The sequence below is a fragment of the Rhopalosiphum maidis genome, chromosome 1, assembly GCF_003676215.2.
Source record: "Rhopalosiphum maidis isolate BTI-1 chromosome 1, ASM367621v3, whole genome shotgun sequence".
NCBI classification, from domain to species: domain Eukaryota; kingdom Metazoa; phylum Arthropoda; class Insecta; order Hemiptera; family Aphididae; genus Rhopalosiphum; species Rhopalosiphum maidis.
The window spans coordinates 42689362-42750309 of record NC_040877.1 but is presented as its reverse complement, the minus strand read 5'-3'; the positions used below and the strand labels follow the sequence as shown (position 1 = coordinate 42750309).

The 60948-nt window shown below is 29.0% G+C and overlaps 1 protein-coding gene across 1 annotated transcript; it reads left to right on the top strand.

Moving 5' to 3' along the window:
* The first annotated feature begins 9552 nt into the window (after positions 1–9552).
* Positions 9553–16685, top strand: LOC113561042. The gene is made up of 5 exons (XM_026967231.1): positions 9553–9593; positions 9854–9999; positions 10087–10184; positions 10269–10304; positions 16518–16685. The coding sequence occupies exons 1-5, from the start codon at positions 9553–9555 to the stop codon at positions 16683–16685; spliced, it is 489 nt and encodes a 162-aa protein (XP_026823032.1).
* Positions 16686–60948: the final 44263 nt, after the last annotated feature.

Here is a 60948-nt window from a genome sequence, read left to right as displayed (position 1 = left end):
TTAATTATAAATTGTAACGTTCTATTAGGTTCCATCAAGCTCGTTAATAAATAAATAAATAGGCTATCAGATATTTTCCATCGCGTTTATTTTTATTTCGTTGGACATATTGTCGAGTATTCGAAGTTATTATCGTATATCAATAGTCTGCTATAATATTCTATATAATTACTTTTCATAGTGTTTTATTGTTACTATTGGACTTTTTATTGTATTGATTTATTTAATTGAATATCTTTCATAATATAATATATATTATAAATTAATAATTCTTTTCTTTGAGGTAATATCGGCATTTGGTTAAAAGAAATAGTCGACAAAAGATTGAACAATATATTAACCGTATATTAAAAAATAGTATGACAAAATCCTAAATATATATGTTACAATTGTTAAATTATAAATTATTCCAAAACTTGGTAGAATTATTGAGAAAGAATATCACGATGATGCGTATATATAGTACCTAACAAATGTCTTATACTTATAGCTAAATCTATAATAAACCAGCAAATACTTTCTATCATTATCTAGTCTATCATATAGAGATTGCGTTATACCTTTAAAAAGCATTTTCTGTTCCTAGACCAGGTCTGAAACCGTATTGATTTTTATATAGTAGCTTATATGATGGTATATATACCGCGCGTATCACCGTCTAGGTAAGTATTATATACCTACGATAACAATAGTACAAAATATGTATACCACGGTTAACGAATTCATACCAGGGTCGAAGCTACTGCTGTCTATAAATTATTTTATAGGAAATTCGATACCTAGTGGTAAACTTTTCAGTATACGAACGTTTAAATTTTCTTGGGCTGAAATCTGTAGGCAATAATAAGTGCGGTATATTTATAGCTAACCGTGGTATACAATACATAGATATGAGTTATACCACTTAAACCATTGGCCTCCGTGCAGGGGCGGTGCTACACGGGGCCAGAGTGTGCATGTGCGCCCCCCTATGACATTTGATTTTTTCCCTCCATCGCCTCTCCCTATAATTTAATGTTAAAAATATGTAAGTGAATAAAAAAATAAAGTCTGACCGTTATTATGTTCAAATACTTTTTTTTACTCGTTTAGAAACAAATATACAAAATCTATAAACATCTATTGCTGACTGCTTTTATTGGCAACTATACATATATTATAATGTTGATGAAATACATAATATTCGTTTCTGTCTCACAGTTTATTATTATTACTATACAGTATACAGTGTTATTATTACAAAGAATACGCCGAATAAAATATATTCTGTTCTAAAAGTATTTAATTATACATTTATCGTTAAACTATATTAAACGTATATTAATATTATAGGTACTAAATTATTATGCAAAATAATATTACATTCGACGTCGAGAACCGATCGCCGTCTGCAGCTGCAGCTGACCAGGTGATGTCGTCGGTGTCGGTCAAACCGTCACCCGCAAGTGATCAGACCGAAAGAGTAAATCGAGATTTTTCTGGATCAGCAGCAAGAAAATATGCATTAATGCCAAGTATTGCAATGCTGTGTGGTGCTGGTGATGGAATGGAAATCCGATTGTCGTCTTCGGCATCGACACGGCCAGCCTCTGTGGGTTCGACCGAACTGGATGTGGCAAGCGGTTACTTCGTAAGTTCACTAAGGAAACCATATAGTTCGATGCAGAATATGTAAAGCACATTTAGTGCAACTAAAGAAACTATATCTGAGGGCATACCTATGCAAGTATCGGCCGAAATTGAAAACGGACAAACAAAACCGGTCTATGTGGATATTTTTTTATATCCTGAAATAACCAGTCGCAGAGCTGGAACACAGTTCAATGAATTCACGATTCAACGTGGACACCGTTCGTGGTGGAAACGCACCAGAAAATTTGTCCGTCGATTGTTTTGTTGTATGTGATATAGGCATAAAGCACATAATTAAAATTATGATACAGAGTGTATTTCTATTGATTTAAAATTATGTTAATTATAATAAGTTTGTTTGAAGCACTCTGTACAGTTTATAATGTTAGAACTTATAACCGCGTGCAAGTTAAAATAAAAGTAGATGTTTAATATTATGTTCTTAGCATGTCTATGAAAATAGTATTGTTTTTCACAAATAAATGTTTTTGTTATATTATTCAATTAGTTTTTGTTTTTTATTTGACATATTATTCTTAAATAAGGCTGACAGATACTTTACAGAAGCATACAGATATTTTTGGGTTTTTTGTAAGTAGTGTAATAATATCTCGTGAGGGGTTAGCTTTGGTGTTGAATATTTTCAAGCTTTTTGACAAGTTACTTCTTTTTTCTTTTCTAGTATACGTTTACACATGAATTGACCATACATATGGGGAAGTAAGTCGCAAACATATTTTTTAATTCAACACAATTTAATTTATTCCAATTATGTCAATCAATACTATTAATTGATTTGCTAAATTCTAGATCCTGTGAATAAATTAGCGATAAAAAATTGATAATTAGACCATCATCATCACAAAAAAATCTTTACCTGCAGAATCTATTAAAAATTAAGTTGTTTTTTCTGTTGGTACAGGTACGTGCTGAAAATTTTGAAATTGATACAAAAAAATTGAGTTAAAAATAAAAAACGCGTCTATTTTTGTTTCTTTGAAATATATAAGCATAACCATTAAAAAATCATGCGTATACAATGAAATAAGATACACTGTATATTTATATATGTACAGGTACTTTTATACGTATGATAATTGTATACCAAATATTATAATATAGTAATATAAACTAGCAGATTTTTATTTTACATTAACTGTATAATAGTATAATAGAATATTATTGGACCTACATTTTTCCATACCTATATATATATATAAGTATACTTATACTATAGAACTTATAATTACATCCGCCCTCAAGAAACCACACATATTTTCACATCGTTACCGGCAGAGCGTAACTAACAACGTGCTATATTCAGCCCTCTTTTATTATATTGTATATATCAAGTATATATCACTATATATATAATATAATAATAATATAATATAAAACTTTTTCCATTCTCCCCTCTGCAAGTTTTATCTCAACGTTCATAAATGCCAGTTTTCATGTGCGGGACCCTTTTTCCCTTACAAACGCACTCGCGTTATTAAATGCTTTTTACGTCACCCCGCTTTGAGTTTTCTGGTTTATGAAAATCGTATACACAAGCTGCACAAAAAAAAAATCAATACATTTTCTGCAGCGTCGAGCTGAAATATGAAAGGATGTCCGGAATGATATAATTTCCGGGTTCTTTCTACCCTCATAAAAGACATTTTTTTTTTATTAAAGCACGTTTATGATTTATATTATTTTATAATTTATATACGTTATTTAGAAAATATACCTATATACCACATTATATTTTCCCTGTATATTTACGTCATGCTTTTCGATGATTCGATAATACATTTGAAAATTGAAATGTCACAATAGTTGTAATACTTTTCTTGCTGTATATATTATATTATATAATGTAGTGTGCTGCTACAGTGGCGCCCAACCATATACTCCCGCTAACTTCACGGACCTCTATTAAATGTGTAGCGGTTGCTACACCTTGAAAATAAGTGACGGGTGGGTTTAATAACAAAATAATTAACTTGAAATAATTTAAAGTCATTATTAGTTATTATAAAATAATGATAATATTTACCAATATTATCAATTAAAATAATAATAATAATAATTAATTAAAATATGATAAAATACATTAAATAATATATAATTTCGAGTTTGGATGGGGTGGTTGGGTGAGTAAAACTATGGCTTGCTACACTTGAAAAATATGTCTTGAGCGCTATTATTGTGATGATAGCCAAAATTATGACTATCATCATACAGTTTAAGCATGTTGAGATGGACATCCTGCCCGAATTTCTTGTGATATTCACAACAAAATAATATATTTAATTAAATGTAAATAAATACATTAACGTATAATATTTATAATTTCATAAGTACCTATAATGCAAACAATCAATTAATTAATTTGTATTTATGTATTATATTATATGTTTCGTCGGTGGTCACTAATCTTAACAATATGTACCGTAATCTCATTACTAGCTGCAGTACTGGGGTCTGGGTAACTATCCGTATATATATATATATTTTTTGTTTTACACACCTTAGCCTCACCTGTAATTTGACAAATTTAAATTAAAAATGAAAATATTTATACAATTTTTATTTATGTATATTGTATAATAGAATCTTTTATTATAATATAATATATATTTTTACATATAACAAGACTTTAGAAATTATTTATTCCCATCTTAAATTTTGGTATTATATAATTTAAATAGAATTTATTTATAATTTAATTTTAATAATCTACTAGAATTTATATTTTGTGCGCTAATTTTGTAACTTATTGTAACTTGCAAAATATAATATTATGTTCATCAATATTTAGGGGAGGGATAATCATAATATTGAAATATCGTTGCTCCCCAATGACCGCTCAATAAAAATATTGCCCCCTTAAGAAAAAAGTGACGAAACTCCTCATTACTAAGTATTTTATTATTTAAAGTGAGTATAATAATATTTTTTTCTTGCTCTATTGCTTGCACTTTCATATATAATTACTTGCAATAAAATCTTCTACTATATCATTTGTTCCTCAGATATATAATATAACAAAGAGTTCTCCAAGTTAAGTTAATTCTCACATTACTATAGGTACTGCAGATAGTATTATGTGCAGAAAGTTATAACCATTAAATATAAATAATAATAAGTACTTACTATGGTGGTCAAGTTATATTATAACGGGTTATTTTAATCCTATTAAATTGGATTATCCTAGCTCGTTTATAAAAGTCTTCCTTACAGGGTATTTCAATTTACCTAAATATTATTTAGTAGTTTATAAAGAAGCCAAAATAGTGCTTACGTAAGTTTTATTCTTTTTTGGTTTCGGCGTTTAAGCTGCAAGTTTCTGCTAATCATAACTTCTTAATAATATAATTAGTAAGAAGTATTAGAACTTTAGAAGTGCATTCGAATACCACAGTATACCATATCCTACTATATACTATTATATCTATTTATCTTTCTTATAAGCAATATAATGATGCGTACTATACTATTTGAATCGTATGTTTTGTATTTACGAGTATTATAGTTAATAAGTAGTTAAAAAGAACACCAGACACTCTTAGAACCCTCAGATAGGATAATAAAATAAAAATATAATGATATGTATCTAGTAAAAAATTGAAAATACAAGATAAAAATATTATTTCTTTTCTGTCAGGTCTATAATTTATTATGATCTATTTTTGATTTTATATAATATAATTTTGACTATCTCTGTGAACTGTAATAATTATTAATTATTTTACAATACAATTTGTATTTACATAAAATCATTTCATTTACTAAGAAGTACCTATATAACTAGAAATATATAATATGAAATATTAATGTTACGTAGTCGTAATTATATAAAAAAACGTTGTCTATATATTGTCTGGTATGGAGTATCAGTGATAGATTAATACTAAATTGGGGACATGAGAAGATTTTGATGTTAATAATTATTGCACGAGACATTTATTATACTGACTACAAATTAACGTATAGTCGTATTGAAATAAAATGTTAGTATTTAATATAATATATATTACTTTAGCGATGGCCTGGTAGCAATAAACGGATCAAAAGATAACTATAATTATATATTCGTTTATACAATAGAACTATAGATACCTACGTTAAAATACAAAACATATTATGTAAGATATAACAAATGCGTCTAGGGGCAATAATATGTTGTATAATATATACCAGAGGTGGCGAACCTTTTTGGGGTCAAGTGTCAAATTTTTCCAATCAAAGTTTTGAAAATTTTTAACGTGCCCAAAGGAAATTAAATTTTCCAAGGATAAAAATAAAGTTACTGATGATTTATTATATATTATTTTATTAAGTAAGCATACCTTTTTTTTGTCATTATAATTTTTTAAATGTATACAATTTGTTTTTTTGAATTTCTTATAACAGTTATAGTCAAAACTTTATTATAAATAGCATAATTTTTAATAATTTCAATTTTTCACGTACCATTGAAATTTGATCAACGTACCACCTTTGGCACGCGTGCCATAGGTTCGCTACCCTTGATATATACGATTAAAATGTTGCCGGTAGCTACTGTATCGTGGCTATACTGGCTGCAGGTGCATATATTTATTACTGCAATTTAAGCCTTTGTAAAAAATGTACGAACATTAATCATTATAATATTTAAAGGTGAAATTATACACCAAATATTTTGTGCCCGGCTTATAATGAAACACGTGTACCAAACTAGTTTAAATAATAAAAAAAAATGATTTATTGTACTTACATAATTTTTTTTTATCTATTTATACGACCGCAATGGCGGTATAACAATACATTTTGTTTTTAAATATTGTATACAAATTTAATCTCCTATTGTATAAAACAATAAGATAATATAAATAACTAATAGTACATATATAGTTGTATATAGATATATACGGCAATAAGTTGATATATTGTTAAATATGGTTCTGTATATACACATATCTACGTCTATAACTATATATATATATATTAATATACAATATACTGCTAATTTGATCCAATTTAAAAACGTATATACAAATAGTTTAAAGCTCTATTTGGCGCGGTCACATCATCAACTATAGTTGCGTTAGTATAATATCATAGTGATATAAATATACATGGGTAAATAGTAGGTACCTATGATGTCATACATAATATTATTTTATAATTTTGTTTTATTATTATTGAAGTATCACAGTAACCAATACAGACATTACGTCATACAAGTAGGTATAGTGCAACATTGAATGCATACAATTTAAAAACGAAATATAACTACCTGCTGAAGTAATAGATAATATAAATGTATTTCAAGAGATACAAAAAAAAAAAAAAAAAATAGTATAACTATTACCAGTGGTATAGGTATCTATTATTAAATAGTGAGTTCAAATGTTTATAATATATACGTCTTATTGATTTCTTTTTAAGCAATAAGGTATACAGAATTTAATCAAATTATTATAGCATTAACATGTTTGAACGAACCGCAATAATTCATCTAAACTGAAAACAGATCCGGAGAAAATTGAAAGACTCAACATATATATGATGACTGAAGTGTATAGCGTAGGTGAGTATACAGTAAGTACCTACCTATCTAACTATATACACATAGCATTATATTCATAACGAGTATACACCACGTGATGTATGACAATATAATACATATATTATATTATATCATTATTAGGTTTGGGTATATATACGGCACGTACAATATATGCGTAAACGGTTTCCAGCATGCAAACAAACGCGCGCACACCATAAAGTTCAGCGACTCCTATCGAAATAATACGAGTACACTATATATTTTTTTTATGCTAATGGGCCACCTTGTAAAACACATTGTCGATTTTTCAAAGAAAAGTAAATATCACCTCGTGTTTACACCGTGTCACTGCGTATAATGTATACGTGTATATATAATATATGCATTAATTATTCATAAACGCGCGGAACGACACACACACACACACGCGCGCGCGCGAGCACTGGCACTGGTACACCGTGTTTATAGTCGCAGTACTTGAACCTCACAAAAGCGGTCATGCATTATACATGCGACATCGGTTCGTCTAGATGTTGATAACATTATTATACTATAAGGTCATTATTATCAACACAACCCGAACACTGCGTATAGAATCTCTGTCTGACGTGTATAGTGCACACGCATATATTTGTACACATATATGATAATAATAATAATGTAGATAGGTATAATATATATATATGTACCTACTGCTGCAGAATCACAGCACGGCCTGTATAATGTTCGCATCGTAATACATTGCGTTTAATTCCACAGAATAGACATAATATAACATAATTCGTAAGTATACCTATGTACGGCTATGTCTGTCTACCGGATATAACATATATCTGTAATTTAAATGTCACGGATAGAGTAGAAAATGTTGGCATTTCATACAAAGATGAAAGATCGGTCATTTTATAGAATTCCTAGGGTATATTATTCATGCAAGGCAGTTTAGATGATGAAAGATTAATGTAGAGTCTAGACTATGCTATATATATTTTATATCATATTATTTGTATACTTGAGAAATACAAGTATTATTATAACAAATTTTATCAAAAATTAATTTTAGTATAGGTTATTATTATGATTTACTTATTTTTATTTGTTATTACATCCATTGTTTCCAGAAATCGGAACATTCCGTCACCGGAACGATAGTTTTTTGAATTTCAGAAATATTTTGTTTATAGTCTATATTATAGACTCTATAATAATTTAATTTATCTTTTTTTGAAATTTTTTCACCTGAATAATATGTGAAATAAATCCATAATTCAACCCTGCCAAGTATATTTTATTATTATATTTTTTGATTTAATAAAATAAATAACTGTCGCTCTATAATACATAAGCATAATAAAAGGATCGAAAATTAATTCCAATTTCTAAGTATGATCTAAATATGTGTATACGTAATATTATGAATGACAAATTGCAGTATTATGTACTGTATGTATTATAGTATATAATTTTAGTTACAAAGTTAACAATAATATATTATGTTATTGCTGCGACTTGTTTTTCTAAAATAAACCTGTTTATAATTATACTACTACTGATTATTAGTTTTTTTCTTTTTTTATGATTATCTAATTATAAATTATTACTGATGTTAGAACTAGAATGTATACAATTTATACATATTAAGTAAATAACACCTACGATATTACAATATATTTTTATCATTTGATAACTGATAATAAGTTCTAATTTATTTATATAAGTGTTTTAATTTATAACTCGTTAATGTAAATTTACATTCGAGTGCATAATAAAAAGACATACCACATAAGCATATAAACAACGGATATATTGTCTTAATCTAAATGGTCTAATATTCATTATAGTAGCAAAATTTTTGTTTAGAAGAACTAATTTTGTGTTGTGAATTGACTTATCGTTAAACATAAAAGTAAGCACATTATTGTCTATATGTTTATGTTGATTTTTTACAATACTTTAAATTTTAAAAACATGAGTGTTTTTATATTTATTAGAATATTTAACCTACTCACGACTTGTTTAAAACTTATTTAAACTGAAAATCAACTAAAATGCTCCTTGTTATTTTTATATAATACAATAATAATAATAATAATAATATATCGTGGCTAAATATAGTAACTATGTATACTATATAGTATTCACTACAGCTGTGTTATATGAATTATTATGTTATTTTCATTTCAATAATTATATTAGGTAAATAATTTTCAGTTTGAAATTGTTTTTCTTTAAAATATAAATATACCTATTTACAAATCTAATATAATCGTGTATTGTGTATATACTATATACTATACATTATAGTTTTGATATATTTGCTGCTACAGAACGTTTACTAAATTTACTTGCTGTGTATACAATATATTAGATATATAATGTCGTTCAAAAATCAAATCGATCGTGTTCTGAATCACCTGTAAGAGTATGGTATTTATAAATATAATTTATTTAGTATAGTAATAGATACATGCATAAATACATTTCTGAACACATCAAGCGTATATTTTAAAATGTGCGGTATAAACGGTATAGTCGCGCGTATTGTCGTATTAATGTATTTATATAATATTACTGGTACATTATATGTATCAATGTATTATATTATACTATATTGTTGTATATTTCTATTTTATTTTGACTAAGCAGTCAATAAAATGATAACTACGGTATTTTTAGTTCAAAATCGGACAAAAATGACGAAGGAGTATATTATTGCGGCCACGATACAAAAGCTTTGAACCAGATAAAAAATATGTATAAAAAATGCAGAATATGTAGAAGTCGCTTGAGATGGCCGTTTACGAAAACTGTAAAATGTCAAAGTAAACTATATTATATAAATCAGATGCATTTATTTTTAACCGCGCTATTATATTTCAATATTATACTCTGTTTATATATGTATACAGATTGTTTTTTGACGTGTCACGAAACTTGTATAAAATCGGTAATATGCCCACTGGAAAAAAAATCTGACGATCAACCTATGGGCATATTCGAATCTGAAGTAAATAATATTTATTTAATATTTTAGTAGATTATATAAAACTATAGAAAAACAGCAAAATAAGATAATAATTTTTTCCACAAGGTTTATATTGGTCAACCTTGGAAGACGGAGGATCGTGTGTGGCTCATACAGTCATAAATCATAATAATATAACCCTGCAAATCTATAATATATAGTTATCTACCAGAACTACGACCAGTTTGGCGATATTAATATAATAAGTACTTATTTATTTTCAAGACTTTTTACTTTTTAGGTCTGCTGATAAATTTATTATATTTTAATATGCTTGAATATCTTGTGTATGATATATATATATATATTCTGCAATTCCTAAATTTCTATTTTTACTAATGACCTATGTTTAATAAATGTACAGTTATTGTAAAATAATCTTTTAAGTATAATTTTAAAAACGGCATATCAGCATGCCGTGATTGTAATTGTGTAAAAATTATATTAGTGTTTTATTAGTTGTAATTTTAGCCCTATATAATTGTTATCATTGGGCTATGTACAAAATTTTAGTTAAACATCCAAAAACCGACGATAGAACATGACCTACCCACGTTTAAACGTAAAAGATTTTATTTAAAAACAAAAATGTATTAGGTTTAAAAAACAAAAATAACGATTTTATGTGCATGAATTCCACTTAATATATTATATTTTATTCATATATTCTATACAAACAGCTGCCTTTAAACGCACACACACACACACACACATGTATATTTCTCTATTTCAGGATGAATTTATAGTATATAGATTCCAGTTCGTGATAAAAGATAATGCTAATAACTATAATAATATTTATGATCATTGAAATTTATCAGGTGACACGACGGTTGTATAATAATTCGTTTAAAATAATTTTACTACATCTTTATTTCCGGTTATAACTATAGCATTAACTTCTATAAAATAATGTGGAATAAAAATATTTTATTTGCATAATTTATACATGAGTATTTCATCATCTTCTATAAGCGAATTGAAATAACGATCATCAACGAAGAAACTCAATATAAAATATAAACACAGAGCGTCGATTATCCACACTTATTGTAATCGAGCCCCGGGATTTGGATAATCAATATAACAATATAACTAAAAATAAACAATGAAAATTAAATTAAATGTTGATTATTAAATAATTAAATAAATTAGGCTTATGTACTGTATGTATAACGTTTCTGTTTAAGTATTATTATAGTATTATGCGCAATGTGCATTTTTATATATAAATGTATAATATTAACATAAGATATATAACATTTAAAAATATAAAATAAAAATACATTTTATTTTTCAAAAATTTCGTAGCGTGAATAATTGACACATCACTATATATAAATTAACTTGTTTATTATATTATTGTTATTTATAAAGGGTAATTCTATGTATAATATAATCGTCAATTTTCGGAGGTGTATAATGTCACTCTGCAGAATCTACCTATTTTATATAAATTTAAGCTAAAACAAATTTGGTGTAAATATTATCATATAATATATTATATAAAAATAATAAACATTGATTAGAATTTAAAATTATTAAGTTACAAGAAAATAAATTCGTTTCAATATTTAACAATATTTATAGAAGTTAAAATTTATAACAATAAGTCCATATGCATGGTAAATATCACTATATAGACAAATTTATATTTAGCATTTATTATTAATTTAAGATGCAATGTAAGTATAAGTAAAAAAACAAATTTATGAAAAAAAGTTCATTTGTGGTGGCCTATATAAGATGAATTTATCGGTAGAATAGAACTTTTTAATGCATTTTCAATATTATATTTTGTTTCATATTTATTTTTTTATGCGTAAATACGAATTTAGTAGTAATCGGCTTATATGTATAATATTTAGATTCATATACAATTATATATTAATTAACTATTGCTTATCCTATAATATACCATACACATTTGAATGGAACTTGAATTTGTTAAAAACGTATATGACGGTTTAATGTATTTACCTGTTCTTCTGTCCATTATTTCTATAGCATTTAGTGTATTGTTTTGTAAAGATTTTATTAAAATAAGGTATACAATAAGGTCTGATAATTTATTTTTATAATTATATATAACCGATCGTTTGAAAACCAATGACGTATATAATTTAGATAATGTACCTATATAAGATAATAAACGCCACCGCTTTAAAATTTTTTTTGCATACTCTTATTCAAATCAAATTATTTTAAACATATAAATATATAATTTAAATTAAAAACAAATGTTCCGCCAGATGTACGTGATTAGGGAGAAAATTAATTTATATTATATTTATATTATTAAAAATTATTATTTTAGATTATTTAAAAAAAAGGTGGTTACACGAAACACAAATGATTTCTTAAGGGTGCCGTGGCCGTAGTCGTTAAAGTTTGGGAACTGCTGCCTTAGAGGCGCCGTGATTTGTACTCGCGGAGATCCCGGCCTGAATACACTACTATATACGATACATATGTATAGCTATATACACGGCTTCCTGATTGCCAAATTACATAATAGTATATATAGTAGGTAATATAGTAACATTATGTGTAATTTGGCAACCAGGAAGCCGGATATTCAACATTCAACTTTACCGCATTTAATTTTTGTACGCCTGTTCGCCTGTCGTTGGTATATATATATAGTAGGTATATGTGGACTGCATAAATAGATAAACACAAGTATTAATCAAAATCTCTAATACTAGTGTATATGTATATAGGAAAATGCTTCTTTTTATTTATATTTATACTACTGCAAATACATATACATATATATCTTCAAAGACACGCCCGAATACATTATTGAACATTATTATATCTCTTCAGACTTCTTATACATGTATATTACTACAATTATTATGATTAGTTTAAGTATTATCCATCAATATATAAGCGGCTTTTTTAATGCAGATAAAGAATCAATGTAGAGCCTAAACTACAATAGGCAGAGACTTGCAATTTTAACAGTATTTTCGTTTCACGATATGTATAAGTGCATACAAAAAAGGATTTTGCTAAATTCGTAATTTAAAGAGAGATTCAGACAGGGATTTGTTGGCTCATAAAAAAGATTATTTTGTTTATAAATAGGGTTGCCATTGACGGTTACATAAAATAGAAAAGTGATTATATAATTGGATACACATTTTAGACCTGTAGTATTTTATATATTATTTGCACAGCTATATATTATCGTGTTTTGTATTGTTCGATTACAGTTCGGTTGTTAAGATATTTTATGAACGGTCTACATTTCAATAATAAACTCTTCATAATGGACAGGTAAATGTATGAATTTATTATAAAACTAATAATAAATTAATATTTTATTGATTTATTAGAAAATTATACAATTAAGTAGATTCAAATTCAGAAAATTAAAAACTAGTTATTTAAATGTATTCAAAAAAAAACATTTATAAAATTCAGAATAATTAGTTTGTATTAATACGTATAATAAATTGAATATTTATGAATTAAGCAATTAAAAAATGTATTTTTGTTAGAAAATCTCACTTGAATATATATGTGTATGGGCGCGCTTTAATCATATCACGTAGGTAAATGCGACTTATATACCTGTAAGTTTCAACTTTATATTCACCCCATCTATGTATATCTAATGTGGAAATGTGAGGTTTATAGGATTAGGCGCGAATCAACTTATATAATATAACAAGTATAGGTATTACGTATAGCTTAACGTATAAGAGTATAACATAATAATATATACTGAACGATTTTACAAAGCGTGTTCACCCCCATTTTTTCATTTAATAATAAACTTATTCAATTTCTGATTTTTGGAATGTTTATAAATATACTTAAAGATCACATTATAAAATTCTTAAGAATTACTATCTATATTTAACAAATGTCCTGTGGCAATACGAACTCTTGTTTTTGCAATTAACCCCCTATTTTTTACTGTATAAATTATTCATATTTTTATACAGAATATACGATCAAATACTATACATTATTGAATAATGTGAAGTCGATATTAAAAATAAATATAATAATAATATATGCGTATTTATAATGTGTACCTATATATTAACTAGACGAATACAACTGTACGGATATAAGCGATTTGGCGGAATTATAAATATATATATATTTGAACGATTTATACAAATTTAAAGCTATATATGACTATATATATTTGTATATAACAGATAGATATAATAGATTACTACACAGGTAATAAATATATAAATACATAATATTATATACACATCAGATACATCAAATATACCGTGTAGGTACCTGTATATAATATAATATGTTATAGGTATACGGTAATAACTATATAATATACTAATAAACGATAATATATAATATCATTTAAAATGTTGTTCAAGGCAAACGCGTTTGTTGTTCGTTTATATCAAAATGTATTCAAACGCGCATCAGGTTTGATGAGACGTATTATATATATATATATAGTTATTGTGTAATGTATGGCGGTCGGTAACGTGCGTTATATTATATATTATATTCTGCAATTATTATGTATACTATGGAACGTTCAGATACATCGTTCTCTATATTATATAGAGAAATGAAATATATGAACACCTATTGTCCGAGCGTGAACATACCTAATTATTAATTTTGACCGTTCCGTACGGTGTTATATAGTATGAAAGAATTCGAGTCACGCACGCTGAAAACTACAACATAATATATTGTATGTATATACCTACCTATGATATTTGCGTCGGCAGCGTAATTATAAGCGACGCAATAAATTACAACAATATATAAGGCAACAGCTAGAGACACATAATACCATATATTTATATATAATACCCACGCGGACGCATATTATTCAGAATTTTAGTGCCACAGTTCAATTTCATTTTATACTTTCCCCCGAATAAGAAATGTGGATTTTTGTTAAAATTATTTGTAATATTTTACAACACAAATTAATGTTGTATACACACGTGCTGATCTTACTCTGCGGGGGCTAAGGGAGGCAAAGCCACTTATAAATTTCAAATATTCTATACATCTTATAATAATATATTAGATATAATTTACAAAAAATGATGCATTTAATTTGGTAGTTTTTACAGTATATTATATTAATGCATACCAGCATGCACGTTAAATGATGTATGATATTCATCCTTTATCACGTTTTAAAGTTCGACATGTACGAGAATTATAATAATAATTTGCAGGGTTAGATTATAAACTTCGTAGAGGCATTTAAACGCAAATATATTTTTCAATGGTGACTCGTTTTAAAATGTTTTTTCTATAATAATAGTACTTATAATGGCTAGTTTAGCAAACAGTCTATATAACATTGTTTCGTGTGCGAAATTTTTGTGAAATTTATATATTCTATTTTTATAAAAATATTATAATTTTAATTTCCGAACTGAGCGATGGATGCATTGACATTTTACAAAAACATAAATTTAAACCTAGTACTGGACAAAATGTTGTTTATTTTCCTAACTTATTACAGACTCCATGTACTTATATTGAATTTTAACCGCGAATACATTAGCATTTGAAAGATTTGATAAAATTTTAAAATATTTTGGCTTTTTTGTGCTATATACCCACGATTATCCCACTTATTAAAACTTGAAAATTATATATACAAGGTTCCTCATATATATTGTTCATAATTAATAAAATATCGAAGATATAATATATAGTTACAGTTTTTTTTATAACTATTTAGACTTCAAACTTTCACAAAATTCATCAAAATCATGAAAATTTGCATCAACTCATTTATAAGGTAAAAATTCATAACATTTTTAATTTAGTACCCATGATTTGAAAATATAATACAAGATTCCTTATAAGTCACGAGTTTTTAGTTCTAAAAATTAAAAAAAATTTAAGTGCAAATTCACATGCCTACATCATTAATATTATAATATTATAAGTAATATAAACGATTAAGTTAAAATATTTTTTTGATATTATGGATATGTTGATTATTATTTTACACTATGATAAAGTTGCCATTATTTTTTAAGCCACAATGAAAATATTTCATTCATGCACACTATAATAATATATAGGATAAAGTGAAATAATGTTTTCAAAAATAATTTCTCACAAGTATATAAATACCTTAAATACCTATTGTAGTGCCGTAGGAAGTCCAGGTAATTATGTTATTTGATATTATTAATTATTCAATGTATTATAAAAACGTCAATATGACCATAATATACAAATATTGCACTATTGCGCTATGGCGTTGGAGGGTAGAGGGTTCGCTCGTAAATTCTCTCCCTACGCCTCTGTGTACGTGCAATCGTCGTGATTACACAGATTCTAGGCACAACATTGGTCATTGGCCCAGGGTGTTTCTCAAGGAAGGGGAACGCACTGAAAAAATGTCATCTAAACATTTTTCACGGCGACGATGATGGTTCATCGTATTTTTGTATACCTACAAATTACGAGTACCTGTACCTGAACCAATCAATGCTGATGTAAATAAATTATAAGACCTTCATTTACTTATTATAGGGTCAAGTTTTTATGTGTAATAGTATTTAAATAATAAAATATACTTATTAAAGATAAATAATTTTTCTGAGTGGAGAGGTGGGAATAGATATATGTATAGGCGTTTACAATTTGACTATTGTTTGACCCATGCACATCCATTACCTCGTCTAAGGCCTAATACATATTATTATGTCCATCGTCGCGGTGTTATTAATTTGTTTATAATCATTTCGACTACGATAATGACACAGTATTATATTGTATAAATAGGGATCAGTATAAATCACTATAGATAGCTTACCTATTAATATCATATTATTATGGTATGAATACAGTCAATACAGATGAGGTACAAATGTTAATACTTTGAAAGCTGAATATGTTAATAATTATACCATCATATTATCTAGAAAATTATAGTACCTATACATGAGATATAGTATATCTTGTTGAAAATATCAAGTTTCTACGATTACGTTTCTTCTGAATTATATAAAAACACGAAATCGATTTAGTATAAAACTGGTGTCACGTAAATATTACTGTTATACAAAATTTTCTCGTGATGCTGTTTTTCCTTCCTTCTATAGTTTTTCCCAAACAATATTATTAAGCAATGTATTAGTACTGGAATTCCCTATATTTTTATCTGAACTCCGCGATGTCTTAGATTGAATTAACTATTAAAAAACGCGAAAAAAAAATATTAAAATACATAATAGGCCCTAGACTATATATTATATCTATAATATATGTATCTATGTACTATAGTAGTGAATATACCAACTATTAACGGTAGATCACACCTATCATTTTATCAAGGGATTTCATGTATGATTAATTATGACATGTACATTATCACCTATTTATTATTATTATTATTATTATTATAATCGTATCAGCCACCGTTTTATGAATAAAATCTCTCGAAATAATATGGTGAAGGGGTGGTGATAGATTGAAATATAATAATATATTATTTTACTGCGTACGGTTATATAAGAGGCGAACGCCGTCGAATAAAAAAAAAAAAAAAAAATACTCGCACACGCACCGTCTATCCGGCCAGACGCGCGACGGTGGCGATCCGGCAACGTTGTGTTACGTCGCCGCACGTACTTACCGGTCGACTACATAAAAAACATAAAAATAATAATAATAGTAATAAACGTGCACGCCGCAGCCGCCGTGCATGACTTGCGCGACGCCGGTGACGACTACACTGTCTGTAATACGCACGCACATCCGCCCGACGAAATGTGTTTTTTTTTTCCCCGACAAACCTTGAACGCACGTTTTACACGCGGCGGCGGCCTACGAACCCGTCGCAATCGGTGACGACCCCCTCCACCACAAAACAATGTGTTGTTGACTTATTGTCGTCGCTTTTGAATAATAATATTATAATGTACCATAAAATAATAATAATAATAACATTACGACGATGAAATATTCACATTTCACTTCGACTGCGATCATAATATTTTTTTCTTTCTCCAAATCATCGCAATAATAATAGCCTTCTCTGCGGTGCATTTCTTTCTCTTGTTCTTCTTATTATATTGCCATCATCGCTGTTGGTGTCCCGCGCGAATTACGAGTATTTACCCACACACTGTGATATTAAATTATTTATCATTATATTATATTGTTGTAGAAATGTAGAACCACTCGCCGTCAGTGTCTCGCTCTCTTGCACGCGCACACCGAAACAGGGTTTCCCAAACCTGGTACCGAATACATTTTTTATGTATCCTCTTCCTCGCATTAGTTTGATTACACAAAATTCGTATCATACCAACTGTTTATACTTATATCGACGGTATTGAGAATTTCAAATATTTACAATATCAAATATGTTAGTAATAATAATGACAACTTTACATACGTATTACATAAAAAAATTCAAAATACATTGAAATTAAAAAAATTTACTACAATACTACAAATATGACATTGGTTCAGGTACACATATTTCTTTAGAAAAAATACAATATTATTATTAAAAAGAATATATAGATATTAATAAAATTAACATGAATCATTAATACATTATCAGTTAAGATTAATAATTAAAATAAATATCTTTTATACATAAAATAAGTTTGATTGCCTTTACTGGCTAAACTCATCAAGTAATTTTAACTAGAAATTTATGCCGGCTAATAAAACTATAGATATATTGAACAGTAGAGCGGTATCTATATTTGTCCACCTTTTTGTGGTGAGTAATCATATTCAAAAGACAAATATTTATAATCCAAATTTTTAATTTTTAATAAATGCAATGTATTAAAGGCTTATATAAAAAATAATAGCTCTCATTCATTATATAATTTCTAAATCATTAACTATATTTCTATACGTTATTATAGTTTACAAACGATATGTAGATGCGTATTTTGAATTAAAACAAATAGAAAAATGCAGGCTTCATAAAGTTATATTATCATGGAAACTTTAACAGTTATTGCATAAAGAATAAAGATAATAGATTAGTACTTAGTAGTATCATAGATTATATTCGACTGCTGAAAAAAACAAAAATAATTATAATTGGTAAAATTTAGGATTATGGTTGTGTGGGGGGCGTAGGCGCGTGGGTTCATAGCTATTAACGGAAGAAATATTTTGCATCTAGTGAGCTACTCCTCTTCGGACGTTCGTGAACACGTTCAATCAATATAATCATGTATAGGTGGTAGACGCCTATTTATATAATATATATAAAAGAACTACAAATAATTGATATATGAAAATAATAACAGTCATAATATGTATCAATAATTCGTACACGAAAAAGTATCGTAATAAGTATGCGTTTATACATATTGGTTATAGTTAGTTAGAATTAAGGATTTTTTTGGGGCTCAACATTTTTTATATTATAATATATATCATATTTGCATATTGCATATAATTTTGTAAACACAATATTTAGGATTGGATGTTAGGCCTTATACAAACTACAAACACAATATAACTGTCAAGGGTTGGTCCCTCGACCCCTCTCCCTTGTTGAATCCGCCACTGGTTGTATTAATAAGTAGCATATTTTGTAGAAGATTGCAATATATAAATGTTATAGATACATTATATGAATATAAATTTATTGCGGTCCTACATTGATAAATATAATGGGTAAGTATAACGTGAGAAATGTATTCATCTCCCTTCAGTTATTATAATTATCAACGACATAGACATATTTTACGACATATTTTCCCCCTAAAGTAAAAGGGCCAATGCCGATCACCTCATTAGCCCCCCTTCCGAATTCACCCCTACTATTCTCACTACTATTCTCAACGTATTGTGAACAACATATAAAATTAGTCAAACAATAATACATAATATTTTCCAGTGGATCTATCTATTGAAATTCTAAATAGCTAGTACTTACCTATATTTAAATGTTAACTTTTCAAATTTAAATTATTATTTCATTGTACATTTATCATTTACTAGATGATAAGTTAAAGATCCAAGAATATGGATTTACCATTCAAATACCATTCACAACATCACTGATCATGAAGACAATACAGTAGAAACAGTGATCGCTGACGTCACGGAGGAGCTGGTGCGGTCGGTCTGCGTGTCTCCTACTGGCGAAAACGCCCCACCTGAACAACTGCAGTTCGTCGAAACCTTCGACACCGGAACGGCTGTAGTCGCGGAAGACGGGCCGCCAGTCATGTTGGTCAAGGGCCCAGAGGTCAAAAACAGTATTGGCCAGCAAGTCCGCTGGTTCGAGCCGGGTACAACACCCCCACACCGCGCTCCCCGCTGTACTCGATGTTTTTTCACGGCGTGGTGAAAATTCGAGTGCGTTATGTTGGGCGCGTGTTGCATCCGGAGCTGGCCCCCTCGGCCGGGATATCAGAGAAGACGACGGCGATGAAAGAAAGACGAGAGTGTGCGAGGAATACAAGAAAGCGCATACACGCGCAGTGTCCGATGGTAAGTCACCTGTGTACATTCCCCCCGATCACTAGATAGTGCGCGACGGGTTCGCGGTTATCGTGAGCCTGTGGGGTGAGTTTATAGAGGAACTAGGAATACAGACGACTTTATAATGTCTGATGTCCTGCGCGGCCGAGTGGGCCAAGCTCTGGACTTTACTCTCGCTGGATGTAACACGCGCCCAACACAACGCGCTTGACGTTTCGCCACGCCGTGGAAAAACGTAGTTGTCGACAGCGGGGAGCGCGTTCTGGGGGTGTTGCACCCGGCTCGAGCCAATCAACTTGCTCGTCAAAACTGTTTTTGACTTCAAGACCCTTGACCAACATGAAGCTGTCACACGTAGTCTGGCGTAGACTGCAGGCGGACCGTCTTCCATTACTTCGGCCGTTCCAGTGTCGGAGGTTTCGACGGACTGCAGTTGTTCAGATGCCCCATCTGAAGGGGCGTCTCTGCCGGCCGAAGATTCGCCGATATTTATTGAGATATTTACTCTTTGAGCTGTATTTTCCATGCAAACTGTGAAAATATTTGAAAATTCGCACTTTTTGTAATGAAAGTCTATGTAAATTAAATAAATGTTAACTATAAATAAAACAAATAGTTTGATTTCCACACGAAATAAATTATAATGAGTATTTTTATATTAATAACCAAACCGTAGTAAAATGAGGTTAAATTATCGATTTTAATCAAAAATTTAATATAGGTAGTTTTCGAATTTACTTAAAGACAAAAATAATTTTTCCGCAACAGTCCTCCTACCAGAATCAACGGTTTGTATACAATGATATGATATCATTGAATTCAAATTTTACACATTTTTTTGGATTACAATCATCTACTCCATAATAAATGACAATGTAGTTCCTATAGTATTCATTTATTTATTTTAATAGAATCTAATCAAACCTAACCGCACTGAACGTACTCGTGAGGAAGCCCACGTTGAAAACTTATCTAACAAATATTTGTTATACTCTGTGATTTATCTTTTGATCTGCGATTTGCAAAATTATTTATATTTGCGGATGATTGCCAATTGATTGGTAAAATTAAATCAATAATGAACGATTTTTATTTATTGCAAAACAATATCAATGAAGTTGAAAAGCGATTAAAAAATGATTTAAACAGTTGAACTTATCTAAATATAATTTCATATAAAAATAAATCAATAGTGTATCCCTATACGTTATCAAATTTTGAATTAACGACCGTTACTCAATTTAGATTTGGCCGGTGTCACATTTTAATCTAATTTAATTTTTAACATGCTTATTTCTATAAAATTGTTGATAATGTTGCAAGACAATTGGGCTTTATTAAACGTCTTTATAATTATTTCAATAATAATTTTATGTATGTGATCGGTTTCAATATAATTAAATAGTATAATAATAATTGTAGGTAAGTATAGGTATAAAATGCACGTACAATAATAATATTGAATTAATAAGTATTTTTTTGAACTTCGGCAAACATGAAGGTCTCGCACTTGATATGTTTATTTATTATTATTATTATTATTTAAGTGAAAATCTACAAACTATACAACATTTTTGTTGAATAAACAGGTTTGATCAGTGGATGAATACAATATGAACGGTGAATAATATGAATTAGGAAATAACCCAGTGTTTAGGTTTCCTGAAATACAATATACGTTTTTATTTTTTAAAATATTGTTCTGTGGTTTATTCTGTGTTATTTATTACTATCACTTTTTTGTGATATAAAACAGCTACGGCTACTCACAAAACGGAAAATTTAAATTACTATTATAGTCAGCTATTTATCAACCTTCGGCACCGAGATCATGATTCATTCTTATAAATTATAATATAGATAAAGAACTCGATTTGTTTGGGTAAAATTATCAAAATATAAAAACCTAAAAATATGAACATAATGTTAAGAGAGCAAACTTTATTACCTGATTGCATGAAACTTATTATGAGCCGTTATGTATTTTTTTTTCATCATATTATGTTATTTATTTAGGTACCTAATATATTGTGATTGCTTAAAATAAATTACCTTTATAATTGAGCATTTTTTGTACTTTCAACAATGTCTTTTTGCACTCTAAAAACGTTTACTGTGTACCTAATGTACTTATATATATACATGAAATAGGTACATTTTTTTAGTTTATGGTGATTTGAGTCATGAGCCGTATATTGGAAGATCTTCTTTGGATATTAAGAAACTGTGAATTAACTTTGTAGGTCCAATTTTTAGTCTATTTAATAAGAATACAGTACAAGACTGCGTTGTCTACAATTATTCCTTTAATTTTATTAAGCTATTGATACTGCTTTAATATTTCGTCTCATTTTAATACACACATATTTTTTATTTGCTTATTGATGTGGTAGGATATTTTTGTTGTATTTGTATTTTTTCCTTCTAAAAGTGTGCACTAAAAAAAATATGCATTTTATAGAAAGAGGTAGATTCTAAAAACAGCGGGACCCACGATAATACCCTTCTTCTCTTCCTCCTTTATCTGAGTTTAAATTGTAACTTATATCATGTGAAAATACATTTGAACAAAAATTAATTTAATATTTAGTTTATAGAAATTGTGCATCTTTATTATTATAGTTTTTGAAAACCATCACTTTTTAATCACTCAGTATTTACTATTTATATTTATCAGAAATCTCAGTACCATTTGCCACATTTATTAGGTATGGAAAAAATGGCTATAGGAAAAAGTATAAACTCCTTGATAAAATAAGACATTTCATTATTGCCAAGTCATCCTTTACGGCAGTGTTTAATTATCATTACTTCCGGCAACATTATATATATTATATTGTATAAACATTCAAAATGAAATTTCTATTGTGAACCTTACCGACCGCATAGTTAGGAGGGTATAAACAATATTTTGTTAATTCGATTAACTTTTATACGGACATATTTTAGTTGTGAATTTGTGATAATTTATGAAAAGATATGTCCTTCTTTAAAGCTTAATACTATTATTGAGTACAGATAAATCATACACATGTTTATGGAGTATATTTATACTTCTGCAGATTGATAATAATTCATGGTGAATAAATCACTTATATATTATTTTATAACCATCACACAATTTTTAAAAATGTATTGTGTAGATGCATAGTAAGACTTAATTTATACGCAATTCACATAAGTAGATGATCAAATCATAATTCTTTACCAAAAATATATACATAATATTATGCTATACGCGTGTTGTACATCATCGTGTAGCCAATTTATATGTGTATTAATAAATAATTATTTATATTATATATGTATTTATATATGAGGTAAAGATACGTAATCAAATGATACATCAAAAGTGGATACACGTATGTTTTAATCTATATAATAGCTATTGAAATATTTTAACATCATTAAAGTAGGTTTAATAAATTTATCATTTAATCTAAACTAATTTTCTATGTATACGAGGATCGTAATCCACAATCATAATTACTAAGCTATATATAATAGATACTTGTACTTTATAATTATTAGAGTTGTAAAAAGTAACGATAATCTCGATTTATTGTAGACGCATTAACGGTCGTAAAACTGAATTTGATTATTTTTCGAAAATTTTAATCGTAGACACACCGAGAAATCAACCTTGATGTTGTACTGAAAATAAGGACAAGAGCACGACCTCGCCATAATATTATACCTATACATTACTATATAATGTAGCCAGCCATACAGCACGCATCATGAAACTATATTATATAGTAATATGCAGTGTTCGTGGCCTTATAATTAGAGTTGACGCGAACCTGCAGTATTATTGATGGCTAAACACACGAGCTCGCCGCCGTACACACGACACGATAGTATAATAATAATGATATAAAGTTAATGCATTTACCTTCCCTTGCTGCATCATCACATCCTTGTTCGGGCAGCCGAACACCATCTCAGTTTAACACACACGCCGCTGTCAAGTTAAATTATTATCAAGTTTGTACCGGCATATATACCGGTATATACTATATAATATTGTATAACTCGTACTTGTATAGTAATTAGTAAATATTAATAAGTAATTAATTTATATATATATAACAATATAATATATAAATATAACTACTTATATGTATATGTATATAGTAGCTATATAATGATTTAGTATATTCTAAAATAACAATTAATAAGTTTATCATGGTCGAGTCTTAACTCTATGATAATAAATGCATTGCGACCGCGCTTAATATAACATGTATAGAGCAATATAATATATAGTTATTTCAATATTATTACCTTAATGATAATAAACAGACAAGAAAAATCGAGAACTCACATACCGTAGTTTTTCTTTTATTCTATTAATGATTTTTATTCGCATAATAATAAGTTGTATATTATAAAGAGGTACGAATATAAAAGAAATTTATAAGAATTCTTGAAGTGTCAAATCCTTCTGGATTCAACTGTTAAAAATATATAGTAGGGGCCTATCCACAAATTAAAATATTTTATAATTTTATCAAAAATCATCCGAATAATGATTAGCTTTACGATATTTCAACTGTCATATACCAATTATGAAAATGTAAAATATTAAAATTTAAAAATGTTTATTTTGGCATACGTCCAAATTATAGACCTAAAGAAAACACACGCCCTAATGTAATATATGGTGCAACACATAGTATAGATAACGCTTAGACATAGAAACACGAAAACAAAATAGGAGTATATAAAAGTTAAAACGGGAAAGAAGAGAAGTTCTGTTTATTAGCAAGACCCATAAATCAATAAAATCTATAGCTTATAAAACGGTTCATAAGCAATAGGTCTAGTTCGCGGAGTAAGAGAAAATAATAAAAGGAGTGAGATTACATGCTCAGTAGGTATCATAATTCATATTGTATGTATACCTAACGTAACCTTTATAATATTATTATGATATTTACAATATACATATTATACGACATTCAGGATGTACCTATTAATAATAATTATCGCCCGATTAAACAAGCGATTTTTCATAGACTCGTCGGTACCTAATAATTTTTGGGTAAAAGTAATACTATATCAGAACGAACAAATTCATCCCATTATTGAAAAGGAAGTGTAAAAGCAAAACAAATTTTTATTTTTAACATATATAGATAAATCAAATATGAATATAGCCAACGTGCATAAATTAACCACCCAGCGGCAAATTATAATATATCAGTATTCCGTATACATTTAATTTACTCAAATAATAATATAATTTATCTTCAAAGGGCTGATAATAAGATTTTGTTTGAAATAATCAACTTATATAAGATGTGAAAATTTGTTTATGTAGTAACTATATTATCTTATATGAATATATTATTGTTAGTACGGATTTTGGACGTAGCCCATTCGGCTCCCATTTTCCTAAACGGCTTCCGTTTTAAAAAAAGGTAAATTCCTAAATGGCTCCCGCCAAAAATGGTTTTACGAACAGGTAATTACCTAAACGGCTCCGGTTTTTTACAACACAGATTTTTTCCCACTTAATACAAACTTAAGACTGTCTCAAAAGAGGCGTGGTTAAAAATATATTGGTGAACATTAAGTAAATTATAAAAAAAAAGTATAAAAATTATATAAAAAAAGCACATTATTGTGAGTTACATTTTAAAGTTAAAAAAATGTATAACAATTATATAAAAAAGCATATTATATTATTGCGTTATTGTGAATTAAATTAAGAATAAGTTAAAAAAAATGTAAAACGTGTGTATACATAAAAATATTAAAATAAATTTAAAATTTAAAAGATTAGTGAATATTTTTGCACAATTTTTTTATAAACTCAATGCGTGTTATTTTGTTTAATGAAAACTCGTCGATTATTTGAGAAATGAGCTCCTGTTTTTTTTTCATAAAATTCGTTTACTTTTACCAGAGACTTAGAAAAGTTAAAATTAGTATACCGGTATTACTGTTAGCAGTTTGGGAATTTTTCTGTTTGTAATTTTTTTTCGATGGGAGCCGTTTAGGAATAAGCAAACAGTGGACGGGAGCCGTTTGGGATGCGCTGCGGATTTTAAATGGAAAATGGATAGTTTTTAATGCGTTAAAATTAAATTATTACGTCTAGTATAATTAATAATATATTTATACATGTAATATAACATATAATATGTGTAATATATTAGCTAATTAGTGATTTGTATAATACAATATAATATTCTTAATTAATTAATAAAATAATCGCTATTATAATAATTACAATATTATTCAAAGTCTATAGAAACACAAATTAAAATAATAATTAAATTAGTTTGTCCAGTTGTTAAGTCTAATAGCTGATATATATATATATATTTCAATTTAAAAACACTATTCTATATCAATGTATAACAATATATAATATTGTACGCATATGTGGCATATAATGCAAGTGTTGATATAATTCTGACTTGATTTAATTTCACAATGTGATGACTACATTTGTATATTTTGAATATAATTTTTATCTTGCAATATAAATACAAAACACGATAAACACGATATAATTTACCTGTTGGCCGTTTTAAACACGTAGGTTTGCAGTTGAAAACCACAACACGCAAATATGAAATTTGGTCTTATAAAAAAAAAACTTTAACAAATATGTACTTGACAGTTGAAAAAAAAAATGATAATTATAAAAGTATTTGTACAATACGTTCATAATACATTTTACAATATCATAAAATTAACAAAGAATAACATATAGGTATAGGTATAATATAATACAAATGGTCTTACGAACTAAGAACTATTCAGTCGAAATTTATCTAATCAGTTAATTGTCTGTATACAGCAATAAATTGAGACTGTACTCGTGTGTATACTATATGTGTTTTATTTTTTATTGTACTATGTACACACTTGCATACAAAATATTAGACTAAAAAAAAAAAAAAATCAAAATTATTGTACACCCAAATATTATTACGTTTATATACAATATACCTGACATAATAAATACCTATATGAACAATAAATAGGTTATACCTATACAATAAGTGACGAGAATCATAATGTAACACTTTATGATTTAATACACATGTATAATAGGTAAGTGTAAACGATGGAAAGTATATCTAATAGTGTCAGTTAATTTGTGCGCAAACTTTCTCTGGTAGAAATTGCTATTGTACTAATATCAACTGCAGGTGACTTTCTCTCGACATATACTATATACCTTTTGTATAATATTATTATAAACAATTTCAATCGAACGCCAAGCCACACCAGTAATATATAACCATAAACTTCTTTTAGTCATTAGATAATTTATCATGCTCAGATGTATACATGTACCTAAATAATATAATAATTTATATCTTATCAACGATAAAATGCCGCTTTACTATAATTTATTATGGTCTTGGGACTTGGTAAAAGCTCCTTTTTTGGAAAATTCAACGATTTTGAATAATTTTATTAAACAATGGTTGTATATCTATTCTTCATCATATTCTCATTCGAAGGTTAAAACGATTTAGAAGTTAAATTCTTTGTATGGTAATTTTAGATGATGAAACTCATCTGACAAAACGTCATAATATTAAGTTAATAATATTGTATCAATTATTTAATAAATTAAAACACATAATTTATTATAAATTACGTTTAATATATAAGTCGTTGTAAACAAAAATATTTTTAATTATTGCTATTTGCATAAATATCATTTTATAATTAGTTTAGATGATTTGCTGTTACTTAAATTATTTTGTACATACATTTTTTGTAAAAAGGTAAGTATATAATATATGCCATATATATACAGGGTGATTCTTTTATCAAACAACACTCATTATTTCAAAAAGTATTAATGTTTTTGAAAATATTTTTTTACATAGTTTCAAAAACAACGTTTATATTAAAAAATTATATTATTAAATATTTTTTATCCTTATAATTTTTTAAGTTTTTTACTTTTTTGAATGACAACAAAGATTTTTAATTTCATGTTCCAAAGCAGAATAATTTTTTGAGTATTTTGATACATAAAAATCGAATTTAGGACGAGTAGTTTATGAGTTATACGTATTTAAAGTTTAGTTGCTCGGAGTGGTACGGGGTTATCCCGTAAAATGTTTGTTCACTACTCCGCTTGTCTGAACTTTAAATAAGTATAACTCATAAACTACTCACCCTAAATTCGAATTTTATGTATCAAAATACTCAGAAAATTATTATGCTTTGGAATATGAAATTAAAACACTATGATATCATTTAAAAAAGTAAAGAAATTAAAAAATTATAAGAATAAAAAATATTTAAAAATATAAATTTTTAATAAAAACGTTGTTTTTTAACAACTTGAAACTATGTAAAAAAATATTTTCAAAAATATTAATACTTTTTGACATAATGAGTGTTGTTTGATAAAAGAATCATTCTGTATATACAGTTATTAAAAATCACTAACGCGAATTTAAGTTATATATTATTTTTCATACAAAATGTATTTTCATAATACAATATTATTAACATAAACTATATTTTACTGAAAATGTATACACCATTTCCAATACAAATCCGTTAAATGCGGCTAGTCCATGCAATTTCTATTCTTACCATGCGTCCATGCGCTGTTCTTTCGTAGTGTGGTGCGTCCGATGCGGAAAAATACAAGCCGTTTTGTTTTTTGCCGCATTGGCCGCATTCACGTTGGACACGGCGTACCATTATAATGGTTGAAGCGTTTAAATAAATAACAAGTAATAATTAATAATCATTGTTTAGCAGCTATAATAGATTTCCAAAAGCGTAAACGTAATCTTAAAAAGAATCGGTACACAAAGAACTTTAATATTATATGCATGTGTGTGTATGGGTAATATATATGTGGGTTTACTTTGATAAAAAATATTACGCTTAATTTCATACAAATTAATACATTTTAGAGCTAAGACCACAAAAATGACTAATGAATAATGATAATATAATTATTGTATAATATAGGTAGACAAAACAATTTTTTGATTTTTGATAGTTTATAAATATACTCTAATATAATTAAACGTCACGAGTACTCAGAGTAACTATTAAATTCCAATTCATGGCTAAACATTATATCAAAACCCACCGAACTAGTTATGATGGTCGAATTAACCCTTTTAAGAGAATGTTGAAGTTGAGAAATGAGTCCGGTTTGGACTTTTTTCATAACTAATTATTGAGCATTCAAACAATTTTATCAGTAAACTAGTTATTTAATGTGCAAAAATTAAATTCAAGTTTAGCATTATTTATTTAGTATTCTTATGTATAAAGGAAATGTTATTGTAAATTTACTCTTTGTATAATACTCGAATTACTATTAATACACTAACACTATACTTGAGCCAATATTTGGCGTTTATCTTAAAAAATAAATAAATAAATTAGCTCATTTCACTTTCACCATGCATACTTTTTAAACAGCTTATTTTAAATAATAATATTCAATAAAATCTGAACTAAAAATTCAGAATGTATTTGAATAAACATAGTGGTATTTTTATTGTAAAAAAACCTTTATGATAGTATTTATATTTTCAATTTTACTAAAACATTTTTAGTCAAAAATTGCTGTTATCGTGTAAAAAAACAATGAATGGAGAATAATATTTGAGAAAACATTAATTATATTGGTTTCATCATTGCACATCCTATGTTAAAATATAAATTGCTATTTTAATGCTGTGCTTACCGTCAGTCACCGTTACAATGATTGTGATGATTATAATAAATTGCTTATCCTCGTCAGACGTTAATAAATTAATTTAAAATAATTAGGTACTTAAAAAGTAAGGACACTTGCACACCTCTATACAAAACAATGCATACATCAATTAGCTTTTATTGATTTTGATGTTTAACACTAGCATTATAAATTTTCAATTGAATTTTTAAGTCATCGTACCCATAATGTACCTATACCTAATTATAGTATAATTAATTGTAAATACCTATAATCATATCATTAGTCATGTTTTGAACTATTTTTTAAATTTATCGAACTCAAACTGAACAAAACTTGCAACTATTTTGTCAAACTTATCAAACTTAGCTTTAAAAAATCTTATAATTTTTCAAAAAATATACTGTGTCAATAAAATGGTATCGATAAATATAGAACATTTTTTTATTCACCAAAACGGTTAATAATTCCATTAAATTGTTTTATGGTTTCACATCAAATTCAGAATGTATTTTTATTTCGTAGTTTGATGAATTCGAAAAATCGCACTGGCTTATTTACGTGGTAGATACTGATGGGCGTTATTCCCTGTTAAACTTTCCAAACTGGGAGGTTCATGGAGCTCAAGAGCTATCCTTCGCACGTGCTTTGATCGGTCTCCAGAAATGGCAGATATGCTAGAATTATTACATAGCTCGGTCTTTGAAAACCTCCTTGCGAACCATTCGAAGAAGGTATTTCTACTCTTAAAATAAATATCAAGAGACGTTCGGGATATTCTACAAAACGTCAGAGGATATCCTTACGCTCGAAAACGAAGAATACTAGCTGTCAACCGATCAAGGTCGCATTTCACTTGTACTGCACTTCCATAAGCGAGCTCTTGCCGGCTCGAGGAATTAAGTAATCAAGGACGACGGCGTGAAAAATAAATCGGCTGCATAAACTGTGAAGACGGGGTCCGTCTCATCTACTCCCTTACGCGGCTGTATAAAATATTATGTCATTACGCGTATAATAGAGGCGACATCGTTGTTTTTGACGTCGCGATATGTAAAGTATTGTGTACACGCTATATAGATGTAATAAAAATAATAATATTATAAGAGTTATTCGTCGCGACACGCGTATATAATATCTAACCGTTGTAGATAATATCACCTAAATACAGGTACGTACGTAGACGGAGATCGCACACACAGCAAAATCGTTTTGGCAGCCACCCAGCGCATATATATTTTGGTTGTCCGCAGTATCATGCCAGTATATATATATATATATATATATGCATAGGCATACGCATAACAGTATTTACCGCGCGCGCATCCGCGATCCGCCGGGACTTTCAGCCCCAGTTCGGTCGCGATCGCGATTTCCCCCTCTCGCGGTACCGAAACGCCCGCAACGAGGCCCGTCCACGCGGAATCCGCTTCACAGAAGGCGCAAACAGCTTTTTTTGTGTTATTATTACTATTATTGTTATTAGTAGCAGTAGTAGTACATTCGCTTTTTCGCGTCCCTCGCACGAGCCTGCGCCGGGTGCAGTGCACGTGCACGCGTATGTACACAGCGCAGAGTCGGCAACTTCCGGCGTCCGCGGTGACTGACGTGTAACGATCGGATAAAATACATAATAATAATAGAATCGTTATTGAGATAACGCTACCGTCTGCTATGACACGCCCGCCACTCCATCACGAGTGGGAGTATCGTTATATTCATCGTTCGCGTGACTGTCACCGTTTTTTCGCTATGAAATCTTTCCGTCGTCACGTCACGAGGCGCGTGGCTAGGATTTTTTTTTTTGAAGGAGATGTTTTAATTTTAAATAGAACTCGTCATAGGTGGGCGGTGTTACACAATTACTCCATCGATTTCCGTGTGATATCGATGACATCAAATACGAAATAGAAGTCCATAGATGTAGTCATACACATCATCCACACAGACGCCGTACAGTCGTTATAGTATTTCAGTATTTATACCTTTTAAGTTCTATGATGCGCCTACTATATATATAACCACGAGTTACGCTACTCGCCTATTTACGTCGTATATTTTGTGTGTACGCGCGTACACATATTAACGCTATTATACTAGCTGAAAAAGGGGTTCTCGAGGCCACGGCGGCGGTACGCTCCAGGGTGCTCGCGCGTGTATTGATCGCCTCCGTCGCTGGCGCCTAATAATAACGTATAACCCTCGTACGCATCCGCGGCGTATCCCCGCACCGCTTCCCCGCGCTTTATATACATACAACTGCAGGGATCGATAGTCGCCACCGCCGTCACGTGGAATGTTTGCCTTCCAGCTTTGGCGGGACGCGTATATACCATTTATATATATATATATATTTGTGTGTATGCATATGCATTCGACCCTCCCTGCCATCATCATTCCACGAGACAATAATAAGCGCACCCTTTCACGTATACATATTTATAAATATTTTATACGCATAACACACACACACACGCGCGCGCGTATATATATAATTAGTGCGAATGGTATTATATTGTATAAGCATGGTACCTGTCGTGCGTATATCTGCTGTATATACCTTATGGTATATATATTATACACTATATGCACAGTGTACGTCATGGATATATGGCAATTTCATATTAAAATTGCATTCGAATGTGTCAGATCGTTGTGAATTATACGATACACTTTGTACACGCACACACATATATATATATATTTGCAAATCTTAAAATTGTACTCTACAATGAGCTTGCTCTTGACTTAATAGAATTCCGGGAGTATAAAATCTTCGATCGATATTGATGTATAAGTTTGTTTATTTGATTATGTATCACACTTATACTGATCAGTTAAGTATAATTCTTGGAAACGTATTATACAGGTAAATATATTTACAAACGCCATTTAAATTCGTGCAGGATTCGTCGTATAAACGCGACTATAGCGATCGCACGGGGGCGGATACATATGCTACGAAAACGGTAGGTGGGGGTTAAACGATTTATATATAAGTAACAATTTTGCGATTATGTATTCATTATAATAAATAACAACTGCCTGTTATGATTACAAATTAAAAAAAAAATTAAAGATAACTTTTTAAAAAATAACCATTTTTATAATAAATATATTATATAATACACTGACGTTTATACATTTATAAAAATAAAACATTCAACCCAACTAAACTGTACTATATATTTAATATTATGAACTACCTCCGTGTATGCATAAATTATTAATTAATGTAATAATATATTCTATATTGATGTAACATTAAAATACAGTATAAGTGTGTACGTGTTCATAATATAAATTATACAAGATATCATACATACAAATCATGTACAGTAAAGCCTTTCTACAACGGAATTTTCTGGGACCAACAAATTTTTCTGATAAAATAAAGAGTTTTACGTAAATAGAGGGATTGAAAAACTACTGTATTTGAGAGATTTTATTTGTATTCTACCTATACACACTATATAGATAACAGGTAATATTTTTTCTCATAATATCTAACGGCGGGGAATGGCCGTTAGAATGGCATCTCTTCAGCTCCTCTTCACTCTACATCCAAAACTACACTTTTGGATACTATACGTGATGTATACATCAGTGTTTCCCAACTTCTTTTACTCGCAGAACCTTTGCAGGAGCTTGAACGTTTTGTGGAACCCCCATATAATTGTTGGAGCTATTCTATGTTGGAATCATAATTCGAATCAAAAATATTATTAATTTATTTATATTTTCTAAAATTTCTCACGGAACCCTTAGGTTCCACGGAACACCAGTTGGGAAACACTGGTATAAATCATACAAGTGCACTTCCAGAGACTTGGTTGAGCGGGGACTAAACCGTATAATATTTATAATAATATCATTCAATAGTATATTTTATATTATTATATAGCTTGTATATTTATACTTCATAGTATAGAGATACCTAACTCGTACTTGTTTGTAATAGTCGATGGTATAACATGTTATTTTTTTTGTAAATTTATTTTTAACAATAGGTGTACAATATTTTAGAAACATGGACTTGGAAGAGGCAGAGAGAGAGAGAGAGAGAGAGTGTGTGTCGGTGCTGTTTTTCGAATTCATAGACATTGTCATTACGCAATATTTTTGCGAATTATATACGTTCTCATTTACTTCCGTTCAGAATTTGTGCACATATCGTTATAATTGCAAAATGATAATCGATCTGCATATTATATATATATATATATTGTATGTATTTAAATGCTATACCAATTTAATGCAGTATGTGTGTCACAAATAATAATAGCTATCGGCTCTAATTATCATGTATAATAATTAATACCTATATATATGCAATATAAATTATATAAGTACCTATTGTAATATATATTTGCATGCGTTTTATATAACGACTGAATTTCATAAATTATATATGTATAAAGGAAAATATTCGAGTACAGCAATTATAAAAACGAGAATGGCGTGCGTGCGACGTAAAGAAATGCAAATAACAGGAGGGTTATTTCGCGTCGAGTGATTTCGTTTTAATATATTAAAAAACACACCCCTCCACGTGATGACTGCAGTTCTCGCGGGGACGCCCGGGGACTGCATTTGTAGAGTGACTGCTGCACGGTGCGACCCCTCCTGAATTTTCCGCAACATCGACAATATCTTCTCGTCCTCAATGACAACTTGACGTGCGCGCAAAATAAATCATAACTGACGCCAATTACCAAGACCCTCGAACCGAATAAAAAAAAAATAATTGCATTTATCGAGCATAATGACTATTGGCGTAGTAACAATAACACAATAACTCGCTATACATCTTTGTATACAATTTATATAGGTATAAACATAAGCATTTTTATTATTATTATTATTATTATTATTAACTCTCAATATTTAAATTTATACAGCTCAATAATTAATTTATATATATGATATACGAGATAGTACCTATTACAATTCGTAAAATGAAATATACAAATATGATAAAAATAATAATGACCCATGAGGACCATATAGCGCACAATATAGTATAACAAACAAAAACATTATATTTATATTTTAAACGTGTAGTTTAAAAATATATAGGTACTTATATATTATAAATAGTGAAGATTTCACTAATAGACAGTAGACACCACTAAATAGTGGCGGTATTTATAGAGGTTTAATTGTATACAAGAAAATTGTATATATCAAATAAAAAGAGTGTTTCGCAACGTCTATGCCAAAATTTTTTTATTTATTGATTAATATATTTGAAGTGTACGTACCTATTATCGTAATTTACAATTAGATTATTACTGCGCGGTGTACCTATACATAATACATATATTATAAAAATGTACGAATGAATATATATTATTATTTATTATATATTGTTGAGAATTAAAGCTCAGTTCACTCGTAACGAATAAGATATAAAATAGGTGTCTGCGGCAGTTAAATTATTATATAACTTATAATAACTCAAGACGATTAATACGTATTTTAAACATTATATTATTATACTATAATAAGAATCATAACTTATATTACGTGGGTATAGTTGCTAATTTTATTCCGGAATACATAAATTATAATATATGGTAGACTATACTACTATAGCTGCATAAACTATAGTTAACCCGACTTTGCCCGCGAAAAAATGAACAAAAAATAAATAAATACCCTAGTTCACGAGTAAATCGGCATCGCTGTACCTCGTTTTGTAAACTAATTCGACAAAGATGGGCAATCCGTCATAGTATACCATGTTATATATAGATTATAGATATAGTAAATATTTGTCTTGGTACATTTTCGAATATAAATTTTAAATTTCAAACTTCTTTTTAAATTTTTCTGATATCTAAAACTATAACAAACTAATCTCATCTGATACTTTTGTCAAAATTATTGACCTTTTTTTTATAGATAATTTTGAAAAACAAACGATTAATTAAATTATATTTACTTTTATTTAAAAAAAAAAAAAACTGGGTCAGTTGATTTAAACCAATTTTTTTTTAAATTGTATTTTTATAATCAATGGCAACCCCGTAGTATAAGCAAAATAATTATTCGGCTTTCAAGAGGCAGAACTAGTCATGAGCCACCCTATATAGCGACCTATAGGGGTTGAATAACAAAACAAAAAATACTCCCCGAATCTAAAAGAATATATTTGCAAAATTCGATACCAGTTGGTTCAGTATAGTTTCTAAGTCTGCAAGTCCCATATACAAACGTACATTAATTTATGTATATATATAAGTATAAACAGTGAACAATTATGAGGTACGCAAGGGCTCGTGCCGGCCCCTTGAAATTGTTACAGAAATAAGTCAAATGTATTATAATTTGTCCCACATAAGTATACCAACCGTAAAAGTCGGTGTATATATTTTAAAATAAATATAATGAATGTATTTACCTACATAACATACATTTTTAAGATAAAAACTGTTATCCTCATATTATTGCATAAAATGCAATATTATTTCACTTTCTCTTATTGTATAATAATACATGCTATTCGTATATTGACAAACGTTATCGCATAATCTATATTACAAAAATACCCTTTAAATATTATTTCATGAATTTTGTTTACAGAATTAACAACAACTAACGTCACATTATTTTTTATCAAACAGCTTGAAGTTACTTTTTTAATGAACTCTTGCCGTGTACTTAAATGTAACAACACTGCTACGATTTGTTTCTAGGCTATATATATATTATATATCGTAGTTAGGTATACAATGATTTTTAAGACTTGTGTAAAAACAAACAATTAGGTCATTATGGTTTTGTCTTTTTGCGCTCCTCCCCATTAGTTTTTTTTTTATTCCAATTACGCTAATGCACCTATATAGATTCAGTGGTGTGGCAAGGGTATGGAAAAGTGCGCCCACGCCTGACGGGGCGCAAATTGTGAAGGGACGCAAAATTCTACTTTGAAAATAGTATTTTTATTCTACATTCAGTACATTCAAAACGACATTTTTTTCATTGTACATTCTAAAATGTGTATGATTTTGTTTAATTATTTACACTACGTGTGAATTTAATTATGTAAATAGCATAAGGAAAATCCCAATTATTGTTATTGACGCGTACACCGTGTACATTCGTCAATTTATCTAATTGGTAAGAAGGCGCTTTTTTTCTATGATTGCCAGCGGCGCTAATGAGTCTTCCTACGCTATTGTTTAAATTTATGGGTAAGTGCAAAGGTCACCTATGAATTATGATTTATGTTCAAGCTAAATATACGTATAAATGCGGTGTGTACGTGTGACTCTTCGGATTATTCCAAGTAGTATCTTCATTCCATGCGCATAATAATAATATGAACGGCCATTTTTCGTCATCGGTGGCATTCACCCGGCGATGGTGGTCCGTCCGTACCTGTAGGTATATTACACATTATTTTGTATGCATAGATATACTCTCCGACGACACCGACCTGCACTGGGCCCAGATCGTATGACGCTCGTCAATATACCGTCACGTATATAGGTAAATATAATATAATATAATACGTAAATCGTACATAATAATAAATAATAAGGCGCGCCGCGAGATCTTGTCGTTCACCGTTCACGTGTAAGTGTATCTCATGTCGTATAGTATATACCTACTACACAATAAACACAACAATCATAATAATATTATAATATTATATATAGTTGACGTGCGTCCGATTGCCACTGCCAAAGCCGCGCACCGGGAGGGGGCCCTGCAACACAACCGGTTTTGGCTCCACCGCGTGCACCGGTTACCACCTCGTTTTTCGACAACCCGAAAACCAAATTCTACGCGCCGAACGCATCCGTGTCTCGATAACAATATATTAATGAAATACATTTTTTTCAAGTGTCATTTATCGTTGCCCATAGTCATTCCTATAGATAATATACAATATAATATTATTATATTGCAGCACACACTAACAGTAATGGCAAATTTTCTAACAAACAAAATTATTGCATATAATGCGCAGTTAAAGCTCCAAAACTGTTATTATTTAATCACGTCTGCCCGTATACATAAATGGTAAAAGCAATACAGGTACATTTCGATTGAGCAATGTTATTTTTTAAATTTTCCTTGGTTTTTTCATACCGTGGTAGGTACACATGGGATTTTCTTTTTTCAGGTAGGTAATTTTTATCTCGGATAACAAACGGACACAGTTGTGTGAAATCATCTTTATAACATCAATAACTGAAAGGTTGAAACTCTTTAGCGACAATTATCACTTATGACTTATTACTCATTAGTTTTTTGACTATTGCAATAGTAATTTTATTATATTAATTGTATCAGTATCATGTACTAATTGACAACTGCATCTAATGTATTAATGTTTATACTAATACAGTACAACTGATAAACAGATATAATAAATATAGGACAACACAATTGTAAATAAGCTTATATAGTTATACTTATAAAAATGTTGTTTATAGCATATAGGTATAATTGATTTGAATACTTCGAACCTGCATTTGGTCATTACGCATGGATTTTCGTTTTTAAAAAGAAAATTATTTTAAAGATTTTTCATTTTCAATCAATTATTGAATGATGTGGAAACTGAAAGAAGACACCAATCCTCGTGAACAACAATATAGCCTATTTGCACATGGCACATCACTATATTCTACTTATAGTGTTCGAAGTCTTAAATATTTTAATGAAATATTTCGAAATTGTATACATTACATGAAATATTTAAACGCTTTTACTACTATTATGATAAATAATTATACTTATTAAAAATATATTTATATTTTTCATATTGGTTTATACCTAGTTATCATTGATATTCCTATTTACGGACATATAGGCGCAAATAATGTTTGAAGTTTGAAAGAGCAGTAGCTTAGTTCTATACCGAATTTCCAACGTATTATATAGTTAAATCATTAGTTTTTGGGTGCTTAGCAATTCTAGGGGGAAAATCCCCTCTCCCAAGTCTTGCGCCTATGTAATTACGGAGGAAATTAAAAATAAATACAAATGGTAATTTCGGCATAAATTTTATATTTTAACAATTTAAATTTTAAAACATAAAAAATTGGAAATTTTTTTATATTAAGAAATATTCAAATAGATACTTCAATATTATTAACTGAAACTTTACTCTCTGTAAGTTAAACTAATAATTTGAGTTATTTTTTTTTCACGAATGATTTCATTTAAAATAATTGTATATACTAGAATATAATAATTTACACTTCATAAAAGTAATAACAATTTCTGAAAAATAGTTTTATCAAAATTAATAAAAAACTGAAATATTTGTGACTATAGTTATATGCGAGTATATTTACATATAGCCTATAACATAAATATATAATTGTAATAACACTGTTATACTATGCTTAAATTATCATTATGTTGTTGTTAAATCTCGTTAATCTCGGTTTTTAGTCATTTAAACAGCGTATAATATATATTATATTGCTATAATAGCGGATCGCTATATAAATGCGTACCTACTTTATACATTTTATATGCCTATTAATCAGGCTTAAACACTGGGAAATACTCGCATCTCATTAGATATCCAAAATATATTTTCATCTCAAAAAGATGACATTGTATTCATCACATATAGTTAGGTATCATTCCTTTTAAGTTATAACTATACAGACTACGATATTTATATTTTTTAAATTATTTGTATTCTTGTAAGCCAATATTTTAGTTGTCGAAATAAATTGTCTAATAAAGTTTAAATAATATATTTTTTTAAAACTGTTAAATAATTTTTAATTTCGTATACATTCATTACTGAATATTATATATTTACACACACACACAAATATATATATATATATATATATACATAAATATACACTATATAGGTATACAAAAGTATATAAAACCTATAATATATATAATAATACTATTATAGGAATTATAGGAGCTATAATAGCCGCGTTTGTGTTTATTTTCTTCCCACGCCAACGTTTGACCTCGACTATAGTACTACACAGCGCAACGTTCATTATAAGATTCTCAGCGTCACAGCGTATTTTTGGTCGTGGACGTAATATTACACGGGCGCTGATGTCGTAGAAATTATGCACAACAGAGGTCCGATACGACAATCGGTAGAAATAGCACACTCAATTATGATTAAAATACCAGTGTTTTGCATTTGGACATTTTAAGATAATTTTAATTACCATCACTTTAAATATTAATAACATACTTACTTTACAATACGTTGCAAGATTATAGTTTTACATCAACAAACGTTGAAACGAGTGTATGCCGACATATATGTGCGTATAATATTATGAACCTATAGTTTTATGTAATTTCAAAATTATATTGCCTGCATACTACAGTTTTTATTTTGTTTTTACTTTTAATAAAATCTTATATTGAATTCAAGTTTAGGTTAGGAAAGATTAATCTGTGAGCACACTGAAATCCCGGTTTATGAACTTCCTATATGTAATTAATACAAACAATCATAACTATGATATACCTACCGGTGCGGGCTAATAACGGGCACACGAACACCGGAGATATAAGTTGTTCTAAATTTATGTTTAGAAACCAAAAATAATGTCGTTCAGTAGTAGATCCTTTTTGTTGTATAGGTAGTGTATACTGTATAATTATTTCTATATGTATGTTATATTTAAAGCCAATGTTAAAAAAACAGAAAATGTAAGGTTATTGTGGCTCTTTTCTGCGAAAGGCACTTATACCAGCTGCAATGGAACAAAATTCACGGCATCACTCATGCACCGTTTACTTTCAAAAAGATCCGGAAGTGACTTGCTAAATGTATTGTCAAAACCAGTATTTGAGTAGCTGAGTAATTTTGCGCATTGCCGATTGATCCATCACAACATTAAATACCGCAGACTATAATCAAGAACATTGTTGCCCACTAAAATATTATCCCTGTTAAGATTTGGACCATCTTAATATAAGATTTTATTAAGCTTCTTCACTGCGTCTTCAATGCTTAAGCTCCTTGTTGCAAGTCACGCGACAACTAAACATTTGCGTGCGAGGACTTCTAAGTTTGTTAAATGTGTTGTTTGCATAATGCATCCTATTATATCTAGTGACATCATAAAAACCTCTAAGTTACAGATTTTGCAGGTGATTCCCATAACGTGTTGTTCTTGTAAGTCTAAATGATGTATGACTTGAACAAATTAGTAATTACTATAAGACAAAACCGTTTATCAAAAATGCTTGCATTCTGGCACAAAAATATAACGCGATTATGTATCTTATGTATTACAATTGTGTATATCATGAAATGTATAGGTACCTTTGAATCAACATATAAATAAATTGTCGACTAGATTTCCTTATTCTGGTATATCCTATACAAAATAAACCCACCGACTTAACCACCAAACTGATGAATTGATTATTAGTCGCAATAAAATTTATGTAAGCATATAACATGTATATAATAGATATAAAGTAAAAACCTCAATGCATTAGCTCTGCGTCAGTCCGTCAATCTCAGTAATCCGGCATATTTCATTATCACCACATCTAGCTACAATTTCCTTTTTGAATTATATGAAATAATAATTCAATGTAATTAAATCTTTTATGATGATTGTTAGAATTTCGATGATGTTTATTACATTCTACACACATAATACAATAAAAGTGTAATGAAAATAAATACATTTGCAACAAGACCACTGTAATAGGTATTGATCAAAATAACATTAAAACAACAAAATGATGATTAACATATATTATGACCAACAAGATATATATATATTAGTTTTAAAATTTACAAAATTTTTTTTGCTCCAAATTTAAGAATAACTCTGTCAATAACTATAAAAAAAAATGTCTACTGATTCGTAAAGGTGTAATATCAATGTAATTTTGAAGTAGTATTATAATTAATAATATCATACTGTATAAAATTTAATTCCCTATTATAGTGGTAATTTAAAGACTATTATTTTTTATAGTTCAGTATTATACATTTTAAATTACATTTTATTGAAAAGTACTTAAAATCAATTATATACATCTAATATATTACAATTTATAAACGACGAGTAAATGATTTAACTCTCGAAGTACGTCTGTGCGATCATTAATTTAAATGATCGGCTTCATTTTAATCAATCTGTTATTGAAACAGAAATGAATTATAAATAAATATAGTGAATAACAATAACACGTAAACATTTTAAATAAAAAATATAATATCTTGGGTTTTTCTTTTTTAAATAGAAATTAAAAATGTACATGTTATATGGAGTTTATTAAAAATATTTCAAAAGCATACCAATTAAATGCCGATAAACAAAATGGTTTTGGTCATCAGTTCATAAATTATTAATTTATGTAGAATAACCTTATACCAACTACCAAGGTTATAAGAAACATTATAATATCATAGAACTCGAAGAAAAAATTATAAAATTATGTTATCTTAAACATGTAATTATATACGGTCTAATTGATAAATACAAAATTTACCATTTCAGGATGCATTTAAATGTCGATAATAGATGCACAATACATTAAATCACTATAGCACTGTTTAGTACTATTGTATATTATATCGAATAAACGATAAATATTGTTTACACGTTTATAGTATAAACTATAAAGATAGTGTAGAAATGAGTATATTATTATCGTCATACGACTAATTTTAAATACGATTTAATAGAATATAATATAAATTATAAAATAATTTTAAGTATACTAATTTTGACATTAAAAAAATATAGGTACTAAAACTTATTGGTTGAAGCTATACTTTGATAAAAATTCCTATAATCCAGTTGTTCTATTTACACTAAATCGATAAAAAATGTATTATTTGTTCTTCTATAGATACGAAATGGAGTGTAACGTTATAGTATATTATTATAGTGTGTGTGTGTGTATAAATATATGACGTTATTCAGCAGGTCACCAACCTTCGCATATTATTATATACTTACACATTATGGAAAGTAGAAACGTTTAGTTACAAAATTGATAATTTTGATGGTTATCAATGTTATCCTACAACATACTTACATTAAAACGTACCTGCCTACGTATAATAACGCTATTGTTATTGATTCAACTATATTGGCTCCGCTTCAGTAGACAGCATACAATTGTCTAATACAGTATATGTAGGTACTATGCGTAGTATGTAGGTAGTAAGTACGATAACAATTTCTTTTTCTATACGGCTTTCTATGGAAAAAAGTTCTTGTTTAAAATGTTATTGACCTACTTTTAACGATTTTTTGGATTATTTATTTAAATTATCTAATAATAACTATTGGGAGAATCGATACCTATTATAATAAATAAATAATCGAGACATTATTTATCGAACTTTAATCCACCACACGTCGTACATATATACCTAATCGTACCTAATCGTAATAAAAAATAAACTTATGTTAACATCAAACATCAATATAACGATATTTTTCCATTTTTTAGAGTTTATGTAATTCCGTAGATTATTGTTTAAAATGACTGCCGCTAGATGAAAACTTTTGTTATCTTCTTGTAAAATAGAAATGCACTAAAACGACAGAAATTTATTACCAGAAACACCTAATCACACTATTCTTTTTATATATGATATGACATATTATGTAACACAACTAACAACACTATAACAATTAATATACAATAATACAATAAATAATACCGTAAGAATATATTTAAAGTATAATGAAAAATTCAGTATTCAGTTCAAATTATTATTAAACCATGTTATTATTGAGCAATGTCCATTGAAAATTCATAACATTATTGTGAATACAGGACGTAGGTAAGTATGTGAAATTAAAATATAAATGATTATATACATACCTGCGGTATTACAAGCTAATAATATAATATTCAAATGTATATTGTTGAATTTTTTTTAATAAAATGTTCAAAATATATTAAGTTATATATATATATAGTTATATAATTCCTAACTCGTGAATTATAATTTGTATCGACTAAATATTTATCAAATGTGACAGTTAATATTTTGTACAACGATATATGCAGTACCTATACATAGTTGCATTATATATGTACCAAATACATTCTTAATACATTTTAAATATGCTAATAGAAATTTTTACATAAATTATGTTATTTAAAAATAACACCAAATAGTGAAAATATGTATGACCTTGTTAATGGTACGCGCTTCAATCAATGTTAGTATTGAAATATTAAAAATAAAATAATATTGTATTTTTAATACACAGAGAAATTAGGAAGTACATTTGTCTATTTTCAAATCAATCGCCTAAACACCCCAAACAGATAACACTATAACACTTTATATAGACGATAGAAAGAATAACCCTTTAATTTAGTTAGGTTTAAATAATTTTAATACTTTAATGGACTGACCTATTATCTAATTTAGGGTATGGACATTATTTATGTTCTTTCTTCGGTCTTTTTAAATATAGCTTAACTTTAAAGTGAATTTTGAGAATTTGAGAATTGTTATATTTTATAATTATAACCTAATCGACGAGAAAACTATTTTAAAGCTAAAATAATGTTATTATACGTTTATTATATTTATTTAATTCATTATAATATTAAAACCAACAAACCTAAATGTAAAACGAGTTCTTTTGAATATAAATAATGATACATATTGCTTATATTTAACGGTCTGCCTGTGGGATAAGACGGGGCCAATAAATACGGATATATCGTCTCCATCATACAAGTTTAGATAGGATTTGGTAAATTTATTACGGATCGTAACCAAACTTATTATAGATCTATAATACATCATTTAACCTTCTAAATCATTATTTATGGTGATAAAATGTATAATCATGAAGACTAAACCAACGCAATAAATTAAAGGTTACTAATTAATGATCTTGTATGAAACAAGTGGTCTTATTTCAATTTATTTTTTATGGTTTTGCTTAAAACTATACTAACATTGGCAATAGTTTAAAATAACACACTTATTTTAAATTATAAAAAAATTAAAAAATTTTAAAAAAAAGGAAAAATCAGGCCAGGCGGCATCACATAAAGTTTTGTCCCCTTATATAGATTATACTACTATATTATATATATCGTCTGTAGCCAAATCCAAAATTCAGTCCAGCAGGGTATACTATTATATTAGTTACATTTATTGACTTAGAATTCGTCTGACGCATTCATGTATTTATGCGTTTATCGGGAAACAGCTATTTACACAATTATTTTTTTGTGGAGGATGACTCCACACTCCATAGTCCATATGTAGAGTTTGTATGAAACGAGCAGGAAGTAATTATTATTGATTATATTATTAATAGTTTTTAAAAATGGATCATACTAACCTTAGATAGTTTTGTGATATCAGTAAAATAATAGATTAGTTTAATACGTTCTTTAATATTTTAAAATAATAATATCGGTATATTTTATCTATTTAATACATTATATGTGTGTAAATATAGTATATGATATGACATGTAGTCCGATAATGAGATTTACGTGATTATCAATTATTTTGTACATGTTTTTTTATAAATACTCCAAAATATTAAATAGTGCATATATAGGTTAGGTTTAGATATTATAGTGGAAGTTCAGCGCAATGACATAGTGCCACATAATATTTAGAACGAATCGTTATCGACATTTCGTTCCATATAAAAAAAATTAGTTAACTGACGTTTAGTTTCCTATAAGTATTAAGATAGGATCTGTGACTCGCGTTAATTAATAAAACGTTTTGTCATCCAATTTATCGTATTGTTAAATTACGAAAATAAATTAATTTATAAAATAGCAAGTTTTTATATCATTGCGGATAAAAAAAAAATCCAATTATAGGAATCCGGTGAGTGCACTCGTTGCAGCAAAAACGTGTTAAATGGATCACTTATAATAGCTATACTTCTGCCGGCGAAATAACTGTTAATAGAAATGCAGTTTTGAAAAAAAAAAAAGAATTATAATTGGAAAAATAATTAGGTACCTATGACTTAATCAAGAATTAATTAATTATAATTACACGTAGGTATCAATTGATTTATACGATAATTATAATATAATTAATAATGATATTTAAAATACTACACAGCGGACCCCAAACGCTCTGTAATAAATTAGGCGTCTTAAGATTTCCCGGGGACGAAACGTCCGTAAACTCAATTTATTGTAATATGTAACATAATAATATATTATAATATTATCATGATTCATGCGATGGATATTGGTTCGTCCCGTCACGCGACGCTCTATCAAGGTGAGACGCCGCCGACCTCTGCGCAATCGTAGTTATTGTCGTCTGAAGCTGTCCATAGTTAATTTCTCGTTGAAGCTAATCGAAACGGTCTCCAGTTTATACATATATATACATATACATTTAACGCACTTTGTCCTTGCTAGTTTCCCGCCGTCACGCCGTCCCGCCACAATATCATCATCGTCGACGCATGTATATATATTATATTGTGGTTATTGACGATATTATTATTATTATACTATTATATTAACAGATAAAGGCGTCATTTTAATATTCACAGCAAGTGAATATGTGTATATTTTATTGAAAAAGTGTCTACTAGATAAGGATAGCCGACTTTTTCCTATTGTTTATTTGATAATTTAAACTCAATAAGATAAATTTACATATTATTTACATTTACAAGTTGATAACTGTTACCTTTAAGTATTATAGCTTGTTGCTTGTATAGGTATATATTATACAATGTAAGGATATTGAAGTATAGATGAAAATTACCTAGTTATATATATATATAATTGTAATTCTGTCATTTACATATATTATTTTATTTCTCAATTTTCTACTATTATTCTAATAAATTGTACTGTACTTTAATGTTATAGGGGAAACCTGTATATTTTGTAATAAATAAATAGTTTAAGAGGTAAATTTTCAAAATAAGACTGTGATAAGCTAAAACAATCCACTCGACTATCGGTTTTCATTCCTATATTGTATACTTATTATGCGTGCATAATATATATATATTTAAATATTATTTATTCACACTTATACTTTTCTACGATTTTCATTCAATTTATTTGTAAGTAATAACCACATATTTACACTTGAAATTATACGAAATGTGTACTGTAAATATACCTATATAGTATACATATAAATATATTTTTATAAATTTTTCAATACGATGATTTTAGACGTGTTATTGGCATTGCTACAACAGTAAAAGACTTGCAAAAACTATATTAATAATAACTTTTTTGCGTAACCATTATTTTGTTTGGCAGCATTCGTTATGAGCCTTTCCGACATTCTTTGTCAGCGTCTACGATGTGCAAAACGTAAACATATTTACCTCTCGTACATGATAAAAGCCAGCCATTTTATCGGCTTTATCATAACAGTGCGCGATTTCTATGATGTAATTAGGAAACTTAGTATCCACAGCAAATTTCGGGGCTATAGAATGTAATTTGAAATTCAGTGGCAAACGAAATGTTCTTGCGGCATAAACGATTTTCGACATCGAACGCCTGTTTTATTTTCTCGCCACGTGCACCGATGAAAGCTCGCACGAATCGCGATGATCGTAATTGAATTAATAATATAATACTTCACAATATATCGCCGTGCGTAATATCATATATTATGATTTCGACACGATTAGAAATCACAAAACACATATAATGTATTACGTGCATTGACATGCGTGCCGTTTTGCCCGTTTTGTACGTAGCCTCCTCGCGTGTATTTAAGCGTATTACAATAAATAATGATATTGTTATAGTGCACACGCCGTCGTCGCCGTCGCCGTCACTGCCGCCGCGCCGTTCCGTCGAGGGTCCCGACCGCCGACGTATTCGAGCTGTCTGTCTCCTTACATTGGCCCCAAGTACCCCCACTAACCGGCCACTAATCATCCAATCGCATTTTTACTACCCCGAATGGCAGATGTTCAGTGTCATCATCATATACGCACACACGCACACAACGCACGGCGCTTTAACATTATTGTATAGTTAATAGGTTAAACAAACTGTAAATTATATGAGGTACAATGATACAGTATATGCGTACGATTTATTATTATGATGCAAATAGGTATAACGCGCGTCTAATAACCGGATCGTCTTCCCTTCTAATGATCGTACAATATAATATAATAACAACGGGTACACGTATTATTAACGTATACAATCATGCAAAATGTATTTAATACAAATACACATTATATTACACCGATATAATAAATGATATGTTTATCATTATATTATATTATCATTTGTAAACAAGTAGGATTTTAGTATTTACCGTTCTTATAAATATAAAGTATGATGTTATAATCTTCTTAAATATCGTTGTTTTTAAACTGTTAATGTATAATATAATTTTTTTTGTATTATAAAATAAATCCCCACCCGGAAAATTAGTAATTATAAGTTTTTTGTTTTTGGAGACGCAATAATACAATACTCGCATGTATATATTTTAAGACACGAAAAATAAGTTAAATATTCTCTAAGTTCCAAAATGTATTCAAGTATGCAAAATAAAATATTTCTAAAAATTCTGTTATTAACAATAAGTCGTCTAATTTGTTATCCCAATTTCGAACTGAAAAATTTAAATAAATCGAAGTGAAAACCTAAAAATCTATACTCTCTTTAAGTCATTTGAAATACAACTGCAGTAAATTTGACACGTATCCGAATATCCCATCCGTTTAATGGAATCACATAAAACAATTCTTTTGAGTTCTATAGTAATCAACCTAACCTATTATTAAGTCTTATATACAGTCAATATAATTATAAAATACGTGTACACTTAGCATAATTATTAAGATGATATGTATAAGGTACACCACTGTATAATGGTTCGTTATAAACAAAGGAATAAGGGTTATTATGTATTATACAATAATAAAAACAAATATTTTATAAAACGATTATATTACATATATCATATAGATATAAGTTATAATAACTATATATAAATATATATAAGCAGTGTATGAATTGAGAGCTTAAAAACGTTGAATTATATCTAATATATAATAAGTACTTATAATATTGCACAATTCATACTCACATCTGTATAGAAAAATTTCAAATTATAAAATAGAATAATGACGATTATTGTAATTATTAATTTATTAAAATATATACAAATAAAAACATTAGTCTAATCGTAAATAAACAAAAAATTGAGCATGTATATTATATTATAAATTTTAGCGTTGCGGTGTCGCAAATATTTCCCGTTCTATGTATATTGTCATTAACACCTATCAATTTTTTATTAAACTTAAATGAAATACAGCAGATTGAGATTTGTTGTTTACCTCAGACTTGGCAGTTTTATGATTATTATTATTATAGAAGGGGATGGCACGATTGCTGCACGAAGCTATATCTGCCATACAGCCCATACACTATTCATACTGCAAAAGATTTATGGAGTAATCTTTTCTTATAAGGACACTTGGCAATTATAATCGTATAGGTACAAGGTAGGTACACTTTTACATTATTATACTTAATAAATAATAATAATATAAATTAAACTCTTATATTTAGGTATTAAATCATTTTTTCGAATTAATCATAGCCTGTTGAATTTTTTGTATAGATTATTATTTATTTCCATATCGTTATAATATATACATAAATGACGTCCGATATTTATGCCGTTTTGTATGCATGTTTTTCCGTATTCGTAGAATTTTAGTGTGTTTTTTTATAGATAACTGCAGTGTGAGTAATAAAATAATTTCCGGTAAATATAAAAAACCGTAAATTTAAACAACTCTACTGCAGTGAACACACGATGACTAAATATAAAGTTATAGACGTTATAGTATATATATATACTTAATACAATTTTTGTATAAAGAGCATTTTATGAGGTTATTAAATCACATTACATAGTTTCAATAGAAAAATTACACACGTGTACTGACTAATGACTATATAATAATATACATAAATAAAATTTAAATAAATAATATATATATATATATATATATATATATTAGCTATTATTACCTATAGAGGTACGTATTTAAAGTATCGAAAAATATAATTGCGTTCTATAGGAAAAAAAATATTACGGAAGTAAAGATATTCTGTAAGAACGAATATTAACTTTGAAGATAGACTTTTGAGTTTGAATTGTATATATTCTAACTAATAAAATGTAAAAATACTTCAATTTTTTTTATTTATAAATGATTTTTTTAAACGTGGCCATTTTAAACTCAAAATATATATTTTATGTGATGTTATATCCTATATCTATAATGTTTTCGTTTAAACGGAATTGGATCTTATTCAATTTTCTTGTTAGTATTTAGTAAGAAAAACGTGAACATTAAAATTTAACTTGTTTTTATATATAGCTTGAAAGTTGTCCAAGTATTCTTTTTCAAAATTAGGTATAAGTATACTTTATATTTATAATAGCGTATTATTACTTATTAATGTATATAAATGTACAAAATATATTTACTTATTACTATATTATTATGTTAGTTTGTATAATACTATTTTTGTAATTTTTACATATACGTTTATTGATAATACTCGCAAGTGTTTATTATAAATTATGAATTCCTTAAAAATATTATGTTTTTTTGGATATAATTTTAGTAACTTAGTTAATAATTCAATTTATAGTTATATGTAACGACCGGATTTTGCATATAATGCATGTTCATATCTTTATAAACAATTGCATGCGGCAGTAAATGTATTTTCATCAATCATATATTTAAATAAATAATATTACAAATTTTCATTTTCCATATTTTCCATAAAAACTCATGTTTTTAGATATTACGTAAATACATTTAAATTATTTTATATTTTGTTATAGTTTTATAATTATAATTGTATATACAATTATTACATAACTATAAATTTGGCCTACAACACAAACATTGAAAATATATTTAAAAATGTAATATTACGTTTCCGTAGATCATTATAATTACCTATTAGTTGGTAGGTAGGTATGAGGTATACTGATTTTCATATCGAATATTTTTATCTTATCTATTTTGTCTAACATTATCGACTTATTGTAATTTGTCAACACTACAGAACATGGACTGATAGACTGATGACTGTAGTTCGAAATTTACATTCGGCAATAGTCATCGTATTATAAAAACCTGTTCGTTTTATGTAACATTGTTTGAGTTATTAGTTACTTTACAATGTTTAAATGTTCAAGTTCAAAATTACCAAAATCGATTGTCATATTATTGTTACTTATTGTTTTTCCAATAACAAATAAATTGTTTATTTTTTCATTACAATCATAAAATATATTGTAGTTTATTTTTTCCATTATTAATGTTTAAATTTGATAATTCTACTATAAATAAATACTAAGTTGTAATAATCAAAAATTATTTTTCATATTTTGTGCTTCTTATGTGCATATTTGAAACTTTTTAAGTGTATCTATATATTTAAAAATGTGAAATGCATATACTCGTAAATCCGGTCTTTAGTTATATTTGACATATATTTGTAACTATTAATAATGTATGTTTATAGAAGTTTCAATTATATGAAACATTATCCTTAATATTTTGCTTAAATTTAAATACGCACTTATAATAATAAATTTAGAAATAATTTCACTATACGTAAGTTATATGATTATAATTGTATTTTTTCATATAATACTTATGTAGGCAATTATTTCCCCAGTCTCATGGTTATATTTCTCTCTTATTATATTTTAGTAAATTAGTCGTATTAATAAATAATATATATAAAATTAGATACATTTCAATTGATTTTAATCTGCACGCCATTGAATACATTTTGTGTTACCAAAAAATGTAAGTGAAAATAAGGATTTTAAGGATGTAGGACAATTTACATCAACCAATATAGGTGCATTTGTATTAGAAAGCTTACTAATGAGTTCTGATTGACTTCCATTGTTAAACAAACGGACAAATCGAACATTAAAATATTATCATTAATAATATACTTAATATTAGTATTTGTCAAAAAAAAAAATTACAAATTTTTATTGGTCCGGCTATAATAAGTATCATATAATTATATTATGAATTATATTACTATAAGATTGACACTGCATTTGGAGATGAAGAGATTTAAGAATATTATTCATATTTCATTGCCGGACATATAAATCAATATAAGGCGATGAAAGCTTACTATGATTTTCACGGAGTATTTAATTGATGTCTTATAATGGCATAAATTAAAAAGAAAAACACTGCAGCAATACTTAATGAGGTTTGAAATATTTCTGAGAATTTGTTGAGTAATTTGTTGAGGGGCTTCCATTTCACCAAGTCACTTTTAAGTATACGTACTAATAAACTTCAACTATACACCTATCAAATATAAATTATTTTTTTTCGTTTCCTCTTAATATTTACAAGAAGATAACCTTGTGGCCAAAAATCATAATAATAATAATTATTATAATAGTATTTACATATCAACACATTCTCCTATACTTATAAATTATAATTGTATGAACCATTATCAATAGTGATAGTTATCTATATAGCATAGGTATAATCAATGATTTTTGATTGTTTTTATTTTGACTTATTATTTTTACATCCACGAACAAAGCCAATTTAACTGTCTATACGTTACTTTAAGATTACATAAGTCACACGTCCATTATATAATTTATATAGCGAACTCTCTCGAAATCTTGTCCGCCGTGCTACACTCGACATTTACTGTCGGTAATCTCCAGGTCTAGGTATTTGTATTTGGTTCCGACCATTTTAATTCGAATAATAAAACATGTAATATACTTATAAAACAATTGATTGAAGACGTTGATTGACATTTTATAGCAATGATATGATTATATTCATTGTATAATATATTTTATCATTTATTTATTTATTTATGTATAGAAGAGTCAAATGCCACTGCTGGGTAACTGCTCGCCTCAAGCATTCAAACCCACGTCTAGTTTGTCACTCCCATATGCTAATTGTAAACTGTTTTTTATATAGTACTATAGTTACTAAAGTAAATATTTTTATTAAATGTTAAAAAAAAAAAAAATTATAAAAGCATTTTAACGATTTCGAATATACCTAATTATATTAATTCGAAAAAAACTTCACATTGTCTACAATACGTACTTTTATTTATTCAATTCGGGCACATTTTTATGCTGTACACAAAAACATGCACATACATCAAATAAAATATGTAATTAAAATTATTTAGTTCTATTTAAAGACATGATCTATTTCTATTATATCAACTGACGTAATAATTGTTACCATATTTTCGAACAATTTATTAGGTTTATTAGAGTTGTGTATGATATTTTCATTGTTTCATATACTCGTAATATGGTACTATATAAGTTGTTAATTTTGAAATAATTAATTTATATACTTAATAATACGAAAAAATACAATTTTTTGCGTGAACAATTTTTAGTTTTACTAACTTTTTTTAACAACAACGATTTTTTCAAAAAATTCAAAACAAAATGTATACAAAAATAGAAAATACAAATATTAACATTAAAAAAAAAAACAAATACAAAATGTGGCCCAAGGGCTCAGCAGCATATTCAATTTTGTAATATTGAAATAATTGAAGAAAGTATATAATTTTGAGTCTGTCTAAATGTGTGAGACATTGTAAACAATAACAAAACAAAACGTATTTTAACGTAACAAATATTAAAAAAAAAAAAAAAAAAAAAAAAACAAATACAAAATGTGGCCTTATAGAGCTCAGACAGCATATTCAATTTTGGAATATTGAAATAATTGAAAAAAAGTATATAAATTTTAGTCTGTCTCAATGTGTGAAAAAATGTTAACAATAATCAAAACAAAACGTGTAAACACGAACAAAAATAATTATCCTTTTAAAAAAGGAAAAACAAGAAACGAAATAAGGTAAAAAAAAGGGGGAGGGGAACATCGGAGGGAAGACACAATAAACTGGGAGGGGAGATACTGGATGGCGAAATGGGTGCATAAAAAGCGTGTAAGATAAAAAGGCTATACTGGTCACCTGTGTAGCATTCTCGCGACCGGTCTCGCGGGCGGACGAGTGTCGCCGGAGCGTTTGCCCGGGAGCGCGATTCGACGACCATCGTGACGGCAGGCGAGTCCCGACAACTTCGGCTTCGGGAGCGACGGCCGACAGCGAGCGGCTAGTGCGCGATGTGGTGCGCGTCGACGGTGCGGATATGATGACGACTCCGGCGACGGACAGCGGAGACCGAAACGCACGGGGGGAACGAATAAATTGATGCTGCAGAATCGGCGACTACCGGAAGCGTGACTCGACCGACGGAATCGCCGCGGGACGAAAAAGAGAGTCGGCGGACCGCGTCACAACGCGTCGCGGCCCCGGACTCTCCGTAGATCTCGTCCCGGCGGTCCCGTCGGCCGTGTCTGCATCCGGTGGCGGCCGGAGTCGCGCGCCGCCCGACCCTGAAACACTGAGTTTCGCGGGTCCGGCGGAGCTGACTTCCGTGTTCCTAGCTACAATCATCACTCACCCCGTGCGCAGCAAAGTCTCCACCGCCGTCGTAACGAGTCGCCATCACCGCCGCGTCGATGGTACAGCGGTCGAGGCGGAGTCGTTGCCTTCGCCGGTACAGGCTAACCGCCGTCGTCGTCGTCGTCCGTCGCTCCGCCAAAACTGCCGGGAGCCCGCCGTGCCGCCAGAGGGTCGATCGCATCCACCGCCGAGCATTCGTCTCCGGCGAACCCGTCGCACCGCGAGTGGTCGGAGAACGCGCGCAGGCGATTTACCAGCTTAACGCACAGTCCGTGTGCTCTTTCCAGTATCTATTCCCCGACCCCACGCGTCGCCGTCTTCTTCCAATCCGACGTCTTCGGTCAGGGAGGCAGTTAGGGTTTAACCGGCCCGGGTGCAACATATGCATCGAAAAACTCGCCGGAGTCGTTTCCACGCCGTGGAGAATCTACTCCGACGGCGTGGAGCGAGTTGCGGCATGGCTACACCAGGTTGAAGCCAACCTACTAAATCTCCGAACATATTCCGTACTTCTTCTCCTCTGCAGACCGGTAGTATGTCCATATCGTTTACTTCTGCGTCAACATCCGCCAGCTCGACATTGGAAATGGTGGCCGTCGTTCCTTGATCAACGGTTAAATCGATGGACTGCAACTCCATTTCCAATGTCGGCGCGTCTCCGCCCAGCAACAGATCTTCTTCCCTCGTTGGAAGCATGTCCACATCTGTTACTTTTGAGTCGCCGTCAGCCAGTTCGTCGTCAGAAACGGCGGCAGCCGTTCCTCGATCGAGGGTCAACTCGACCGACTGCACTTCTGTTTCTGACGACGACGACGACGACGAGTCTTCGCCCGACAACGGATGTTCTTCGCAACACACTGTCTGCAATAAATCTTCCATCACGTCTTGCACAATTTCGTCAACGTATGATTTTAGTTCTTGTATAGATTGATCAATGAACTCCTCGAAGTCAGTAATATGTTTATCCATTTTATATTGTTGTTATATACTGTGATGTTATTAAAAGTGTGGTAGTGTAGCGATAGTTTGGACTAGGAATTGTAAATGAACTTTTATAATATTGTCCGACAACGAAAAAATTGAAAATCTCCCTGACGACGGGTACAGTATTGTTTATTACTAGCCAACGATGAGGCCCGTATGTCCGTTATTTTTCCAAAGACCATTAAGACATTGTTTAGACATTGTTAAAATGTTAAACATTTTATATTACCTACTTATTAAGTATAGATACTATATAATATTTTAAAATAAATTTGTGGTTAGGTCTGACTGTAACCGTTTTCTATGTTTTATTTCTTTTGATTTAACTCTAATAAATGATATATTTTTCCGATAAACAAAGTTTTTTCCAATTATTTTAAATTTAATACAATGACAATCGAATAAACCTATTATTATTTATTATCAATATTATATTATTTTGTATAATTTAATACAATTTAAATAATGTATTGCTGTGTATAATACATATATCATATTACGACTCTGCAGGTCTAAACCATCGTTTCTTCCTTGAATTCCGTTACGGCATGTATAGCTCTTGGCTGGAAGATGGATAAATAAATGACGATCCACACGCTCTTCATCATATCAAAGACATACGAAAAAGTTCTCAAATACATGACGAGATACGTCAGAAATTGAATGTATTACAATTTAATTTAAAATTGTATGGTTTTATTACTATTGTTTTTTTTTGTCTTCGCGCATCTTTTAATTACCAGTGAAAATTTTTATAATATTACGTTTAAAGAGCTTGATACACGCCTAGAACTAAACCACAAAGAACCGAAAACCCTTTAAAACTAATAATTGTATTTTTAGATAGAAGTTTTACGACTCTTAGGTTCTTCTTGATTTCAATAAATTTAATAAAACAGATTAACGCTGTCGGTACTTTTTATGTGTACCAGATTTTTCGGAACTATAAACAGCACACAAAAACATCTATGGTACGTTTCATGTATTACTTCGCTGTTTATAACTTTGTATAGCACACAAAAACAAACCGGTGATAACGTGCTTACGTTACGAAGCAACGTTGATCATAACGGACACTATAAAAACGTCCCCAAAACGTTATGAAACATTCATTGCACAGTGGGACACACACTTAATTATAGTCTTAAGTTATCACCAATAATGACTATATATAAATATGTTTATGATTCAGTATTTGTATAATAAACAAGTGACTTACAGAGCTACAATACCCAATAGGCTACTATTGTTATAATATTTAAATTAAATTATGCTTTTTTAATATATTATGTAGTGAGACGTTAATTTGATTCTATTAACAAATGATTTTAAGTATTTACCTAATATGTAGTTTTAGTCTAATGGCAATGTGTATACAAACAAGGCGATTTCCACGATTATACGACTGTATTATTTCATAACGATAATATACAGCAACATTGATATTCAAAAATTGTTGTTAATTCTTGTAGATAAAGCTTCATAATAGTCTTATATATATATAGTTACAAATAAATAAATGATATATATATATATATATATATGCAATATACCCTATGAGGAATTAATAATAATTACAAAAAAATACTATTAAAACCTCGACGCTACGACATGTCCTATGTGTGCATATATTATAGATAGTAAAAATAAGTACTCGAGAGTAGTCGAGTGAGTATATTACGTATATGTTTATATTTTATATACTATATGTGTATGGAGTTTATATATATTATATGTAGGTATATTAAACACTTATTGGAGACGTAAATACTTAGACATACTAGGCGTAACCCGAGTAAGTATTACTAACTACTTGCTTTACAAACAAATAATAATTATTTATTTAAGTGTTCGGGCTGTATAATATTGTTCGCAGTCCACGGCAGAAGCACTTTACGATTACGGAGTGTTATAGGTGTACCTGCTATATTTCTGGTCGGTAAAACGTTATATGGTCTTGAGCAGTAGTCAGTAATTACCTATCTAAATATCTACCTATATATGACAACAATAACCTCCAAGTCTCCTGTTTGGCCACCGGTGCACTCGGTGCAGTATATTATATGGTAAAAAAATACCAATTCGTTAGTCATCGATACGCGTATATTACGTCTTCGTCGTTACTCGGCATGAGTGGCTACAATGTTTTCTTATCCACACATGGCTGCAAAAATCCAAAAGGTTTGACATAAGCCAAAAGCCTAAGACTCAAGGACAACGTCAAAATTATTCGACAGATTTCGACATCGTCCGGCCTTCATAGTCTGTGTCCAGACATCTTTAGGAGGTGTATCGGACTCGTATGGATTACTCATAATCACATGCATGCAAATTATATTTATACGAATTGGGACTCGCCAAACACACAATATTAACTGCGTAAAAATATATACATAATATAATATATTAACAATATGTGTGATAAGTGCTGTTCATACAGTGTGCATGATGGGTATATTTTACGCTCCACGCGTTGCCCCTATACACAGAATATATGCAATATATTATAAATAATATGTACATTATAATAAGTAATAACACACCGTTTAGAGTATATTTAACGTAAATACTGTATTATATGAGACGTGGTCTTATCTTATCTCATTCTAAACACTACACTGGGGTGAGGTTATCACTAAATCTGTCAAACAGACCCCAAGCCAAACCATCGACGTCGGCCGTCCCCTTTTGTATAAACTAAAAATAACACACGTGTGCGCGTATGTGTGTGTGTGTGTACGTGATGATTCGGTTCAGAGTGTTTGTTTTGGTTTATCGGGCCGGCAGAAGAGATAGTGAAGCGTCGCACCCCTACCCACGTCCACACGGAAGTCTATTTGTTATTCGGTCTGGAAAAGAGCAATTATATGCGTATACGTGTACACACGTAATAATATTATAAAATATTATATACGAACAGTTCATTTTAATTCATATTTTATCTCAGTTGTTTTGCACCTACAACGATACACCTCAGAGCTATAAGTTATAACCACATGTATTCCATAATGGTATATACGACTGTGAAGGTATATATAACCGTCATTGAATATTGTTCTCACTCTTCAGAACTCATGGTAATCGAAGTATATTTAATACACGAGTATGCGCTTAATATTACGGTCAGTGATTTTTATTTTTTTCCCGAGACAACGAAGAAAAACAACCCCGTATCTACAATATTAAAAGTATTATCTGTAGTTCTATACGCCGCGACCAGAACCATCACGATACGAGTATACGACTGTGTTCACTGCACGGACAGATATGCGTGAAATACCTAAAATGTTCCTATATCCGTGCGTATATATAACGTATAATGATAATAATACGATTGTTATTATTGCCGTCCTCGTCGAATGTTGCACGTAGCGAAACTGGAAACGTCAAGAAATCAGTGCGAATAACGGCTGTATAGCTATATAGTGAACGGTGAGTAAGCGGGTATAGACGTCTATAATATGTGTACTCTCGTTTCTCGATTTATATAGAGAGAGGTTAATGTTATACGATTATTATGTGTATAGTCGACATGCCTATACGTTTTATATACACACATATATAGGTACTACTTGTATGATAATAATATAATATAGGTACCTATATACATTACGATATTTACAACGAGAACATTCTTTAGATAGCTACACGTTTCTATATATGCGTGCGTATACATGTATATTATATTGTTGGTAATCACATAAAACGCGCGTACGCGACCGTTCTTTTTAATGTATGCAAATGAATTCTGTATTATTGACGCGTGATTGACAGTGTGCGCGCAAGAATGACATTTTATATTTATGTACAGCTGGGTGTATATCTGTGACTTTCTCTGGAATAGTCAATCGTATTATATATTTTTTAAGTATGATTTCTTAAGGTAGTTGAACTGTGTATATCCGAGAGCTTTTCAGCACTATAGCAGTTGTTCTTTACATAGATTTGGTGTGTATTGGTTTTGATAAAAGTACCTACTTACTTGAACTGAAATAATAATAATATTACAATTTTAGGCTTTGTTTCTATTATATTATGTTATATAAATAAAAGATAACCAATACAATATTAAGTATCGATTTCTTTAAGAGTAGGTTTTGGTTAAAATTACTATTGTTTGATGGTATTTTAAATGGATACAACTTTAAGTAAATAAAGTACTAAAATATAAATAAATATACACTACTAAGCAGGTTAAAGAGTAATTTGAGAAGAGAAATAATACGGTCATACTCTATAACACTATATTTTTACTTACCTATATCACGAGACATAATTTATAATATTATAGCATGACGTCTTATTGTGTACAGTGTACGTGACCAGATTGCCATGTATTGTAAATTGTAATACAATGTAATAAACGCCTATATGATGACGTGCGAGCGGCAGTTCGATACAATTTATATTATAAAATGCAATACAAGTTTATACCAACAATATAATACGATGAAAATTCTTCAATGAATCTGACTGTTCTTTAAAAAAAAAAAAATACATTAAAAAGAAATTTCGATCTAAAGAAATAATTTTGTTTTTATTATATACAATATGATTAATGAATGTAATAAATAATAATGATGATGAATAGAATAATTCTGCAAAATATTTGCGCGATAACTTATCTTTTTAACACTATTTTAACATAAAAATCTTATCCATTGGGTGTGTATTTGAAATTTCTTATTTCGACATGTATACCTATAGCTTACCGGGCTATACGATATAATAAGTGCTGATACTCCATTTTTGGGAAATACGTGATACATTAGGTAATTAATGAGCGAACGGCAATGGTGATGCATACAATAGTAATATATAATATGTATAATCGTATGTAAGTTTCCCTAAGTATACCCCTAAATACACAAAATATAAAATGAATATAAAATATAAATATATACTTTCGTCCTTCGTATGGCCGGATTGACGAGTTTGTACCTACTTAATTATACTCGTTATTAATACGAATTTAGTTTATAATAATGATTACGATGTACGAAAAATTAATTCGTTAAATAAAAATGTTTTTAAACAAAAATTTAGAATCCTAAGAAAATAATGCGTTATATGTATATCGAGAATTTCGTAAGGTATAATTAAAGTTTCATT

What these genes read in the sequence shown, in the direction of transcription:
- LOC113561042 (XM_026967231.1), top strand. Translation starts at nt 9,553, where the DNA reads ATGTCGTTCAAAAATCAAATCGATCGTGTTCTGAATCACCT. An exon ending in TGGGCATATTCGAATCTGAA is followed by an intron (nt 10,185 to 10,268) that starts GTAAATAATATT and finishes TTTTTCCACAAG; the next exon opens with GTTTATATTGGTCAACCTTG. An exon ending in CTTGGAAGACGGAGGATCGT is followed by an intron (nt 10,305 to 16,517) that starts GTGTGGCTCATA and finishes GTGATTACACAG; the next exon opens with ATTCTAGGCACAACATTGGT.